Source organism: Notolepis coatsorum, assembly GCF_963971535.1.
Source record: "Notolepis coatsorum genome assembly, chromosome: 1".
Taxonomy (NCBI): Eukaryota; Metazoa; Chordata; class Actinopteri; order Aulopiformes; family Paralepididae; genus Notolepis; species Notolepis coatsorum.
The window spans coordinates 175,112,983-175,165,482 of record NC_140165.1 but is presented as its reverse complement, the minus strand read 5'-3'; the positions used below and the strand labels follow the sequence as shown (position 1 = coordinate 175,165,482).

The window sequence follows — 52,500 nt, the reverse complement described above, 5'->3', positions numbered from 1 at the left end:
TAGAGCCAGAGGGTTTAGAGCCAGAGGGTTTAGAGGGTTTAGAGCCAGAGGGTTTAGAGTCAGAGGGTTTAGAGCCAGAGGGTTTAGAGGGTTTAGAGCCAGAGGGTTTAGAGGGTTTAGAGCCAGAGGGTTTAGAGTCAGAGGGTTTAGAGCCAGAGGGTTTAGAGGGTTTAGAGTCAGAGGGTTTAGAGCCAGAGGGTTTAGAGGGTTTAGAGCCAGAGGGTTTAGAGGGTTTAGAGCCAGAGGGTTTAGAGCCAGAGGGTTTAGAGCCAGAGGGTTTAGAGTCAGAGGGTTTAGAGCCAGAGGGTTTAGAAGATTTAGAGTCAGAGGGTTTAGAGCCAGAGGGTTTAGAGCCAGAGGGTTTAGAGGGTTTAGAGTCAGAGGGTTTAGAGCCAGAGGGTTTAGAGCCAGAGGGTTTAGAGGGTTTAGAGCCAGAGGGTTTAGAGCCAGAGGGTTTAGAGGGTTTAGAGTCAGAGGGTTTAGAGCCAGAGGGTTTAGAGTCAGAGGGTTTAGAGCCAGAGGGTTTAGAGGGTTTAGAGCCAGAGGGTTTAGAGGGTTTAGAGCCAGAGGGTTTAGAGCCAGAGGGTTTAGAGCCAGAGGGTTTAGAGGGTTTAGAGTCAGAGGGTTTAGAGCCAGAGGGTTTAGAGCCAGAGGGTTTAGAGCCAGAGGGTTTAGAGGGTTTAGAGCCAGAGGGTTTAGAGCCAGAGGGTTTAGAGGGTTTAGAGCCAGAGGGTTTAGAGCCAGAGGGTTTAGAGCCAGAGGGTTTAGAGTCAGAGGGTTTAGAGGGTTTAGAGCCAGAGGGTTTAGAGCCAGAGGGTTTAGAGCCAGAGGGTTTAGAGGGTTTAGAGTCAGAGGGTTTAGAGCCAGAGGGTTTAGAGCCAGAGGGTTTAGAGTCAGAGGGTTTAGAGCCAGAGGGTTTAGAGTCAGAGGGTTTAGAGCCAGAGGGTTTAGAGCCAGAGGGTTTAGAGCCAGAGGGTTTAGAGTCAGAGGGTTTAGAGCCAGAGGGTTTAGAGCCAGAGGGTTTAGAGTCAGAGGGTTTAGAGTCAGAGGGTTTAGAGCCAGAGGGTTTAGAGCCAGAGGGTTTAGAGCCAGAGGGTTTAGAGCCAGAGGGTTTAGAGCCAGAGGGTTTAGAGTCAGAGGGTTTAGAGTCAGAGGGTTTAGAGCCAGAGGGTTTAGAGGGTTTAGAGCCAGAGAGTTTAGAGCCAGAGGGTTTAGAGTCAGAGGGTTTAGAGCCAGAGGGTTTAGAGGGTTTAGAGCCAGAGGGTTTAGAGCCAGAGAGTTTAGAGCCAGAGGGTTTAGAGTCAGAGGGTTTAGAGCCAGAGGGTTTAGAGCCAGAGGGTTTAGAGGGTTTAGAGCCAGAGAGTTTAGAGCCAGAGGGTTTAGAGTCAGAGGGTTTAGAGTCAGAGGGTTTAGAGTCAGAGGGTTTAGAGCCAGAGGGTTTAGAGGGTTTAGAGTCAGAGGGTTTAGAGTCAGAGGGTTTAGAGTCAGAGGGTTTAGAGCCAGAGGGTTTAGAGGGTTTAGAGTCAGAGGGTTTAGAGTCAGAGGGTTTAGAGCCAGAGGGTTTAGAGCCAGAGGGTTTAGAGGGTTTAGAGCCAGAGGGTTTAGAGGGTTTAGAGCCAGAGGGTTAAGAGTCAGAGGGTTTAGAGCCAGAGGGTTTAGAGCCAGAGGGTTTAGAGCCAGAGGGTTTAGAGCCAGAGGGTTTAGAGTCAGAGGGTTTAGAGCCAGAGGGTTTAGAGCCAGAGGGTTTAGAGCCAGAGGGTTTAGAGCCAGAGGGTTTAGAGTCAGAGGGTTTAGAGGGTTTAGAGCCAGAGGGTTTAGAGCCAGAGGGTTTAGAGCCAGAGGGTTTAGAGCCAGAGGGTTTAGAGGGTTTAGAGTCAGAGGGTTTAGAGGGTTTAGAGCCAGAGGGTTTAGAGCCAGAGGGTTTAGAGTCAGAGGGTTTAGAGGGTTTAGAGCCAGAGGGTTTAGAGCCAGAGGGTTTAGAGTCAGAGGGTTTAGAGCCAGAGGGTTTAGAGGGTTTAGAGCCAGAGGGTTTAGAGGGTTTAGAGCCAGAGGGTTTAGAGCCAGAGGGTTTAGAGCCAGAGGGTTTAGAGGGTTTAGAGTCAGAGGGTTTAGAGCCAGAGGGTTTAGAGGATTTAGAGTCAGAGGGTTTAGAGCCAGAGGGTTTAGAGCCAGAGGGTTTAGAGCCAGAGGGTTTAGAGGGTTTAGAGTCAGAGGGTTTAGAGCCAGAGGGTTTAGAGGGTTTAGAGCCAGAGGGTTTAGAGCCAGAGGGTTTAGAGGGTTTAGAGCCAGAGGGTTTAGAGGGTTTAGAGCCAGAGGGTTTAGAGGGTTTAGAGCCAGAGGGTTTAGAGTTAGAGGGTTTGAGAGCCAGAGGGTTTAGAGTCAGAGGGTTTAGAGCCAGAGGGTTTAGAGGGTTTAGAGTCAGAGGGTTTAGAGCCAGAGGGTTTAGAGGGTTTAGAGCCAGAGGGTTTAGAGGGTTTAGAGCCAGAGGGTTTAGAGGGTTTAGAGCCAGGGGGTTTAGAGTCAGAGGGTTTAGAGCCAGAGGGTTTAGAGGGTTTAGAGTCAGAGGGTTTAGAGCCAGAGGGTTTAGAGGGTTTAGAGCCAGAGGGTTTAGAGCCAGAGGGTTTAGAGCCAGAGGGTTTAGAGGGTTTAGAGCCAGAGGGTTTAGAGCCAGGGGGTTTAGAGCCAGAGGGTTTAGAGCCAGAGAGTTTAGAGGGTTTAGAGCCAGAGGGTTTAGAGCCAGAGGGTTTAGAGGGTTTAGAGGGTTTAGAGCCAGAGGGTTTAGAGTCAGAGGGTTTAGAGCCAGAGGGTTTAGAGGATTTAGAGTCAGAGGGTTTAGAGCCAGAGGGTTTAGAGGGTTTAGAGTCAGAGGGTTTAGAGCCAGAGGGTTTAGAGCCAGAGGGTTTAGAGCCAGAGGGTTTAGAGCCAGAGGGTTTAGAGTCAGAGGGTTTAGAGCCAGAGGGTTTAGAGGGTTTAGAGCCAGAGGGTTTAGAGCCAGAGGGTTTAGAGTCAGAGGGTTTAGAGGGTTTAGAGCCAGAGGGTTTAGAGTCAGAGGGTTTAGAGCCAGAGGGTTTAGAGGGTTTAGAGCCAGAGGGTTTAGAGCCAGAGGGTTTAGAGCCAGAGGGTTTAGAGTCAGAGGGTTTAGAGGGTTTAGAGTCAGAGGGTTTAGAGGGTTTAGAGTCAGAGGGTTTAGAGGGTTTAGAGCCAGAGGGTTTAGAGCCAGAGGGTTTAGAGCCAGAGGGTTTAGAGGGTTTAGAGTCAGAGGGTTTAGAGCCAGAGGGTTTAGAGCCAGAGGGTTTAGAGCCAGAGGGTTTAGAGGGTTTAGAGCCAGAGGGTTTAGAGCCAGAGGGTTTAGAGCCAGAGGGTTTAGAGGGTTTAGAGTCAGAGGGTTTAGAGCCAGAGGGTTTAGAGCCAGAGAGTTTAGAGGGTTTAGAGCCAGAGAGTTTAGAGCCAGAGGGTTTAGAGTCAGAGGGTTTAGAGCCAGAGGGTTTAGAGGGTTTAGAGTCAGAGGGTTTAGAGTCAGAGGGTTTAGAGGGTTTAGAGCCAGAGGGTTTAGAGCCAGAGGGTTTAGAGTCAGAGGGTTTAGAGCCAGAGGGTTTAGAGCCAGAGGGTTTAGAGCCAGAGGGTTTAGAGCCAGAGGGTTTAGAGGGTTTAGAGCCAGAGGGTTTAGAGCCAGAGGGTTTAGAGCCAGAGGGTTTAGAGCCAGAGGGTTTAGAGTCAGAGGGTTTAGAGTCAGAGGGTTTAGAGCCAGAGGGTTTAGAGCCAGAGGGTTTAGAGCCAGAGGGTTTAGAGGGTTTAGAGCCAGAGGGTTTAGAGCCAGAGGGTTTAGAGGGTTTAGAGCCAGAGGGTTTAGAGCCAGAGGGTTTAGAGCCAGAGGGTTTAGAGCCAGAGGGTTTAGAGCCAGAGGGTTTAGAGTCAGAGGGTTTAGAGGGTTTAGAGTCAGAGGGTTTAGAGTCAGAGGGTTTAGAGGGTTTAGAGCCAGAGGGTTTAGAGTCAGAGGGTTTAGAGCCAGAGGGTTTAGAGCCAGAGGGTTTAGAGTCAGAGGGTTTAGAGGGTTTAGAGCCAGAGGGTTTAGAGCCAGAGGGTTTAGAGCCAGAGGGTTTAGAGTCAGAGGGTTTAGAGGGTTTAGAGCCAGAGGGTTTAGAGCCAGAGGGTTTAGAGGGTTTAGAGCCAGAGGGTTTAGAGCCAGAGGGTTTAGAGTCAGAGGGTTTAGAGGGTTTAGAGCCAGAGGGTTTAGAGCCAGAGGGTTTAGAGTCAGAGGGTTTAGAGCCAGAGGGTTTAGAGGGTTTAGAGCCAGAGGGTTTAGAGGGTTTAGAGCCAGAGGGTTTAGAGCCAGAGGGTTTAGAGCCAGAGGGTTTAGAGGGTTTAGAGTCAGAGGGTTTAGAGCCAGAGGGTTTAGAGGATTTAGAGTCAGAGGGTTTAGAGCCAGAGGGTTTAGAGCCAGAGGGTTTAGAGGGTTTAGAGTCAGAGGGTTTAGAGGGTTTAGAGCCAGAGGGTTTAGAGCCAGAGGGTTTAGAGGGTTTAGAGCCAGAGGGTTTAGAGGGTTTAGAGCCAGAGGGTTTAGAGGGTTTAGAGCCAGAGGGTTTAGAGTTAGAGGGTTTGAGAGCCAGAGGGTTTAGAGTCAGAGGGTTTAGAGCCAGAGGGTTTAGAGGGTTTAGAGTCAGAGGGTTTAGAGCCAGAGGGTTTAGAGGGTTTAGAGCCAGAGGGTTTAGAGGGTTTAGAGTCAGAGGGTTTAGAGCCAGAGGGTTTAGAGGGTTTAGAGCCAGAGGGTTTAGAGCCAGAGGGTTTAGAGTCAGAGGGTTTAGAGGGTTTAGAGCCAGAGGGTTTAGAGTCAGAGGGTTTAGAGGGTTTAGAGCCAGAGGGTTTAGAGTCAGAGGGTTTAGAGCCAGAGGGTTTAGAGGATTTAGAGTCAGAGGGTTTAGAGCCAGAGGGTTTAGAGGGTTTAGAGTCAGAGGGTTTAGAGCCAGAGGGTTTAGAGTCAGAGGGTTTAGAGTCAGAGGGTTTAGAGTCAGAGGGTTTAGAGCCAGAGGGTTTAGAGGGTTTAGAGCCAGAGGGTTTAGAGCCAGAGGGTTTAGAGCCAGAGGGTTTAGAGCCAGAGGGTTTAGAGTCAGAGGGTTTAGAGGGTTTAGAGTCAGAGGGTTTAGAGGGTTTAGAGTCAGAGGGTTTAGAGGGTTTAGAGCCAGAGGGTTTAGAGCCAGAGGGTTTAGAGCCAGAGGGTTTAGAGGGTTTAGAGCCAGAGGGTTTAGAGTCAGAGGGTTTAGAGGGTTTAGAGTCAGAGGGTTTAGAGCCAGAGGGTTTAGAGCCAGAGGGTTTAGAGCCAGAGGGTTTAGAGGGTTTAGAGCCAGAGGGTTTAGAGCCAGAGGGTTTAGAGCCAGAGGGTTTAGAGGGTTTAGAGTCAGAGGGTTTAGAGCCAGAGGGTTTAGAGCCAGACGGTTTAGAGTCAGAGGGTTTAGAGCCAGAGGGTTTAGAGCCAGAAGGTTTAGAGCCAGAGGGTTTAGAGTCAGAGGGTTTAGAGCCAGAGGGTTTAGAGCCAGAGGGTTTAGAGGGTTTAGAGCCAGAGGGTTTAGAGCCAGAGGGTTTAGAGTCAGAGGGTTTAGAGGGTTTAGAGCCAGAGGGTTTAGAGCCAGAGGGTTTAGAGGGTTTAGAGCCAGAGGGTTTAGAGCCAGAGGGTTTAGAGGGTTTAGAGGGTTTAGAGTCAGAGGGTTTAGAGGGTTTAGAGCCAGAGGGTTTAGAGTCAGAGGGTTTAGAGCCAGAGGGTTTAGAGCCAGAGGGTTTAGAGCCAGAGGGTTTAGAGCCAGAGGGTTTAGAGTCAGAGGGTTTAGAGGGTTTAGAGTCAGAGGGTTTAGAGGGTTTAGAGTCAGAGGGTTTAGAGGGTTTAGAGCCAGAGGGTTTAGAGCCAGAGGGTTTAGAGCCAGAGGGTTTAGAGGGTTTAGAGTCAGAGGGTTTAGAGCCAGAGGGTTTAGAGCCAGAGGGTTTAGAGCCAGAGGGTTTAGAGGGTTTAGAGCCAGAGGGTTTAGAGCCAGAGGGTTTAGAGCCAGAGGGTTTAGAGGGTTTAGAGTCAGAGGGTTTAGAGCCAGAGGGTTTAGAGCCAGAGGGTTTAGAGTCAGAGGGTTTAGAGCCAGAGGGTTTAGAGCCAGAGGGTTTAGAGCCAGAGGGTTTAGAGGGTTTAGAGCCAGAGGGTTTAGAGCCAGAGAGTTTAGAGGGTTTAGAGCCAGAGGGTTTAGAGCCAGAGGGTTTAGAGTCAGAGGGTTTAGAGGGTTTAGAGCCAGAGGGTTTAGAGCCAGAGGGTTTAGAGGGTTTAGAGCCAGAGGGTTTAGAGCCAGAGGGTTTAGAGCCAGAGGGTTTAGAGGGTTTAGAGCCAGAGGGTTTAGAGGGTTTAGAGCCAGAGGGTTTAGAGCCAGAGGGTTTAGAGGGTTTAGAGCCAGAGGGTTTAGAGCCAGAGGGTTTAGAGGGTTTAGAGCCAGAGGGTTTAGAGGGTTTAGAGTCAGAGGGTTTAGAGCCAGAGGGTTTAGAGGGTTTAGAGCCAGAGGGTTTAGAGCCAGAGGGTTTAGAGCCAGAGGGTTTAGAGTCAGAGGGTTTAGAGTCAGAGGGTTTAGAGCCAGAGGGTTTAGAGCCAGAGGGTTTAGAGCCAGAGGGTTTAGAGGGTTTAGAGCCAGAGAGTTTAGAGTCAGAGAGTTTAGAGCCAGAGGGTTTAGAGCCAGAGGGTTTAGAGAGTTTAGAGCCAGAGGGTTTAGAGTCAGAGGGTTTAGAGCCAGAGGGTTTAGAGCCAGAGGGTTTAGAGTCAGAGGGTTTAGAGCCAGAGGGTTTAGAGCCAGAGAGTTTAGAGCCAGAGGGTTTAGAGTCAGAGGGTTTAGAGCCAGAGGGTTTAGAGTCAGAGGGTTTAGAGCCAGAGGGTTTAGAGCCAGAGGGTTTAGAGCCAGAGGGTTTAGAGTCAGAGGGTTTAGAGCCAGAGGGTTTAGAGCCAGAGGGTTTAGAGCCAGAGGGTTTAGAGCCAGAGGGTTTAGAGGGTTTAGAGTCAGAGGGTTTAGAGCCAGAGGGTTTAGAGCCAGAGGGTTTAGAGGGTTTAGAGCCAGAGGGTTTAGAGCCAGAGGGTTTAGAGGGTTTAGAGCCAGAGGGTTTAGAGGGTTTAGAGCCAGAGGGTTTAGAGCCAGAGGGTTTAGAGCCAGAGGGTTTAGAGCCAGAGGGTTTAGAGGGTTTAGAGCCAGAGAGTTTAGAGCCAGAGAGTTTAGAGCCAGAGGGTTTAGAGCCAGAGGGTTTAGAGTCAGAGGGTTTAGAGTCAGAGGGTTTAGAGCCAGAGGGTTTAGAGTCAGAGGGTTTAGAGCCAGAGGGTTTAGAGTCAGAGGGTTTAGAGTCAGAGGGTTTAGAGCCAGAGGGTTTAGAGGGGTTAGAGCCAGAGGGTTTAGAGCCAGAGGGTTTAGAGTCAGAGGGTTTAGAGCCAGAGGGTTTAGAGTCAGAGGGTTTCTCCCAGAAAGGTGTCTTCCTTCCTCACACAGGGAGTGTTTCCTTGCCACAGTCTTCAGTTTGATTTTAGAGTGCATAGTAGATAGTAGTATAGACATAGTAGATAGTAGTATAGACATAGTAGATAGTAGTATAGACATAGTAGATAGTAGTATAGACATAGTAGATAGTAGTATAGACATAGTAGATAGTAGTATAGACATAGTAGATAGTAGTATAGACATAGTAGATAGTAGTATAGACATAGTAGATAGTAGTATAGACATAGTAGATAGTAGTATAGACATAGTAGATAGTAGTATAGACATAGTAGATAGTAGTATAGACATAGTAGATAGTAGTATAGACATAGTAGATAGTAGTATAGACATATCTTAAATGGAAAACTAACTCTAACCCTAACTAACCTCACTGTCATGCACTTGTCCTAATAAACTAACCTACACTGTAGCACTCAACACTTTGATGAACATTGTTACTCAGCTGATAGAGTTGTATCCTTCCTGATGACCTGTTGTACAGAACTTGTAAGTCGCTTTGGATAAAAGCGTTTAAACTAAATGACTAAATGTAAATGTAAACATAGGTAGTAGTATAGACATAGTAGATAGTAGTATAGACATAGTAGCATAGTAAGTTAGTAACATAGTAGATAGTAGTATAGACATAGTAGCATAGTAGTAGTATAGGTATAGTACATAGTAGATAGTAGTATAGATATATTTGCATAGTACATAGTAGGTAGTAGTATAGGCATAGTAGCATAGTTAGATTAGATTAGATTAGATTGTACTTCATTGTCATTATATTTGCATACAGCGACACTTGGGACTCAAATTTAAGGTGCAGTAGTGGAATATAAAATCACACAAGTCATCAACCTTTATTTATACTCGAAAAGACAATTGAGGTCACCCTCATTTTCAATGTCATCAAGACTTTACAGACATTTCAATGCACACATTTCTACAATATAACAATAAATATGAATAACTATCTATATAGTATAAAATGAACATAGGCATAAATCAGCACACAGATTGACAGAATAAAAAAAACAATGCATAAATTGCAGACATAAGAATAGGCATAAAAGACAATAAAAGTAGTGCAATTTAAACATGCAGACTTAATAATGGCATACAATAAGTACAATATGTACAGTGTCGCTCGAAGGCATGTGAACCCCCCCGGAACAGCCAGTCCCCCCAAAACACCCCACACATCAATCCCTACCAGATCCCCCTCCAAGACACACGCACCCCCCGATAAAGCACGCCATGACCGAAGGAAAACACAAACAGCCCGCGCGCCACTCACACCGCCATGCACGGCGACAGGAATGCCAACCCCGCGGGCCGCTCCATCTACCCCAGCCCCGGCGCCCCCGCCACCACGAGGAAAACCAGTGAATCCCACGCCCCCCCCACTCCACAGAGGAATGACAGGCCACGCGCCCCAGGACCCGCAGCCACGCCCCAGGAGACACGACCCCAAACACTCAAGCAGACAGACACACCAGCGGCCAAATGAGAAGACATGCAGGATCGGGACGGTCCGAGACGACACCGGGACCCCCTGGAACACAGCAGAAGCCACAGCGAGCCCCCCACGCAAGCAACCCCGAAGACTTGAGCATAAAATAAGTACAATATGTACAATGTCGCTCGAAGGCCTGTAGGATGTTGCACAGTGTGGGAGGAGGGGGAGGGGTGAGTTATTAGTGCGTCATGTTAGAGTTCTGGGTGGCGATGGCTCTGGGGGAGAAACTGTCTCTGAGCCTGTTTGTTCTGCTCTGACGCACCTGTAACGCCTGCCCTGATGGCAACAGGTCCAACAGGTGGAGGCCGGGGTGGGAGCTGTCCTCCTTCATAATGTGTTTTGCTCTGTTGAGGCAGCGGGAGTTGTGCAGGTCCTTCAGGGGGGAGAGGGGGCAGTACATAGTACCTAGTAGATAGTAGTATAGACATAGTACATAGTACCTAGTAGATAGTAGTATAGACATAGTACATAGTACCTAGTAGATAGTAGTATAGACATAGTACATAGTAGATAGTAGAATAGTAGTATAGACATAGTACCTAGTAGATAGTAGTATAGACATAGTACATAGTAGATAGTAGAATAGTAGTATAGACATAGTACATAGTAGATAGTAGTATAGAGTCTAGACATAGTAGATCGTAGATAGTAGATGGTAGTATAGACATAGTAGTAGTAGTAACACAGTCTGTGAAACAGCTCTGCCCAAAGTGCAACAGTAAAATTACATTAGACTAAATGCCATTGCACAAGTACAGAGTAATGAAATGTATTTGGCATTTAACCAGAGTGCAAAAGATCAGTAAAGTACACTGCAGTATACAGTATAACATGTGGATATGTGGAGTATACAGTATAACATGTGGAGTATACAGTATAACATGTGGATATGTGGAGTATACAGTATAACATGTGGAGTATACAGTATAACATGTGGAGTATACAGTATAACATGTGGATATGTGGTGTATACAGTATAACATGTGGAGTATACAGTATAACATGTGGAGTATACAGTATAACATGTGGAGTATACAGTATAACATGTGGAGTATACAGTATAACATGTGGAGTATACAGTATAACATGTGGATATGTGGCGTATACAGTATAACATGTGGAGTATACAGTATAACATGTGGATATGTGGCGTATACAGTATAACATGTGGAGTATACAGTATAACATGTGGAGTATACAGTATAACATGTGGAGTATACAGTATAACATGTGGATATGTGGCATATACAGTATAACATGTGGATATGTGGCATATACAGTATAACATGTGGATGTCTGCAGTATACAGTATAACATGTGGATGTCTGCAGTATACAGTATAACATGTGGATATGTGGAGTATATATCTGCAGTATACAGTATAACATGTGAATATGTGGAGTATACAGGACGAAGCTACGGAGTAATTATGCTAAGCTAATGTATGTACAGTATTATTATATACAGTGGTACAAGTATGAATACACTATGGTAGTAAACCATGCTAGCCAGTGGTTTAACTAATAAGACTAGGTATGGAGATATACAGATATAGATAAATGTCAAACAATTGTTTCTAACTGTACCAAATCCAGACATCCGTGACTAATTTAGCCTAGTTTGAAAGCAAAAGGTGGTTATGACCTTGAATGGGGTGCATACATCACACATAACCAAAAATCAAGCTTGTCTGAACATTTGAGTTATGCAGTGATGTTGTAGGTTGTCAGAAAAATAAACAGACTATCTTTTCAACTAATTTCCGGTTCTTATTTAAAAATAGACTAACAGATATAGTATAGTGTATAGCAGACCTGGGCATTGTACGGCCGGCGGGATGATTCTGACCGGCCTGCGAAAGATTACATGATAACGTTCACACGCACAATATACGCTTACCTAGGATTTGACTTGATTCAACAACAAAGCAGTCGGGGCAAGCCGAAAACGGTCGAAAGTGTGGTTATTTGAAGTTTGGATTTCTTTTTTCACAACTGAGATAGGTAGATACAATTTTTAGAGACTAAAGTACAGAAAAAAGGTACCGTTGGGTACCGGTATCGATTCACAGGTACCGGTACCGTATCGGTTCAAATGTGAACGGTACCCATCCCTACTGAGCACACAACTGCAGGGCAAGGTCATTTTTGCTCATGAAATGCATAGCCATGTGAAAGCCTTCATGACAAAGTTGCAATTAATTTCAAGGCAACTAGGCAGCAACAATCTCAAACACATGAAAACCCTGAAAGAAGTCAAACCATCAGCTGATCACCGGCACAGGTACTCATCCATGTTGGGAGCACTGCATGATGAATTTTCAAGGCGTTTTCAAGATTTCAAAAAGGTTGAGGAATGCAGCTGGTTTCCTCTCCCTTTACCTGCAGTGTTGATAGTGCACCCACTGATGTTCAGCTTGAACTCATTGACCTGCAGTCTGATTCACTACTGAAAGAGCACTTTAAGTCAGCATCACTGCTAGAGTTCTACTCTGCTCTCAAGGAGGAGAACTTTCCAAACATGAGGAGACATGCTCAGAAGATGTTGGTTCTCTTTGGATCCACCTATATGTGAACAGACATTCTCAGTCATGACGTTTACCAAGTCCAGGTACAGATCCTCTCTCACTGATGAACATCTGGCAGCTGTGCTTCGCATCTCCACCTCAGACATGCAACCTGACTTTGATGGACTTGTTAAAGCTCAACAGAGACTGGATTTATCACACTGAATGAAAAAAGAAAAAAAAAAGCTGAAGAACACTAAAATGTGGAAATATAACAAGTGAAATGGGACACTTGATCTTTTTTTTTCTTTTTTTTGCACAGTTCTGAAAACATTAAATGTTTCATATAGGCATGTAGAGTAAAAAGGCTACTGGGACACTTTTCATGTCTTGTTTATTTTGGCTATAAGATGATGTGATGTCTTTAGAAAGCTAAGAAAATCCTTGTTTCAATAGTATATGAAACTCAAAATAATAACTTTATTTGTATAGCACTTTTTCATACATGCCCTTTGTTATTAATGTTTCACATTTTGTTTATCATTTTGGAAATAAATTCTATTTGAATAAATGATATTTTTGAAAGCTAACCTCACCTTTTAATTGCCAAATAATAACATACACTCTTACCAGGGGTCAAAACAATGCCATTTACTGCTTTTTATATAGAAATAAAATGTATATTATGCATAATTGAGTTTGGAATTTTGGCCCGGCCCTCCAACATATTTTCAGTTGCTCATTCGGCCGCCCGGGAAAAATAATTGCCCACCCCTGGTGTATAGGGTTAGGGTTAGGCAGCGCAGAGTACTTTACTGCCTCTTTGGACCGAGGTGTTTGACGGTGGAATATTGTCCAACTTTCTAGTAAGAGTGTGCTACACATTGCCATCCATATGTCATATTCACTTACACATGTTCACATTAAGAAGTGTGGCTTTGTATTCACTTACACACGTTCACATTAAGAAGTGTGGCTTTTTATTCACTTACACACGTTCACATTAATAAGAAGTGTGGCTTTTTATTCACTTACACATGTTCACATTAAGAAGTGTGGCTTTGTATTCACTTACACACGTTCACATTAAGAAGTGTGGCTTTTTATTCACTTACACACGTTCACATTAATAAGAAGTGTGGCTTTTTATTCACTTACACATGTTCACATTAAGAAGTGTGGCTTTTTATTCACTTACACACGTTCACATTAAGAAGTGTGGCTTTTTATTCACTTACACACGTTCACATTAAGAAGTGTGGCTTTTTATTCACTTACACATGTTCACATTAAGAAGTGTGGCTTTTTATTCACTTACACACGTTCACATTAAGAAGTGTGGCTTTTTATTCACTTACACATGTTCACATTAAGAAGTGTGGCTTTTTATTCACTTACACATGTTCACATTAAGAAGTGTGGCTTTTTATTCACTTACACACGTTCACATTAAGAAGTGTGGCTTTTTATTCACTTACACATGTTCACATTAAGAAGTGTGGCTTTTTATTCACTTACACACGTTCACATTAATAAGAAGTGTGGCTTTTTATTCACTTACACACGTTCACATTAATAAGAAGTGTGGCTTTTTATTCACTTACACATGTTCACATTAAGAAGTGTGGCTTTTTATTCACTTACACACGTTCACATTAATAAGAAGTGTGCCTTTTTATTCACTTACACACGTTCACATTAATAAGAAGTGTGGCTTTGTATTCACTTACACACGTTCACATTAATAAGAAGTGTGGCTTTGTATTCACTTACACACGTTCACATTAATAAGTGGTTCTTTTTATTCACTTACACACGTTCACATTAAAAAGTGGTTCTTTTTATTCACTTACACACGTTCACATTAATAAGTGGTTCTTTTTATTCACTTACACACGTTCACATTAATAAGAAGTGTGTCCCTTTAGTCCATGTGCAATCTTAAAAGGGATATTTCACTTCAGTAGAACCTGTCATAAATCAGCGAAGCTTGTACTACAATCTTTGGTCTTATCCCGCCTGGACTACTGTCCTACTATAGGGTCTAACGCCTCTAGGCTTGACCTGAACAAACTCCAGTTAGCTCAGAACAGGGCGGCATGCCTCGCTCTGCGCTGCTCTGTTTTTTGTTTAATGTCTGTAATACTGGGAAACCGGAGGGTTTGCACTCACAACTGTACCCAACTAATATGAGACATGGATATAGCCCAAGGCAAGCGTTAGATTCATGCTTTACTTTACCTCTACCAAAAACAAATGCTCTGAAAAAACGGTAATGTATAGAGCAGTTGCTTATTGGAATAAAATACCCAGAAATATAACTATGGTAAGGAACAAATTTATGTTTAAAAAAAAGTTTTAAATTGCGCTCATGAATAATGAGTTACATTTTGGCCATTGACTTATTATGGAAATTAGTATGGAAATATAAAGGTGATCGGTGACTTGAGAAAAGTTATGCTATATTATGAGTTAAAATCATATATATGATTTTGATCTGTTTTGTTCTTATGGACTGAATATGTAGTTTGTATTTTATGGTTGAGAATTGTGATATCTAACTTATGAATATTGAGTGAGCTTTTATTCACTGTTTTGTTCGTTGTGATGTTTTCTTGTGAGTACTTCAATGTTTGTGGTTTTATATTTTTATTTTACTTTTTTTGTGTGTGTTTGTATTTTTAATGTTTGGACCCCAGGAAGAGTAGTCTCACTTTGGTGTAGACAAATGGGGATCCACAATAAAACAAATAAATAAAACAGATATACAGTACTGTTTAACAGAGATCCTAACAGTAAATATATACATACGAGGGGGAGGGAACTGTACATTAGGAGGGGTGGGAGAGAGGAGGATGAGAAGTTAGTTTCACTGCCTACTTGCTTATAATCCAATTTATATATGTGTAGATACTATCTATATCTGTACATATCCCTTACCTAATTATTACTCAGAAGAAGTACTAAATTATACCCAGTTTAATCACCTGTATATTACTGTTGCACTTTACTGTTACATTTGCACTCTGGCTGGATGCCAAACTTATTTTGGTTGTACTGTTCTTGTGCTGAATAATGACCGTAACATTTTAATCTGTTTGTGTCTGTTTCTGTTTGTAAGGTTGGATGTAAACAAGACGAAAGTCTTTCTCTGGTCTGCATCCCCTTAATAACAATTGTGTGTATTTGAGCCGTACTGTGTATTGTACCCATTCTGCAATCTGTTAATAACGTTTTCAATCCATTTTCACAGGGAGAGAGGGGAGGAGGGAGAGAGAGGGGGAGGAGGGAGAGAGGAGGAGGAGGGAGAGAGGGGTGGTGGCTTGATGCTGCAGGCGTGGCTGGTTTTAAAAGCCCCACCACGTGGTCCAGGGGGGGGGCGGGGCAGCAGCAGCAGCGTGTCGCTTCTTTTTTAAACACAAAAAAACAGAGAAGAAGAAGAAGAGGAGCAGCTTTTTGAAAAGTGTTTAGTGAACCTGCAGCTCAGTCAGGAGAGGAGAGGCGAGAAGAAGAAGGAGGAGGAGCAGAGAACAACACAAGAAGAGACACAACATGCCCTCCTTCAAGCAGCTCGTGGATCTGGAGGAGATGATGCTGTGCAGCAAGGTAGTCGTCATCAAAAGTATTGTTTTTAGCAACTAACTAACTAACGTCGACCGGCCGGTTATTATTAACCCTTTCACTGCCACACGACAGAAGGTTAACCCTTTACTATCACACAACCGCCTGTGATAGTAAAGGGTTAACCGTCTGTCGTGTGGCAGTGAAAGGGTTAAAGTATCGGGGGGTTTCTTTTGATCATCGCGAGTAACGGCTTCAGATCCATAACTAATAATCACAACAACGTGTTGCTGCTGCTGCTGCTGCACGCTGCCTGCCGAGCCACGAGCTAACTGCTACACGGACCAACAGACTTCAGCGACATCATTTAGCTCGTTATTAAAGTTAGTTGGTTTAAAAGGCAGACTTTTTTTGTTGTAACTTTTACATGACTTTGGCTCAACTTCGACGTGTTATTTCCCTATATGCTCGTAGTTGTCTGTGCGACATGTGGAGTTTAGTTCAGAGTTCTGTCAACTTTCTGCTAACAGCCTGCTGCTGCTAGGCCCCCTGTTGTAGTCTCGCGAGGGTTAGAGCTGCTGCTACTACAGGCCCCCCTGTTGTAGTCTCGCGATGTTTAGAGCTGCTGCTACTACACCCTGTTGTAGTCTCGCGAGGTTTAGAGCTGCTACTACAGGCCCCCTGTTGTAAGTCTCGCGAGGGTTAGAGCTGCTACTAGGCCCCCTGTTGTAAGTCTCGCGAGGTTTAGAGCTGCTGCTAGGCCCCCTGTTGTAGTCTCGCGAGGTTTAGAGCTGCTGCTAGGCCCCCTGTTGTAGTATCGTGAGGTTTAGAGCGTTACTTTGAGACATTGATTGATTGATTGAAAACTTTATTTAACAGATTGCAGAATGGGTACAGTACGGCTCAATACACACAATTGTTAAAGGAAAACTCCAACATTTTGGGAAATTAGCTTATTTGCCATCTACCCTGGAGTTAGACAAGAAGATACATACCCTTTTTCTTCTCCGTTAGCCTAGCTTAGCGTCAGTCACTGGAAGTAGGTTCCTCCATTAGCCTAGTTCCCAACGTCTTCCTACTCCTACTGCATGCACAGAGAAGAAATAAGGTATGTATCTTCTTGTCTAACTCCAGGGTAGATGGCAAATAAGCTAATTTCCCAAAATGTTGGTGTTTTCCTTTAAGGCAGGGCTGTACGTTAACTTTTTTTGCACATAGCACTGGTGCTACAGAGGTTGATAGTTTTGTAGCACAGGCCAAAATCTTGTAGCACAAGTATAAAACGTGTTATATTTGTAACAGTCACAAATGTGCCTATTGTATTTGTGTTATTTAGTTGCAGTGCCATGTTTGGCTGTCATTTAGTATATCGCCATGTGTTATTATTACTATGATACTCTCATATGCTATTTTCAATTAATATCATAAACAACATAAGGAATATTAGCATAATTTTGAGTGGACTGAAGGAATGAGTCAGCGTTAATAGTTTTAAATGCAAATAATTTATTGAAACATAGAAGTGGGGTCGGTTGGGACACACACACACACACGTCACACACACAATGGGGGACCCTGATGTAAACAAGACAAACGTCTTTCTCTGGTCTGCATCCCCTTAACAATTGTGTGTATTGAGCCGTACTGTATTGTACCCATTCTGCAATCTGTTAAATAAAGTTTTCATTCATTCATTCACACTAGGGATGCACGATAATTATCGGGCCGATATCAGCAATTATGACGTCATCCCGATAAACTCGATAACGTTATTAATAGCTCCGATAATATAATATATTTTTTGGTAAAAAAAAATGCGGTGTGGGTGAATTGGAATGAAGTGCGTTTGTTTTGACTTAAGGCTCCTCCCGTTTTGTCAGTACTGTGCTACGACTGACAGCGTGTGGTTTAGGAACAGGGCGTTTTACACAAATCCAGCGCTCCCTTACTTGGCTGTGACGTAGCCACGCAAGTTAACAACAAAGATGGCCGCGTCGGTACTCGGAGTTTCAGAGTAAAAAGATCGCTTGCTATTTGTAATAAATGCAATGCAGACGTTCCAGAAGGAGGGAAAAGGGCAACAACTTGCAATACATCCAGCCCGACGGGTCATCTGCGGCATCACCACCGCCACGACGGACAGACAGACCGGCGCATGCAGTTCAGCGTCACGGAGCATTTAGCCTGCTGGCTACCTAGCTCCACTTCAACCAGCATCGGGAGATCCAGCAGCTTGTCGATGTGCTAATAGCCTCAGCAAGCTAACGTTAGCTGGCTTCAGCTTGTCGATCTGCTGGAGCCAGCTAACGTTAGGTTGCTGAGGCTATTAGCACATCGACAAGCTGCTGGATCTCCCGAATGCTAACGTTAGCTTGACTGGTTGTTGGCTAACTAATGAAGCTACTCGTCCCGGGAGATAACGGCGTTGCCTGGCTGGTTGTTGGCTAACTAATGTAGCTACTCGTCCCGGGAGATAACGGCGCTGCCTGGCTGGTTGCCCTTCTGTCAAACTTCTTTAATTTAGCAAACGATGCTAATGATGGTGATGCCGCAGGTGACCCGTTGTTGTGGTGGTGATGTGTCCACTCAAAGCCTCTTTATCAAGGCTCCGCTTTGAAAAAAGAAGAACAAAAAACTTCGAGCGTCTTAGGTTGGATGCACCACAAGCTGTTGACGGATTGTGAATTTTCATTTGGAAAAATAAATATGGTCACTTTATCAGTCAAAACTGTTGTCTTGGCTTTTGTTTCTGTTGTCTGGTTAGGTCACATTTAAGTTGGTGTTAAGTTATTGTCCTGGGACGGGCGGCTAGGTGGTGTAGTGGTCTAAGGCACTCGCCACCAGTGTGGAGACGCTAGGATTCGCGTGTTCGAATCCAGCTCTCCACATTGTTTTTCAGTTTGGCTGGTCGTCCGCAGTAATACACATTGGCCGTATTACGGGGAGGGAAAAACTGAAGGGTGGGGATCGAACGTTGTGAACAAGCGACTCCTACAAGTCGGTTGGTGCGCCTGCGCAGTAGAATCAGGAAGTGTCGGGGGCAGCGTGAGCCTCCCACGCGTTACTCCTCGAACACTGAGAGATCGAGCTGCGCAGGTGAAAAGATGCGACTGCTGTTACCTCAAGTACCGGAGGGGACTTGTGCTATGTATGACTTAGTCCTCACTGCAGCCGGCTTGTGGGAGGCAAGAAACAGCGTTCGTGACAGGGGAGGGTTGAATTGGATGATACGAAATTGGGATGGGAGAAAATATAGAAAAATGGGAGAAAAAGTGGATCAAAAAAAAAAAAAGTTATTGTCCTGGGAAGTCTTTTTATGTATTATTATTGTATTGTGATATGTTTTGTTTCATGTTAAAAAAAAATATTTTTGATCAAAAAAAATATATACATTAAAAATGTTTTATAATACAATAAATATCGGCTTGAGGAGCATAAAGTTATCGGTATCGTTGTCAAAAAGCAATATCGTGCATCCCTAATTCACACACACTGTTTCAACTCACCACCCCCGCATCATATTGTAGTCTAGTCTGTCTTCAAACTTCCACTCCTCTCGAAACTTGTTTATATTTGAATATCATCATTATCTGTCCATCCTCAGTTTACTATAATATACTCCTGTCCTGAGTCCTGACTAGTGACTTCATCGTCTTTCCGCACGCACGCACGCACACACACAGGGAAGGGGAGAGAGTGCCCCCCCATTTCCCTTTCCACACTGTCTGCTGGCTCTGCGCCTCTGATCAGGATTAGCTTGTTAGCTTGCTAACGTTGTAGTGATTGTAATGGTACATAAACGTTAATTTCGGGCGATGTGCGCATAAAGGAATGGCGACGGTGCAAAGCATGTAGATGCATTTGACCCGTTGCGAGAAAGAAAAAACACCACAGACTTATTTCGGGACGTGTAGGCGCACTGCTGTGTTAACGCAGCAGTGCGCACCAACCGACCAACGCGCTGCTCCTTGCAGAAGCACGGATAGGGCGGATACGACTCGTCGAGTTGTCACAAGAGTTTTTTCAAAATAAGAGTATCATATGCACCTGAACGTTCCTAGCTTTCGGAGCCTAGCTGGAGCTGCGCGTGGGCAGAAATGAGACCCGCTACAGGATTTTCAAAATAAGAGTATCTATATGAACCGAATCCCTATCGCACCAGTGCTACTGAAGTAAATCCATCCATCGCACAGACAGCTGTTGCTGTAGCATGTGCGATATATATGTCGCACTGTACACCCCTGCTTTAAGGGGATGCAGACCAGTCTTGTTTACATCAGGGTCCCCCATTTTCAATTCATCATAACATATTTGACATTAGGGCTGCAACGATTAATCGACGACGTCGATCATAAAAACACGTCGACGCAGAATTTTTGCGTTGTATAAAAAAAAGTTTTTTGCACTACCTATCTTTGTGAAAGTGGCTTCTCAGCTCTGGTCCAGCTGAAGACAGAGCAGAGGAACAGATTGGACATTGAGCATGACCTCAGAGTTGCTTTGTCTACCATCACCCCAGACTTTGTGACTCTTGTCAGGAGCAAACAACATGGTGGATTTTGTCAAATCAGTTGTGCAATAGTCACTTTTGGTGAGTTGTTTCTATACAATGACATTTAGGTATGACACAGGACTACAAAAGCATTTTAGTATAGAAATGTGTCAACAGACTAAAGCAGGGAACCACAATAATTTTGCATACAAATTATTATGTTATATATTATTATATTATGTAATGTCATAACTGTCTATTATTTTTCTTGCAATTGAGCCAATTTTCCTTAGGTACGGTTTTGAGGTGTGTTCAACATAGGGGTGGACGGTATAAACGGTATGAATTTGCTCTACGGTATGGATTTTGACTATACCGTGTAACCGGTAGTGCAGCTCTAAAATAGCAATGACGTCATGTAACCACAGCGCGACTATTTCACTCGCATTTGCCCCTAAAAATAGATAGAATTAGTCATAGATAATAGATATGTGCGAACTGGAAAAAGTTATTTAGGAGGCTTCGCGCAGTGGGCGTGCCAGCCCCTACCGCACGCATGTAAACACGGCTCTAGTGGGACGGGACACGGCACACGGGAGGACGGCGGCGTCTCCCTGAGCTAACGTTAGCTTAGCTACCGTTACAAAATGACCCAGTCAACTATTCACTTTTAGTTTAATACATGATGAGGCATTGTCTAACCGAACGGTATCTAGTCGGCCAGCTACCGATAGCTCCTGACATCAACAAACGCTCCACAAAGTCTAGTAGAGACGTGTGTGCTACCTGTTAGCTCACGTTAACGCAAGTTAGTTCACCGTTCAAAACTAAATGTCCCATTGAACTAAATAATTCACTGAGGCGTTGTATTAACGTTATATATCCGGCTAGCAGTAGCTACAGATAGCTCCTGATATCAATGTCTTATAACACTGATTCGATGCGTATTCGAGCTGAGGGCTTGCTAACGTTATACCAATACAATAGGGTCCAGGTGCAGCGCCGGAGAATCCTGGCCGTAGCTCTGCTCGAGGCTACTCGAGTATAGGTCCAGGTGCAGCTCCGGAGAATCCTGGACGTAGCTGGAGGCTACTAGAGTACACACAGACAGTGGAGCTTGTTGCGTGGTGGCGATGTCTCGCAGATAATACAAGTACAAGTCTAATTATATAATATATATATTTTATAAAAAAGAAAAATTATATAAAATTAAAAAAAAAAATATCAAAAACGATGATACCGTGATATATACCGTTACCGTTAGGGATGTCCCGATCCGATCACGTGATCGGAATCGGCGTCGATCACGTGCTTTTCAGAGTATCGGGGATCGGGAAAAAATAATAATAAAAATCGGCAGTCAAAAAAAAAAAAAAATTATTCAACAAACATGACCATGTCCACGTCTTAAACTCATACGGAGGCCTTAGTTTTGGTTTTAAATTACATAATATATCATCATTAATGTATTTATTGTCACACAGAGCAGAATAATTATCCACAACAAACACATTCCCCTTTAATTTTCACCGTTGCAACAAACATTCCCTTTAATTTAGACGCTACACGCTACACGCGAGTCGCGACCACATCACAACAACAACACGTCGCTCCCGAAACACGGTTAATATCCACTGACTTGAGCAGCTAGACTTAATGTCAGAGGTTTGGAACTAAGCATTTAAAAATAGAAAGTCAAGCCAGTTGCAATGTTTGCAAGGAGGAGATTCCGCGTGGAGGAAAAACTCATGAAGCAGCAGGCTGGAGGCGAAGTTTTCAAACTAACTTTTCAACAGGAGGATAACGTTACGTGACTTTATCGTCTGCGTTTCAGACCAGAATGGACCATTACGTAAGTCGAACACTGAATGTATACTAATGTGCAAACATATATTGAAACTTTTAATATTTCTCATATGAAGCAGAAGCACATTTCTCAGGGTGAATGTAATAACAAACGCCTCCGCGCTCGCGCCCCGGATATAGGCAACAGATGGGCTTGTCTCACTCTGCCAGTTTCTGACAAAAATGCGTCAAAATTGATTACTAATGTGAAAGATCGGATCGGAAACGATCGGATCGATAGATATTTAAAATCATATGATCGGGATCGGATCGGAAGCAAAAAAAGGCGATCGGGACATCCCTAGTTACCGTCTATGCTTCAAATTATACCGTGATATAAATTTTAGACCATACCGTCCACCCCTAGTTCAACAGAATGTAGTATCAAAAACACGTTCACAAAAAGTATGGGTTACTGAATGCTGAACTGCACTGTTATAATCACTAAGCCATTGTAAGACCTTACCTGTGTCCCTGTATCACTTGTCCCTATGTCCATTTTCCTTTTTTTTTTCTCTGGTGGCATATTTGAGTCAGTCACCTAGTAAAAGTGAAACGGTTTATTATCCTCATCTTTTTTTCTGCTCCAGATGGATAAATCCTCTTCATTTAGCTTGTTTATTATACATAGGTATTGCTGGCTGAAAGTTTCATTTACACGCGAAGATATTTTTTATTTTAAAATGTTTCAAACACAAGTGCCATGGGGCCCCTAAGGGGGTTTCCTACTGTCGTTTCATTGCATAATCATCCATTTGAATTGCGGCAGCTTTTGTTGAGTACAGTAAGGCTGTCCCCGAAGCCTGTTTTGGGGATTTGAACTTTGTTTATTTTTTTTTATTTTTTTCCCCTGCCTAATAGCTTGATGACCCTTCCTTCCGTTAGTTTCCTTGCTGCTCAGTGGGATGCAGTCAATAGACCTCTCAGGCGCCACAGTGACGTGATGACCCTTCCTTCTGTTATAGTTTCCTTGCTGCTCAGTGGGATGCAGTGAATAGACCTCTCAGGCGCCACAGTGACGTGATGACCCTTCCTTCTGTTATAGTTTCCTTGCTGCTCAGTGGGATGCAGTGAATAGACCTCTCAGGCGCCACAGTGACGTGATGACCCTTCCTTCTGTTATAGTTTCCTTGCTGCTCAGTGGGATGCAGTGAATAGACCTCTCAGGCGCCACAGTGACGTGATGACCCTTCCTTCTGTTATAGTTTCCTTGCTGCTCAGTGGGATGCAGTGAATAGACCTCTCAGGCGCCACAGTGACGTGATGACCCTTCCTTCTGTTATAGTTTCCTTGCTGCTCAGTGGGATGCAGTGAATAGACCTAGAGCCATATGAAATCCGCGATCACGGAATCGCGGACGGAATCGCGGAATTGAGCAATAAAAATGGAATTGCCTGTAAAACGTGGAATATTGCAGAATTTGCCATAATTTGGACTGTAATTCCGTTTTCGGGATAACGGTGGAACGTTTGGTGCAAAGCAAACATGACCGGGACGCTAAAGCGTGTTACACCGCGCGCGTCACTTCCACACTGCTTCACAACAACACAGCAATGTCCAAGCGTGTAGCTGCTCCGGTATTAACAGCATCCAAAAAGCTACGAAATACCACACTAAACCCTAAATTCAGAGCAGAGCAGTATCCTAATGACTTTTATGCCTCCGGTGATAAGGTGTTTTGCTAATTCTGTCAACGTTCCGTGGACTGGACCCGCAAAAACACTTGCGACACTATTGTGAAATAGCTATAACGTTAGGTCATGATAGCTTCTAGCTAAATCTAGTGCACCCATCCATTTGTTTAATGCAAACGATTGTCATTATACACTGCCCTTTATAAACTAAATACACTTAAATAGCTATGTAACGTTATAGGACTATAGATGGAAATGATAGCTTCTAGAAGTTCTAGCTAAATCTGGTGCACCCATCAATTTGTTTAATGCAAACGATTGTCATTATACACTGCCCTTTATAATCTAAATAAACTTAAATAGCTATGAAACGTTACAGTACATAGGACTATAGATGGAAATGATAGCTTCTTGCTAAATCTAGTGCACCCATCCATTTGTTTAATGCAAACGATTGTCATTATACACTGTCCTTTATAAACGAAATAAACTAAACTAAAGGTGCCTAAATTATGCATTACTATATTTCATCACAATATAATAGATATAGCTAGGTTACTGACATTGTCATTGTGGTAATGTCAGTAGTAGCTAGCTGTATCTATTGTTTACACTTGAAATATGTATTTTTATTTTGTCACAATATTAATTGAAAAATATTGTGTAAAATTGAACTGTATTTCTGAGTTGCAGCACTTAAAAACATTAAATGGACTGTTATATCTTATTCAATTGTGGACATTTATTCATTCCCACTTATTAGACACTATTTCTGATGGTAAAATGAGCATAAAAAGCAAAATACAGAATTCTGAAATATTAAAACGGAAAAAATGGAATTTGGGGAAAAATAAAATGGAATTTGGAAAATAATAAAACTGATTTCATATGGCTCTAATAGACCTCTCAGGCGCCACAGTGATGTGATGACCCTTCCTTCTGTTATAGTTTCCTTGCTGCTCAGTGGGATGCAGTGAATAGACCTCTCAGGCGCCACAGTGACGTGATGACCCTTCCTTCTGTTATAGTTTCCTTGCTGCTCAGTGGGATGCAGTGAATAGACCTCTCAGGCGCCACAGTGACGTGATGACCCTTCCTTCTGTTATAGTTTCCTTGCTGCTCAGTGGGATGCAGTGAATAGACCTCTCAGGCGCCACAGTGACGTGATGACCCTTCCTTCTGTTATAGTTTCCTTGCTGCTCAGTGGGATGCAGTGAATAGACCTCTCAGGCGCCACAGTGACGTGATGACCCTTCCTTCTGTTATAGTTTCCTTGCTGCTCAGTGGGATGCAGTGAATAGACCTCTCAGGCGCCACAGTGACGTGATGACCCTTCCTTCTGTTCGTTTCCTTGCTGCTCACGCGGTCGCGTCATCATGAAGAGCCTGTGCATTTTTTTTTCTCCGCCTATGGCTGAAATGAAAGGTCTTTTCCTTTACCGTTTACCAGTTTTGTTCTTGCCACTGCATGTGGGGTTAATGGGAAAATTACGTTTCACCAAAAGATGTGATGTTTTCTTGTTGACGTTCCGATTTTTTTAAGCAAAATTGCTAACCCAAAATGACCGGATGTTGCAGAGGATGCACGACGTCGAGTGATCTGTTCTGCGATGCTAAGCTAGTTTCGGCTACTAAACAAACAAACAAACTGCTGCTTAAAATTTTCAATCCGCGAAATGTATTATTATAATGCTTTGTTATCCAAATGAATGGATCACGTCACCCGTGAGAGCGTCTATAGTGAGAGGTGTATGACGGAGGTGTACTCTGGCTAATTACCGTAAATCCTCAAATATAGGACGGGTCTTCTATTTACCTCAGCTGCAAAGAGCACCAGGCCTTTTTTAGAGAGGCTTATATAAGAGCAGGGCTCTACAGTGCGACCATATTGCTCGCATATGCCCCTAAAAATATGTGTGCGAACCTGAAAAATCAATTACTCGCACGGTGTGCGAGTGCAGATTACAGCCCCAGTCGTTCTTTTTATTTCTCCGCTGAGAATCGTTAAAAAACTACAAGTCCCACATTGCACTCAAGCCAACGGTCCAATCACAGTAGAGTGACGTGACTGGTTTCATGGGAAATAAATAGGGATGCTCGATATTGGCTTTTTTACCGATATTGTCCAACTCTTAATTTCCAATACCGATATCAACCGATACCGATATATGCAGGGTCCCCCCCCCAAAAAACGGAATAATTTCAGGTAATTAACATTACATATCTCTTGTTGTGGAATTAACACATTATGCATACTTTTGACAATAAATAAAATCAGAATTTGTTCTTACTTGCTTGCCTGGGTAAATAAAGGTTATAGAAATGTAAAGAGAAATTTGAAAACTGATACCGATATCGGCCGATAATTAGAGATGTTCCGATACCATTTTTCCCTTTCCGATCCGATTCCGATACCTAAGCTTTGGGTATCGGCCGATACCGATATTTATCCGATACCAGTGCATAAAAAAAAAATGAATATAAATTATACTTTTTTTTTTTTTTCAGATACTGTTATACTGTTTTTTAGTAATAACTAGAACGTATGGTATTTATTCAACAACAGGTGATTGTATAGATTTGTATTAGTATCATTAATCAATGAGTATGGGCTGCAGCACTGCAGATATACCCTACTCCAATGATCCACACGGACATTAAACGGTGTTGCACTCGCTACTCAGTGGCTCTGCAGATATACCCTATTCAGTCTGTAAGCTAGTGGCAGATAGAAGTTCGTTCATGTTGTGATTTTTGATGCAAAATAAATATTCAACATTCTCTTTTGAAACTCCGCCTCAGACTCTTATCCTTTGGCACTTGCTGTACTTTGCTTGCAGGTCTGCAGCCATTATTGCTGGATTATGTGAATAGCACCAACTTTAGACACGGTAACGTTATCAAGCTAAGCTAACTGACCTAGCTCGCCTTCCCGCATCGACATTAAGATAACGTTAGTAATAGTCAGCTAACGCTAGTCCGTAGCTACTTAACTTAAATACAATTCACCGTGGGTGCATTATTGTTGATAGACGGTCACGGACAGTGTTAGGTCCTGGAGAAAGGACAGGCGATCATCTGATTTGATGTAACGTTAAAAGCGGATGTTGTTCCAACTAGCTATCTTTCCAGCTAATGCTATCATAACACCAGCCAAACACATCCCGATTCCCGTCCGAGCTCCCCGTCACACCGCACTGTCGGGGACAATGGAATTTAAGAAAGTGTATCTGCTGTTAAAATGACACAGCATCACACTTTAAAACATGTTCATTTTATAATCCTCACTCTCCGCAGGACTCGGCAGGAGATAAATTACATCATGGGATCGGAGGCTAGAATTTACGTGTACTCGCCGATACCGATACTAGCATTTTAGGCAGTATCGGCGGCATTTCCGATACTAGTATCGGTATCGGAACAACTCTACCGATAATACCGGGCATCCCTAGAAATAAAGCAAATGACCAATCGGAAGCTCTCATTTGGCTTGTTTACTTCCTGCAAGTCGGCCATTGCGATCAGGGCTCTTCAAATAACTACAATTTCGACAGTTTTCGGCTTGCCATTGCTCCGACTGCTTTGTTGTTGAATCAAGTCAAATCCTAGGTAAGCATATATTGTGCGTGTGAACGTTGACATGAAAAGAAAAAAGGTAAAAAGAAAAGAAAAGGGTAAAATAATATATAATTTCGGTATCTCACTTGAATCGATACTCTGTAGTACCGACGTGTTTCGGTTCGGTCCCCATCCCTAGTAGCTTTAGCTACTAACGTTATCATAGCATCATGGTCTGTAATGTGTCAACTGGACAACGCCAGCCTCGTCTGCCAACGCCATATAGATAGCGAACGTTAACGTTTGCAAACGAAGTCAACGTCATCCAGCTGACACCACAGATCTAGATATTATGACAACGTTAGCTAGCGCTAAAGCTAACCAGAGGGAAACGTTAATGTACGGTAGTCAGTGTAGCGGGAGGCAGCACTTGATTTCCATTGGCAAGAGTTTATCTCATTCTATATCACGGCACGAAAAATAAAAGTACTTTTTTTTGCGACCTTATATTAGAGACCGGCCTGTGTTTGTCTAAATGCCCCCCTCATTATAAGAGGCCCCTCCTTTATCGGAGGTCCCTCTATTTGAGGATTTACGGTAATCTACCCCATAACAACGTTCTTTATAAGTGACCTAAATTATTAGTCATACACTAATTGTTTTTTTTGTGAAGATCACAAATGACGATGGTAGTAGTGATAAAAGACTATTGAACTCTTCTTACACATAGTTACCAAAACCCATTCACAACCTGTTGCTCTCCCAGTCTAAACGGTCATCGTTATCATGGCAAAATCACTGTTTTGTATTACTTTTCTAAACTGATGTTTAAAAAGTGTTTAATTGCCTCATTCCTTGACTGAGAAATAATCTACTTTGCGTGTCATCCATCCACGCTTCTAGCACGCTGGAACATATTCACTACACGCTGATATCGGGGTTAGAAATTTACTTTTTTTTTTCAAGGGCTTTTTTTGCCCCCCTTAATTGATTTTCGGGGGCTTTTTTTGTATTTCGGGGGCACTGAATTTTTATGATAAACGTTATTAACACTTTGACTGCCATGAAACGTCTTTTCACGTCATTGCTGGCCATGCTCAAGTTGCCGGGGGACGCTGTACAGCGTCCTTATATCAATATTTCAAAAATCTGCGATCGGATTCATAATGCCCCTCCGCTGGCCTGAGATCCACCAGCAGGACCCACTGAGCTCTCTGGCGGTTCAGGAGCGCCATCTGGTGGCCGATCGGCGCAATCGCCAAACAGGATGTTGAATAGAGGTTGTCCTAGACGACCGTAGTACTTCCGGCGCTCGCTATAGGTCCCGCGACTCTGGCTCGTCACACTACACAGTGATCGATTGCCAATAACTCGATAAACAACATGATTTGGACGTATATACCATTATACAAGCTGGAGATGGACCGGGTAAATTTACATCCCATAATGATACGATTTCAACTCGACGATGATCGCCCAACGGCACGCGGAGACTGGGGTGAGTTTCAGCGTGTAACGTTACCGTCTTCGATACTAACTGCTATTATCAACATTTGACCCACATTAGATGATTGGTATAACGCTGCCCACGGAATTATAAACGCCCCCTAGCCCATCCGGTCAACATCAGATGACGTGTAGTAACTTCTAGAAGTAAGTCTAGTTGGAATTTTTTATATCGCGCTGATTGCCATAAAACTGTATTGCATCATCAATATAATGCATTTGGGGCTATAGATCACGTTCTGGAGAAAGCTGCAGAAAGAGATGAAAACATACTTATACATTAGACCATACTTTACTATGAATATGTGAATGAAAAAGTTTAACGTTGCTACACAATGAACAATACATATAGGACTTTGAATGGGCCCTAATAATGGCAATGTAGCAATAGAATTTAAAAAGTTATAGCCATGCAAAGAAGGGGTACTTCTCCATAGACAAATAGAGCCGGCAACCTATGGTATATCATTAATTTAACCCAAGGCAACCAAAGTGTTAAACATCCTTACATCCAAATTTTTTGACAATCTTCGTCCCGCGGACAAAAAGATCCACACAAGCTCCTCGAACACTAGCCGTGTTTGTAGCCGGAGTCTCACGACAAGTGTAGGCACCGTAATGGAGGTCTCTTTATTATCATTCAGTATTCTATTTGTGTTGTATTATTAGTTGTACTGTCACTTTAGGTGGTGGGCGTGCTCACAGGGGTGTGGCGCTAATGGGAGTGTTTTTATGGAACGTCATTCACCTTTTCACGTTGGTTGACAGTAGGGATGGGTACCGAATTCGGTACTTTTGAGGTACCGAACCAAAACACGTCGGTACTACAGAGTATCGATTCAAGTGAGATACCGATATATATATATATATATATATTTTTTACCTTTTTTTTTCTTTTCATGTCAACGTTCACACGCACAATATATGCTTACCTAGGATTTGACTTGATTCAACAACAAAGCAGTCGGAGCAATGGCAAGCCGAACTGTCGAAATTGTAGTTATTTGAAGTTTGGATTTTTTTTCACGACTGAGGTAGGTAAATTAAATTTCTTGAGACTAAAGTACAGAAAAAAGGTACCGTTGGGTACCGGTATCGATTCACAGGTACCGGTACCGGTTCAAATGTGAAAGGTACCCATCCCTCGTTGACAGTTCACTGAGGTTGACAGTTCACAGAGAGAGGGGGTGAGAGTTAGGAGAGCATATTTTCTTTTGACCGCAAATCGCAATTGAAGAACGCAACCACACACAAGATAGTTCTAAGAACGGGAGCATGTTTGTCCATTGGGGACCGGTTGTGTCACACGCAATATTGAAAGCACACAAGCACGCAAGAACGCATCAGTATAAAATAGTGTATGTTAAGCCAAGTATTTCCTGGACGTGGAACGGAGTTATTTTACGATGCGCGTCAATTGTTTGAACTCCTCTACTCAGCCCCTCGGCACTAACTAAGGTCGCTTTCACACAGGGGCTGTTTGGTCCGGATTATCGGACCAGAATTCGATAGTCCGGTTTTTCGGGTTTGTGTGAATGCGGTCAAACTCGGTCCGCCGGACCAAACAGGCGAACTCTGGTCCGCCTGAAAACGTAGGTCTCGGTTCGCTTCATCGGACCAAACACGAACCAAATATAGGAAGTGCTTATTACCACTGCTCGCAGCATTCAATGCAAAACAAGCACACTGCATCTATCTCTATATCTATCTATATATCTAACTGTGCATCTTGGGAAGAAGGAAGAAAAAACGCGGCTTATTATATTGTTATTATTATATATATATATATAACAACGTGGTGTACAAGTTGTTTAGCGAGAGGATGGTGGTAATCTGCTTCAATAGAACAACTCTCCTCCGCTGATCTGGAGTCAGACAGAGCTCGCAGTCCACACACAGACACACACACGCGCGCACACACGGGCTCGCAGCCACACACACATTTCCACTGTCCAATAGACGAGCGCCCTTTTCGACCGCGTGACATTGTTCAGATCGTTTGGTGCGCCTGACGGATTGCTATGTGAACGCATGCGAACCAAATGAAGAATGCAACAATGTTGCAACTTCACCACCAGAACCGCACCGAGTCCACCAAAACTATATGTGAAAGCGACCTAAGCAGGCAAACAAAAGCCGCAGAGCCAGCGGCGCTATCGGGTCCGGTCTGGGGACCGCTCAGCAGCGCCACCCACCCAATGGCTGAATTGGAGTACTGCACTGTGCGGGCACAACTGTGAGCTCTGCGGCTCCGCAGCTGCACGCCTCTCGCTAATCCAGCACCAAGCTGCCACGCCGCCTGCGTGATTACCAAAGGTAGCCGCATTTCTGGCAGACGCTCTCTGATTGGCCGACGACAGTTTCTACACTGGTTAAGCTTAGGCACTCTTTCGAAGTTGGTTAAGGTTAGAGTTTGTCTTAGAGCATGGCGATAGAACGCCAGGTAGTTTGCAGGCTGTTTGATGTGGAAATGGGCAAAGACACAGCTTGTCACGCTATTGGGCGCACAATACATGTCACATGACCAGAAACGTCTGCCAGAAATGCGGCTACCTTTGGTAGGAACGCGCACACCGCCTTCATCAGCAAAACACAGGTCGCGAGGGAATCATTCTCACAGGACATTATGACCGGAGATATTTAAATATGTCTGACTTCAACAGAATATATATAATTAGTAAACTGTCTGGGGCATTTTGTGCCCCCCTTAACTGATTTTCGACGGCATTTTGTCCATTTTCACAGGCATTATTGCCCCAAGCCCCTGTTAATTTCGAACCCTGGCTGATATACCACGCAGTGATGTTGTCAGATTAATTGACCGAAAATGCCCTTTGACTAACGTTACTGGTTGAATGCCAACATAGTTGATATACCAGGCAGAAGGCTCACCAGCTATAGAAGCTATAGCAGCTGGTGGCTAGTTGTGGAGGCTCCAGTGTCCATAACATTACTATCAAACTACAATACTGCACTGAATATCAATTGTTTCCAAAGTGCAAAGATTAGCAGGATAATTATCTACCTGATCACTGCTTGGGAAAGTATTCGGGTGGCTTTATTATTCTTAATATATTTATTAAAGTTTTTGGGCCGTTATTCGTGTGTAGTTCCACAGGATTATCTATAGGCATTTTAGACTTTATTTTGGGCAATGGGGTTTCTCATGTAATGCGTTAGGGCACAGGCGGCTTGTGTTTAATATTCATTTGTTTTACCTCCAATAAACAAATGAAGAGGGAGCTCTTTTGTCTCCTGTTTAAAGTGTAGAGTTTGCTCTTTGTATTTAGACTGTAAATCCAATAGTCTTACTGCAAAATAGGGTAGGGGTGCACCGATATGAAAATTTGCCACCGATACGATTGTTCAAGTAACACAATTGGCCGATACCGATATTTGTGGCACAAAAAAATATATATATATATATGCTTGACGTTAACTTTTTGGCTCACTAGCCACTGTGGCTAGCTGTTTTAAGTCACTAGCCACTCAGCATTTTCACTAGCCAAAAATCCCCGCACTCGCTCCCCCACCCAAAAAGTAATAAATATAGGTCATTTCTTCTTCACTAACCCCTGCTGGGGACAGTATCATTGTAATCATACTGCTACACGCCAACTGTACAACTGTGCTTCTGACTGTTGACTCCATTGTTTACTACTGCCTGCGACCAGTGACTCAGCCGCAAAAGGAGCTCCAGTTGGGGCAACGGCTGACTGGGACAAGATGGAGGGTGTAGATGTGGAAGAGTTGTGTTGAACCTAGCAATTGCATTGTTGCTCCAAACGCCGTGAACATTATCATTGACACACCTATGCCTTGGCTGTGTTGAACCTAGCGATTATATTATTGCTCCAAACGCTGTGAACATTATCATTGACACACCTATGCAGGGCTTGACGTTCACTTTTTGGCTCACTAGCCACTGTGGCTAGTGGTTTTCCAAAGTCACTAGCCACTCAGCATTTTCACTAGCCCTGGGCAGGTGTGAACGTCAAGCCCTGTATGTATAATATATTGTTTTTATTTTCATTTTTTTTTAATGAAACTACTGTATATTTTTTTAAACATAACATAAAATTAGACACACAAGCATTAATTGTAAACATCCAATGTAAATCACAGGACTATACATTCCATTTGAATCAATATAAATGTAGTTTACGAGATATATATATACCTAATACTTGCTATCTAATACAATACATACATATGCTATTGCTCGCTTCCCCCCCCCCCCCCCCCCCCCCCCCGGACCCCCACTTGGATAATTCATCCATTTTCATTTGTTTCTAACCAGGCACTACAATTCATATGCTAGCCTTTATTCTCTCCACCACTTCTAATCAGATTGCAATGCTGGTTTCACTGACACTTAAAATTCTTGCTGTAGATATCTCTAGATAAATCACATCGAGATAGGTAAGAACCCATACCTTCCGGCACATTTTATCCGGTTGAATCCATCGTGATGCTATCAGCTTTTTAGCAGCTGTGAGACCGGATAAAACTAGTCTCTTTAGCTGTATAGGGGCTGCAAACTGAAAAACATAATTCAACAGCAATACAGAGGTGTACAGGTAGCGTGTATCGCTTCCGCAACAGAATTCGCTTTCCGGGTTCCTCTGATTGGCCGCGACCCCCACGTGACCCGCCCCCCTATCCACCGCTCTGCCGCGCGCGGCAGACAGAGCGAGCGGCCGCGGACTTGCTCGCTTCCTCAATTTATACGCATGGAAGTATTGACTGAATGAATGAATGAGAACTTTATTTAACAGATTGCAGAATGGGTACAATACAGTACGGCTCAATACACACAATTGTTAAGGGGATGCAGACCAGAGAAAGACGTTTGTCTTGTTTACATCAGGGTCCCCCATTTTCAATTCATATAGAACGACTACGCCGTAACAAATCATTAAAAAAATATACACCGTTAACTGGAATATGTTGTGCCTTTACACATATGTTGGATTATGTAATTGGTTTGTCATGACAAACAAATAAAACAACATGTAGTCACTGTTGTAGCCACCTCCTCCGCGGCAGGAATACTAAGCTCCCCCTTAAGCTCCAGGAGAGAGGGGAGAGGCTGAAAACCCGCAGTTCTTGCCCGCCTGATGGGAGCCGAATCCCTGCATCCGATTTGTCTGATGAATACCCCCAACTGAGCTCTGGCTCTGACTACATGCAGTCACTGAGTGTTGTGTTGTTGTAGCCAGCAAGTAAATCGTGATTTTTTTTTTATTTGTTTGTCATGACAAACCAATTACATAATCCAACATGTGTGTAAAGGCACAACATATTCCAGTTAACGGTATATTTTTTTAATGATTTGTTACGGCGTAGTCGTTCTATATGAATTGAAAATGGGGGACCCTGTAAACAAGACAAACGTCTTTCTCTGGTCTGCATCCCTTAACAATTGTGTGTATTGAGCCGTACTGTATTGTACCCATTCTGCAATCTGTTAAATAAAGTTCTCATTCATTCATTCATTCATTCATTCAGTCAATACTTCCATGCGTATAAATTGAGGAAGCGAGCGAGTCCGCGGCAGCGGTGGATAGGGGGGGCAGGTCACGTGGGGGGCGCGGCCAATCAGAGAAAACCGAATTCCGTTGCGGAAGCGATACACTCATACAGGTATGTTCAGAAATAAGAATTCTGATAATTGCTGGGTCACTTCTTCCCAGAATATCTTAACCGGTGGGCAATCCCAATACATGTGCATAAATACTACTGTATATTTGTATGTCTCTAAATGTTTTGATTAATTGAAAATGGAGGACCCTTATGTAAAAAAGCCGAAGTCTTTTTCTGGTCTTCATCCTCCAGTCCACTGAGCTGTACTGTATTGTACCCATTCTGCAATCTGCCAATAAAGTTCTCAATCAATCAGACAAATGCATAGAAAAGCCCCCACCATAACCATATAACAAAAAATTATATTGTTTATGAAAATGTTTTAGCCCTATGCTTGACTATTATTTTAGCCATGGCGACAAATAAAATAATAATAATAAAATGAATAAATAAAATATTAAATAAATAAATAGGCTACACGTCTCTCTTTTTGTGTTACAAATTGTGCTCACCGATATGAACATACCGTAATTCCTCTAATAGTAACCCTGGCTTGTATTTGTTTCAACTGTAGCGGATACCAGGCTGCGTGTAGCTTTATGCCAAGCAAGCAGTGCAAAAATTTACCGTAGTAGCGTGCAGTAATGCGCCTTTCATTTTCCGCCGCCCAGCGCCCAGGTCGCGCGGAAATAGGCTGTCTATTGCCATTCTCTTTGACAAACTCTAACCTTAACCAGCTCCTTAACAACGCCTAAACTTAACCGTTCTAACCTTAACCAACTCCGAAACAATGCCTAACCTTAACCTTAACCTTATATTGCCATTCTCTTTGACAAACTCTAACCTTAACCAGCTCCTTAACAGCGCCTAAACTTAACCGTTCTAACCTTAACCAACTCCGAAACAATGCCTAACCTTAACCGGCGAAAGAATACACGTTAAAAAAAAATCACGTTAAAAAATATTTTCGATGGGATTCGAACTCGCCAGCAAACAAGCCATAGGATCCACAGCCATGTGTCCTTGCCAATTGAGCTATTGCTAGATACTGAATAAGGGGCGGTGACTTATATATATTGAGCTCCGCTCTCATGCGCATGCGCGGGCACCTCGCGCGAGCACGCCGGCGCACGCACGCACCTGAGCGAGCACGCCGCCGCCGGTGCACGCACGGTAGCATTTGTCTGAAAAGAAGGGCGCTTTACCGCACTGGCGTGCGGTGACGAATGCGGAAGCATTTTTGCACTGCTTGCTTGGCATAAAGCTACAGGCTACCAGGCTTGTATTAGGAGGAGGCATGTATAAGAGAGAGGCCTATATTTCTAATTTTCAAACAGATCATAATGAATAAATCAACATTTTGTGTCAGTTTGAACCCAGTAAAATGTACTGGGTTCATTTATTGAAACCAAGTACTGTATGAAATACGGTAGTAAACAGTGCAATTACAGGTGGTAAAATAGTGCAATCACAATACTGGTATAATAATAATAACTTCGTTTTATACAATTCTGAGGTAGGCTTACTCTCTTGGTAAACATTAACACCATACCATTATATGGTATTTACTGCACAGCCAGGCCAGCATATAACAACAATAACAAAATATATTGCCTATGGTAAATCCGTTGAGGGAAATACCGTAATTCCTCTAATATACATGAAACCCGGCTTGTATTAGGAGGCCGGCTTATAATTGCTTAGCTCAACAGCGCACCCGGTCATTAATAGAGACCCGGTTTTTAATTGAATACCGGTTACTATTAGAGGAATTATGGTAGGCCTCTTTACTTACTTAAAAAAAGGAAACATCAAGAAATATGTTTATGGTATTAATTCCGCCATGGTTAGGGTTGGGCATCGTTTGGATTTGAACGATTCCGATTCCGATTCTCCATATCGATTCCTGTTCTAAACGATTCTCGATTCCTATTCTTTGAGGTGCAGGTCAAAACAGGTCACAGCTTATTTCGAAGGAGTTTTTTTTTTTTTTTTTTTTTTTTTCAAAAAGAAAATCATACTATTCACATTTTCAGTTGACTTGATAATACAGTTTAATTTGGTTGCTGTACTGTAACTAGGGTATTAATTAAAGTATTCGTTTTTTACTTCCGCTATGTCCGCCATTGATTTTGACGAGAGCTAACAACAAAGCTACTAACGTTAGCTCCCCGCGGCCAACGAGTAGATTACCAGCGCTCCGCAGGATGACTAAACGAGGCATAATGATTTTACTGCAACAAATGTTATTATAAAAGCCTTTCCATACATCTGTCTGATTGAAAACTTTATTAACAGACCGCAGAATGGGCACAACTCAGCACGGGCTGAGATATGAACGAGCAATGCTTGCGATCTATCTAGGTCGTCCTCGGACGTTGCTATGGTCCGGCAAATACGCTGATGCTATTGAACGTGTAACTATATAACGTTAATGCCACAAAACAAATGCCTTTGTTAATCATAAGTAGTAACTTTGATGCAGTAGCGTGTGTGGGGGCGGCGTTGTGCCTGCAGGTCGCTTGACTGAAACTTTTTTCAAAGTTTTAACATGTGGGCCAGATTGACGCGACACAAATTGATGGATATTTATCGGCTACTGCCATCGGCACATTTGAGCTTATAGGCCGATGGCAGTCAACAAGGCACTTATCGGCCGATACCGATACCCGACCGATATATCGGTGCACCCCTAAAATAGGGCCATTCGTAATATGAGGCTGATTACTATTAGAGATGTTCGATACAATTTTTTCCTTTCCGATACCGAATACCGAATATTCTATCCCATATCTACATTCGATTTTCATGTCAGAAAATCGAAAATCAAGGCGGTCGGGTGGCGTAGCGGAGATTGCGCTAGTCACCAACGCAAGAGGCTGCGGTCTCGACTCCCGGAGTCAGCATTACCTGCGGCTTAGGCCGGTCGTCATACTAACTCGTTTGGCTGAGTTATGGGGAGGGAAGTCGAGGGTGGGCGTTGTGGACAGCGACTCCTACAGGTCAGGTCTGGGCGCCTGCTCAGCGAAAGGCAGGAAGTGGTGAAGGCAGCGTGACCTCCCACGCGTTACGCTTCACCAATGAGAGTCCTCGCTGCCAGGTGAGAAGAGAGCCACTGGCTGTCTCCACATGTGTTGGAGGAAGCATGTGGTGGACTTTAGCGTTCCTTTGTACCGACCAGTAGGAGGAACATGCGCACAACAACCGGGGAGGGGGGGGAATTGACATAACTACTAAATTGGGATGGGGAGAAAAATCGAAAATCAGGCGGAGGAAAAAGAGGATTAAAATAAATTAAAAGGAAGAGAAAAAGATTTTTATTTAATTTTTTTAAGCAAACCATTCTTATTTCATTCCTTTTTATATTTAGAGGCAGCCAAATTGATCTAAAAGATGCACATGCTACTGTTTCTGTTTGTTTATTAAAACCGGTTGATAGAAGTGCCTTTATGTGCAATACCCTTTGATTTTAATGATCCATTAACTGAATTGAACTGAAACTGAACATTTTAACTGAATTCAAACTGAAACAAAAAATAACAATATATTTTTAATTAAAAAAATATATATAATTTTTTTGGTTGGGGGGGGGGGGGGGGTCGAATATTCGATATTAACACTTTCAGTGCCAGCCATAACGTTGATTAATGTCCTTGAGTGCCATCATCCACTTCAATGATGGCGTTAAAGTGGAAATGAAGCAGTGAGCAATGTGATCCTAGTTTGTTTGTTGTGTACCTTGTGTAAGACAGGGTTCTATAATCAAATGTGAAATCTATCTTATTTGTCTGAAAAAAAATATAATATCCCTGTTTTCAACATGGGCGCCGCCATTTTGTTGCTGACAAGCAGGCTGAATGCTCCGCGATGCTCCCGAGAGCCAACTCCGGTCCCCGGCTGGTGCCAACTAGCTAGCGATCGCTCCCGAGAGCTAACTCCGGTCCCCGGCTGGTGCCAACTAGCTAGCGATCGCTCCCGAGAGCTAACGCCGGTCTGTCTGTCGAAGACCGAGGGAACCGCTTCAGCTGATTAGTGGTCTTCTGGACAAAACTTCCACCCCCAACAACATAATCCGAGGCAATGAAGTGTTCGCTGCAGATCCTCCTTCCCTGTCCAACAGGCTGGTCGCGCCGCCTGAGTGCAGCCAGCCTGAGCCAACGTGCCAACAACACTGTTTTTTTCACTGGTAGTTTGTGGAAATTAACCAACTTTCCTCTCTCTCACATGGTAAAATTAGTTTGAACAGCTAGGAGCAATACAAACGGAACCACCGCGGTCCCGTTGTTTTGTAGGCAACATTTTATTTACTGACTGACCCATTCACTATAGGCAGCTAACCAGCCGTGTATACACCCAACCAGTGGCATGACGTCAGCAACAAAATGGCCGCGCCCATAATGCTAAATGCTTCAGAAATGCACACAACAAACCGTTTTTTCTTAGAAACTGCTTATTCTTATAACGTGATTTCTTCTGTGGCTTATCTAAATACTAATGTGATGCTATGAATATGTATTTATCGCACTGCTTCATTTCCACTTTAAAAACGCATAATCTATGTTTTTTTGTGTCTAATCTGCCCGTCGCTTATCAATGACTTGTTTGCAGTCAACATTGTCGAAACTGATTGTTTTTTAATCGGTTCATATCCTTTTTATAGCATTTCGAAAAGCTATCGTTTTCTCAAATTTCCGGAAAATAGAAAGATTCCGTCATAAACGGCATTTATTGGAATATTCTCGAATACACTAGACACATTGTCATTTGTCGGCCTATTTATGAATCGTTTTCAAATAAACGCTAGATTATCGATAGTATATGTGTACTTATGCACGCTATAGAAGCGAGCTGAGAAATCGTTTCTCTTATTTCCTCAACAGCACACACACACACACACACACACATATACACATACGGGACACGCTGTTATCTCAGTGAAAACAGCTCTGATTATCATAAAACTGGTAACATAGACTCCTTACCTTAGATCAGATGTTCTCCAAAAAGATTATTCCAATTCCTGATCGCCATTCCAAATATGCTGTAAATATATATTCCAGACTGCTTTCCATCTCGCGATCACTTCCCTCGTCATCAGATCCCTCGCCAGCATAATGGAGCGAGGAGGCTCCCCCCCCCACAGATCCACCACAGATCCACCATTCTAATCGAATGGCCTGCAGTTACACAGGGATAGACGATAGGGGGCGGTATTTTCCCATCGGAGCTCCTAGAGGGGCTGCTGTACCAACGGGAGACTCGGTTGATGAAATATGAATTCAGATCCTAATAAAAAAAATCAAAACTACAATTTGCGTCAGTGGCACTCAACGGGGGGCATGAAATGATGACATAACACTAGGGCTGACCTTCGAAGCTTTTTTTGGCAATCGACGCTTTGGGGCCGAGCTTCGATTTTTTTTATTTCGAAGCTTCGGGGGAGGGGGGGGGGGGAGAAGAGAATTTTTTTATTATCTTATGTTGTGGGACTTGTACAGCATTTTGGTAAACTTTGTTGTTTTTAAATGTGCTCTATAAATAAAGTAGATTGGATTAATTAACATGACATTACATAATTATGTTGCAACCTGTGTCCATCAAGCAAACAATTATATTATATTTAATTTATAATTATATCAGATAATGCACCTACAAAAGCAGATGATTACAATTAAATTAGCCAACTTGGTAACACATTAGTCATAGCAGCATAGGCATAGCCTTATTAATGTTTTGTGTGGCGTCACCGTCGTGTACAATGATACTTACGTTTTTTAGGTGATTTGACAAAGTTGTTGTGATTAGGGATGCACGATAATTATCGGCCCGATATCAGCAATTATGACGTCATCCCGATAAACTCGATAACGTTATTGATAGCTCCGATAACGTATAATAAATTTTTTGGTTAAAAGAAATCCGGTGTGGGTGGATTTGGATGAAGGGCGCTTGTTTTTATTATAGCCTCCTCCCGTTTTGCCAGTACTGTGGTAAAACTGATGGCGTGTGGTTTAGGAACAGGGAGTTTTTCACAAATCCAGCGCTCCCTTTCTTGGCTGTGACGTAGTCACGTTACATTCGGAGACAGACAGTCGATCTGCCAATTACGTCCCACGGCTTGCACCCACCTCTTCTTCTTACCACCAATCAGAAGCTCTCGTTCGTTTATTTACCTCCGGATTGTCAGCCATTACTCTACTCAGAGCTAACGTTATCTCCCCGCCAGCCACATTGACAAGTACCAACGCTTATACATTACTGGCAAATGTCTTGTTGCACTTGTGGCAACGAGCGTTGTCAGCATTGACTTTAGTAAAATAGACCCAGACTTTTGAACATTTCGTTCTGTCCGCCATTATGAGAGCAGAGCTGTCTGTACTCGGTGTGTGTGTGTGTGTGTGAGTGTGTGTGTGTGTGTGTGTGGGAGGGGAAGAGAGGAGAGAGCAGGCAGCCCGCTCCCCGCGCAGGCAGACACACAGGCAGGAGAGATATAGACAACGGCCAACAAGATTAGTTTGCGACGTTTAAATTCCTCAAAAAAAAACTCCATAATTTCTCGAGTACCGATGACGTCGGAGCTTATAAATACTAAAAAGAAATTGATAAAAAAAAATATATATATATATATACAGTTAAAAAAAATATTATAATACAATAAATATCGGCTTGAGGAGCATAAAGTTATCGGTATCGGTGTCAAAAAATCAATATCGTGCATCCCTAGTTGTGATATGCCATTTTCTTCTGGCATATCTGGCACTCTGCTTTTTGGGCATTGTCTTTGCATATTTTAAAGTGTAACCACACGTCTGATGACTTCTTTATCGACATGTCTGCTGCACATGTCCTTGTTGTTTTCAACACAGATAATCTCCACATGCTTGTTGTAGAGAGGTGGAGTCGAGGCGCCGCTTACTTTCGTTTCATTGGAATGGAGGCGCAAGATTTGAGGCAAAAAAATATATAATTTAATGTTTGAAGCTCGTGCCATCGAACGAAGCTTTGAAGTATTTAAGACAGCCCTATTGGTATCGGAACAACTCTAATTACTATGTTCACATAAATCCAATCTATTTTTTTTAAATGTCATGATTTGGTTTATTATAAAATTATGCAAATGAATGATGTACAGAGCTAAAACAAAGGCCTGTGTGTGCAAAGGTTTATTTCCAATACAGGAGAGCAAATATGATTTTGAGATGTTTGCAAGTTTACTGTTCAAAAAGCTAAGAAAGAGATTACAAGGAGATGCGTTTCTATTGTTGGGGTTAACATGTGGAACAATGCTGATATACATTTAACATAAGTCATTCACTTCTGGTTTATATAGCAAATGTTGAGGGTTAGAAATGTGAATACTTAATTTTTTTTAATGTTGGAGGTTTAATTTGATAGAATATAGGACAGGCATAGTGTATAACAGGTTTTCCGTTAGAATTTTTTTTTGCAGGTCTGAGTGTCTGGTAGATTTCAATCTACCGGACAAAATGGGATAAATTCCGGTCAGAGCTTAAAAACAATTGATAGGCCTATATAAAGAATGACATCCTCAAGGCATTTATAATATTTTAACTTAAAACTAGGCTACTTTTGCGTATATACAGTCATTAATATATTCCAAATAAAATAAGTCCCTCGAAACTTCGTGCTGCTGCCGACTTGAGGTGTCGGTGGGCAGTCTGCCCGACATTAATAAACAGCAGTCTGTTATAATCACATTTTTATGAGCCAACGAATTCCGTTATATTGGACATTTGTATTAATTATATCAAGCGAAGAACTGAGAAATTTGGCAGAGAGAGACGGCAACATTATCGTGGGTTTGCGTGATGTATATCTCCACCTCCCAACGACTTGGTGCTGGTCATAATGTCTGCAGCTGCATGCTTTTCGCAAATCTAGCAGCTGCAAGCTCGCGCTGACAACATCGTTGTCATTATTAGACCGGCTGCTTGGTGAAGCAACGATGAAACAAATGTAATGATTGTTTCGTTCATCGCATAGGCTATTTAATTTTAGCCTATTTTAATTCAAATAATCAAATTGTGCTTAGAGGGAATTATTTTCACCGGACATTATGACCGGAGAGATTAAATATGTCGGACTTCAACAGATTTTGCCGGTCAAATACCGGTAATTACCGGCTAACGGAAACGCTGGTGTATAAGCATTATGCTTCAGCCTGTACACAGACTAGTGTTTACCTTATTTACAGTCTGGAATGATTGTGCATATTGTGTGTGATGACTGAATGAAACTACTATTATTACTACTACCACTACTACTGCTACTCTTGTGTTCTGTATTTATTAACCTTGGACTTGGAGGTGCAGAATGGATGTCATGTGTCTCTCTGTCTGTCCATCTTAAAACTAGTTGAGTGAGCTGTGAAGCTGATGTTGTCGTCTTCATCTGTTACAGCCGTTACTGAGCCTTGACCTGCGGGAGCACAACCTGAGGGACCCGAGGGAGCACAACCTGAGGGAGCAGAGCCAGGACCTTATGGAGCACAACCTGAGGGAGCTGTGCCTGAGGGAGCAGAACCTGAGGGACCTGAGGGAGCAGAGCCGGGACCTTAGGGAGCAGAGCCAGAGGGAGCAGAACCTGAGGGACCTTAGGGAGCAGAGCCAGAGGGAGCAGAGCCTGAGGGACCTGAGGGAGCAGAGCCAGGACCTTAGGGAGCAGAGCCTGAGGGAGCAGAGCCTGAGGGAGCAGAGCCAGGACCTTAGGGAGCAGAGCCTGAGGGAGCAGAGCCTGAGGGAGCCACCTCTGTTGCCTCTCAGCGCGGCCATGAGGACACCCGGCTACACGGGCCAGCCCCGCAAGGAGGCGCTCTTCTCCTCCTCCACCTCCTCTCTGTTCTCCTCCTCTCCCCACCTCTCTGTGGAGCCCTCAGACGCTGCGTATCTCTCCCCCTGCCAGTGGGGGCAGCAGTCGGACGGCGCCCTGCCTTCACGCCTCCCGAACTCCACCCGCTGGAGTAAGCCCGGCTTCTGGGCCGAGCGCTCCCTCAGCATGGTGGAGACCAGCAGCTCCGCCCACACGCTGGGCTGGCCAGGGACTGAAACCAAGCCCCCCTTCGCCTGCCCCGCTGCGCTGAGCGCTGGCTCTCTGGCCGCCTCCTCCTCCTCCTCCGCCGCCTCCCTCCTCTCCCCCTCCTCCTCCTCCTCCTCCCCGCGCTACAAGACTGAAATGTGCCGAACCTTTGCCGAGAGCGGCGGCTGCAAGTACGGCAGCAAGTGCCAGTTTGCCCACGGGTACGACGAGCTGCGGGATCTGAGCCGACACCCCAAGTACAAGACGGAGCCGTGCCGCACCTTCCACACCGTGGGCTTCTGCCCGTACGGCATCCGCTGCCACTTCATGCACAACAACGAGGAGGAGGAGGAGGCTGCCGCCTCGCGCGCCGCCCCGGCCCCGCCCCCCCGCAGACCCCCCCTCCTCAAGCAGAGCTTCAGCTTCGCCGGGTTCCCCTCCGCCCCGCAGGCCCTCCTCCAGCCCCCCCCCTCCTTCTTCCGCTCCCCCTCCCCCCCGGCCTGCGCCCTCCTGGAGGACCTCCTGTCCCACGCCCTCCTGCAGATGGACTCGGCCTTCGCGGCCTCCCCCGGCCCCCAGCCCGATCCCCGGGCTCAGTTCCTGCCCTCCCCCGACTCCGGGTGCTCCCTGTCGGGCCTGTCTCCGGCCTCCTCCCCCCCGTCTGGCCCGCAGGGTTCTCTCTCCCGCGCGTCTCTGTCGGACCCCGAGCGGGAGGGCAGCAGCGCCGGGAGCTCCACCAGCTCCCTCAGCGGCTCGGAGTCGTGCGGCGCGGCCGACGGCAGGCGCCTGGCGGTGTTCAGTCAGCTGTCTGTTCCCGACGACATCGCCAGCTTCTTCCTGTAGGAGCGGACGACGCACGCTGGCAGACGGGAGCCCCTGGACTGTGTGGCTGAATAAAGACTTGAGTTTTGTATCCCTGCGAGGACCCACTCGACCAACCGTTGGAGCTGAAAGATTTACGCCGAATGAGATTGTCCTGTTGTCTCCCTGCCGCTGGTTAGCGGAGCGCGGGACCAGAGGCGTCTGCAGCCGAGACGCATCGAGACATTTGTAATAAGCTTAGATGTGTATCGAGGCAAATGTATTGTAGTATACTGAGACGGGAGTGTTGAAGCATATATTTTAGTAGGCTGAGACGACTTATCAGACGAACAAGATGTTGTAAGTAGACGTCGATGACGTTGTAATCACAGTGTGATTGGCCTCAGTGCCACCTGTAGCTGAAGCCCAACTGAACTCCTATAGGCCGCTATTACCGACAAACTCTGAATGATCTAAAGAATGTGACGACAGCCAAAGATGCATCATCTGTGCCAAGCTCAAAGCCTTTCTTTCTACTGCGCTGGGCGAACCAACGCAATGTGACTCGTTTTTTTCTTTCTTCTCTCCGTTTTTCCCACCCGAACAAGGAAAGGTTATTTTTTTTTCCACCAACTTAACACAGTATTTTTTATTCTAGCCCGGTAAAGGTATTTCTTTTTATATTTAAGGATACATGTTGACTGCGCTGCTTCTGTTTTAAACGGTGCCGTCGTCGGGCAGGTTGTGTTGTGGAGGTCCACTGGGCGGGCGGCGTGGGCAGAGTCGCTGGGTGACTCTGTGAGGGACGCTGGTTGGCATCAGTGTTTGTCGCCCGTCTGGTCGTAGTTTTAGTCGTAGTTGGTTCTGAAGGACGGTGGACATTCTAGTTGTTCTGAAGACGTCGGTCTCTTATGTCTCCTATTCCCATGGATAAAATTGCCTGCCAACTGTAAAAATATTGAGTGACCAAAACCTAGTCTTCCCTTTTTTTTTATATATATACCTTGTTGGGAACAAAACCTATTTGGAGCGATTTCAGGATTAAGGATGCTACCTTGATGTTTCAGATTTGAATGTTATTTATATTTACAAGGCAGCTTTTCTACTTAAATCTCCCCCTTAGAACTGCTTGTTAGCGCTGCTAGCGTTATCCATTGAAGGCAAAGGGTGCTGGCTGCTAGCCACAAGCCAAGACGCTAGCCACAAGCCAAGACGCTAGCCACAAGCCAAGACGCTAGCCACAAGCCAAGACGCTAGCCACAAGCCAAGACGCTAGCCACAAGCCAAGACGCTAGCCACAAGCCAAGACGCTAGCCACCACAAGCCAAGACGCTGTAGCTTAACGAGCTGAGATGTTCTGCTGTAGCTTAACAGAGGATCTCCGGTGCTTTGAATGATAGTAATGTTCTTGTGCCCCCCACACACACACATGACCAACACCAGCAATACCCCCCACGACCAACACCAGCAATACCCCCCATGACCAACACCAGCAATACCCCCCACGACCAACACCAGCAATACCCCCCACGACCAACACCAGCAATACCCCCCACGACCAACACCAGCAATACCCCCCACGACCAACACCAGCAATACCCCCCACGACCAACACCAGCAATACCCCCCACGACCAACACCAGCAATACCCCCCCCCCTTACACACCAACACTTTTTTTGTGTGCGTTTAGTTCAGTAGTCCTGTCCCGTATGCTTTGTTAATCCAGGCTGTGTGTCTTGTTAATCCAGGCTGTGTGTCTTGTTAATCCAGGCTGTGTGTCTGTTGTTAATCCAGGCTGTGTGTCTGTTGTTAATCCAGGCTGTGTGTCTGTTGTTAATCCAGGCTGTGTGTCTGTTGTTAATCCAGGCTGCGTGTCTGTTGTTAATCCAGGCTGCGTGTCTGTTGTTAATCCAGGCTGCGTGTCTGTTGTTAATCCAGGCTGCGTGTCTGTTGTTAATCCAGGCTGTGTGTCTGTTGTTAATCCAGGCTGTGTGTCTGTTGTTAATCCAGGCTGTGTGTCTGTTGTTAATCCAGGCTGTGTGTCTGTTGTTAATCCAGGCTGCTGTGTCTGTTGTTAATCCAGGCTGTGTGTCTGTTGTTAATCCAGGCTGTGTGTCTGTTGTTAATCCAGGCTGTGTGTCTGTTGTTAATCCAGGCTGCTGTGTCTGTTGTTAATCCAGGCTGTGTGTCTGTTGTTAATCCAGGCTGTGTCTGTTGTTAATCCAGGCTGTGTGTCTGTTGTTAATCCAGGCTGTGTGTCTGTTGTTAATCCAGGCTGTGTGTCTGTTGTTAATCCAGGCTGTGTGTCTGTTGTTAATCCAGGCTGTGTGTCTGTTGTTAATCCAGGCTGCGTGTCTGTTGTTAATCCAGGCTGTGTGTCTGTTGCCTTAATAAAACGACTCCAGTGCAGAGTGCCTGTTCCGAGCATCATATTGTAGAATGTTTAGCATTTAGACGTGTTTACTAGACGTGTTTTTGGGTTTCAGATGTTTAGTTCTGAGGACGGAGGCCCTCTCATTGCCAACGCAGACCAGTTTAGTGTTAAAATGGTAATCTTTAGTAAATTAATTTCTTTAATTTATTTTAACATATTTATAGAGGACTTTTGAGTTGTTTGATCATTTCTGTATTGAGTTTAATATATTTGGTTTATTCTTTTTCTCTTTTTTTTCTTTCTTTTTTGTACCAGAAATAAAATTGTTTTTTAAAAACCATGATCAGTTGTTTCAGTTTCAGTTTTTCTTTTTTTTAAGGACAGTACACATTAATAAACATTTCTGTAAATGTGTCAGTTTTAGCCAGCTGGCTCATTCGCAACTGTACTCATTTTGGCAAGATTTTAGATTTACAACACAATCCAACATAATAGTAAAAGCAATAATAAAATACACAAGGAACTGATTAAAAGTGATTACATGTTTGATTGGTTAATAACCAGGTCTTGAGTTGTTTTGTAAAGGTGTGGTAGGCAGCACAGTATCTTATTTCAGTTGGCAGGATGTTCCAGAACTGAGTGGCTCTGACTGCAGAACAGGACTGACTGAAGGAGCTGGACCTAAACAGCACAGTGCAGTCCCCTCTCTGGGGAGATCTGCACCTAAACAGCGCACAGTACAGTCTCCTCTCTGGGGAGATCTGCACCTAAACAGCACAGTACAGTCCCCTCTCTGGGGAGATCTGCACCTAAACAGCGCACAGTACAGTCTCCTCTCTGGGGAGATCTGCACCTAAACAGCACAGTACAGTCCCCTCTCTGGGGAGATCTGGACCTAAACACCACAGTACAGTCCCCTCTCTGGGGAGATCTGGACCTAAACACCACAGTGCAGTCCCCTCTCTGGGGAGATCTGGACCTAAACGACACAGTGCAGTCCCCTCTCTGGGGAGATCTGGACCTAAACGACACCACAGTGCAGTCCCCTCTCTGGGGAGATCTGGACCTAAACACCACAGTACAGTCCCCTCTCTGGGGAGATCTGGACCTAAACACCACAGTACAGTCCCCTCTCTGGGGAGATCTTGACCTAAACGACACCACAGTACGTCCCCTCTCTGGGGAGATCTGGACCTAAACAGCACCACAGTACAGTCCCCTCTCTGGGGAGATCTGGACCTAAACACCACAGTACAGTCCCCTCTCTGGGGAGATCTGGACCTAAACAGCACAGTACAGTCCCCTCTCTGGGGAGATCTGGACCTAAACAGCACAGTACAGTCCCCTCTCTGGGGAGATCTGGACCTAAACACCACAGTACAGTCCCCTCTCTGGGGAGATCTGGACCTAAACGACACCACAGTACAGTCCCCTCTCTGGGGAGATCTGGACCTAAACGGCACCAGTCCCCTCTCTGGGGAGATCTGGACCTAAACGACACCACAGTACAGTCTCCTCTCTGGGGAGATCTGGACCTAAACGACACCACAGTACAGTCCCCTCTCTGGGGAGATCTGGACCTAAATAGCACAGTACAGTCCCCTCTCTGGGGAGATCTGGACCTAAACGGCACCACAGTACAGTCCCCTCTCTGGGGAGATCTGGACCTAAACACCACAGTACAGTCTCCTCTCTGGGGAGATCTGGACCTAAACAGCACAGTACAGTCCCCTCTCTGGGGAGATCTGGACCTAAACAGCACAGTACAGTCCCCTCTCTGGGGAGATCTGGACCTAAACGGCACAGTACAGTCCCCTCTCTGGGGAGATCTGGACCTAAACGGCACAGTACAGTCCCCTCTCTGGGGAGATCTTGTGGACCTGTTATAATAATAATAAATTGGATTTTAAGAGAGAAGCGCCTTTCTCAGACTCAAGGACACTGTACAAGGAAAGGGTAGAAAAATAGAAATTTTGGGGGGGAAAGGATTTATAAAAAAAAATTATTTGATAAAAGTACTGAGGGGTGGGGGGGCCTTGCCATTTAAGATCTTGAAAGTAGGCAGGCATCAGTGTATTTTGTCAGGTTTTCCCAGCTGAGGATTCTGTACTTGCTGAGGATGTGACTGGTGGCAAGTATGGTGTTCGGTCGAGCACCTTGAGGGCCTGTTTATACAGAGAGGGTGTCTTTTTGCATGGGTCCAGCTAGTCTGCTAGTCATACAGTTGTGGTGGATCTGTTCCTCTGGGTTCCCTGAAAGGTGCTATATATATATCTTAAGAAATTATTATAAAAAAATTAAAGTAGAAAGTACAGTACAACAAAGTTTGCTATCCAACCAGTGTGCAAATGTAACGGTAAAGTGCAATAGTAATATACAATGTACAGGTGATTAAACTGGTTTTAAGATATATAAATTAGTGCTGCTGATTAATAGTGCTAATCAGATGTATACCTATTATAGTATTAATTGTCTTTAAATGTATATTGTAGTATTAATATGCACAGGTATAAAGACACTGGTAGTAAGTCATACTGGCCAGCAGTGTAACTAGTAAGATATGTACAGATGTGTGTGTATATATAGATATACAGTAAGAATAAATATATATACAGCATTATTGTACATGCTATCATACAGAGTTATATGGGTATGCAGGTGTATAAGTAGTAGGGCTGTACCAAATTGAATTCTAAATTAACATTCGTTAAAAAAAAAAAAGTAATTGTATGTGTATTCATCAATGGGGTTTTTCTTCACAGTTGCAGATAAAGATTAGGCTACACTAATATTATACTATTATAGTATATGACTCATCATAAAAATGTAAATAAAACAACATAAATGATGTAGCCTATCTGCATCAGATCGGCGCTCCATCAAGACGTCACCATCACTTTCGTACCAACCGTGCCCTTATTGGATTATTTATGTTGACGAAACTGACGAGTTATATTCATTAAAGAAAGTTTGTTTAGTTTTTTTTTTTAATTACTAATTTAATCAGATTTACTTTATTGAAATTGAGGATTTAGTTTGAGGATATAATTTTTTTTATATATTATATATAAAAAAAATTACAAATTATGATTACGTCATAAAATATGACGACAGACATTCGAATACTTCAATAGAAGCTTTGAATGTAAAAAAAATTGCATTCGGTACAGCCCTAATAATTAGTTATATGCAGGTGTATAAGTAGGTACATAGAAGGATTATATGCAGACTAGGGGTGTAAAGGTACACGTTCCGTACCGTTTTAGTGTACCGTACCGAACGGCTGTGTAGTGTACCGAACGAATACAACGGTATGTTAACCACTAACGACCGCCCACCGGCGGCTGTTTTTTTCACAATCGAATATAATTATTATGATTTAAAAAAAAAATATTACAAGTCGATTATTAATTTCAATATAGAATATTCGTTGACAGCCCTACAAGTACAATTAGTTACTGCACACTACATCACCCACTGGTGGACTCAGGAGCCCCCACGGTTGAAAAACGCGCGCTAAAGTGGCCTTTTGAGTGGCACAAAATTAGAGGGTGTGCCCTATTGGTGCTCTTCCAATGGTCTAAACTTGACCATGTGCCCCACGGTTAAATAATGTCATGCAAAAGTGCCCTTTTGAGTGGAAAAAATTAGAGGATGTGCCCTATTGGTGCCCCTCTAATGGTTAAACGTGATCATGTGCCCCCACAGTGGAAAACATTGCACTAAAGTGCCCTTTTGAGTGGACAAAATTTGAGGATGTGCCCTATTGGTGCCCCTCCAATCGTTAAACTTGCATGTGCCCCCACAATTGAAAACATTGCGCTAAACCAAAAGTGCCCTTTTGAGTGGCAAACTATAGAGGACGTGCCCATTGGTGCCCTTCCAATGGTCTAAACGTGACCATGTGCCCCCACAGTTGAAAACATCGCGCTAAAGTGCCCTTTTGAGTGGCAAAAATTAGAGGACGTGCCCATTGGTGCCCTTCCAATGGTCTAAACTTGACCATGTGCCCCCACAGTTGAAAACATTATTATATAATTATGCATTACAAAATACTAATGTATATACACTGCAAGTGCTTTTATTGATGGCAGTATGTTTTAGCCTAAGCTACTGTAGGCTAGCTGTATTACTACTGTAGCTAGCTAACTAAATAGGTACATTGCTTAGCTGATTCTATGCTAACCTGTGTTCTCAATTTAGAAGTAAAGTGTACAAATTATTTGAGGACTATTTGCACAAAATATACCCATAGCACTTTAAAGTCCAGTGTGAATTGCTTTTTAAAGCTAACTTAAGAGTGGTAGTAAACTTAAAAGTGGGTTTAGCATTGGCCTATATTCTATGATTACAGAATGCCAATGAGAGAAAGAAATCGGAAGAATATTAAAAAGCAGCTGTCAAAGCTTCTCTTTGAAAATGTCGGTCCAAAGCAACAATAGTAAGGGAGGAGATAAGGATACAGGTATGTATTTGTAAGTCCTCACTAGCTACGTGTACAAGCTTGTCGCCCAGAGCCATAGTTTGGATTATAACTGAGAATCTGGTGCTAACATGGTCAATAATGCTTATTTTGGACAGAAAAATGTGTTTTAAACATTTAAACTTACCAAATATAGATCCTTTTTATTCCAATCAAGGCAAGAGGGCTAGTGGTAGTGCTATATGACATATTATTTTATAATACAATTATAACATTGTAGGCTACAGTACAAATATTATATACAGTACAATTATATTACTATTATAAAACAAATATTATTTGCTCCACCTTAGATAAAGACAATGAAGATGGAGATATTCAAGAGGGAAATGGTGATATCAGGAAGAGAGATGGTGAAGAAGTGGAGGAAAGAGAAAATGCAGATGATTCTATGGAGAGAAATGATAAAGAAGTTGAGGAAAGAGAATGCAGATGATGGGGGACCCTGATGTAAACAAGACAAACGTCTTTCTCTGGTCTGCATCCCCTTAACAATTGTGTGTATTGAGCCGTACTGTATTGTACCCATTCTGCAATCTGTTAAATAAAGTTTTCATTCATTCATTCATTCATTCATGCTATGGAGAGAAATGATGATGAAGACGGTCATGGAGATGCTAAAGAAAGCGAGGATAAAAATGATGATAGGGAGAGAAATTATCCAAACGCCACAACAACAAATAACTTGAATGCTCTCCTGTTGCCATTAAAATATCCCACTGATCCAGCCAGTATCCAGGTACAATATATTAACTTTAATGGAGAGAATGGGGAAGATAGAGAGGGGGGAGGGAGAGAGAGAGGGGGAGAGATAGAGGAGAGAAGGAGAGGACAGGATGAGAGAAGGAGAGGAGAGGACATGAGGAGAGAAGGAGAGGACAGGAGGAGAGAAGGGGAGGACATGAGGAGAGAAGGGGAGGACAGGAGGAGAGAAGGAGAGGACAGGAGAGAGAAAGGGAGTATAGGAGGACAGAAGGGGAGGACAGGAGGAGAGAAGGAGAGGACAGGAGGAGAGAAGGAGAGGACAGGAGAGAGAAAGGGAGTATAGGAGGACAGAAGGAGAGGACAGGAGGAGAGAAGGAGAGGACAGGAGGAGAGAAGGAGAGGACAGGAGGAGAGAAGGAGAGGACAGGAGAGAGAAAGGAAGAAGCTCAACGGCACTCAAATTAACTTTAACTGTTAAACTGTTTTATATCCTGTAAAATATATGTTGTAAATAGCTTTTAAAGAATAGGTTCACTGTTTTTCAACCCAGACCATATTAAAATGCATTTTCCCAAATATTTATATTCCTCACTGATATCTTTAGCATTGAGAAATGTACCACTGCAGCAATGGTTTAGGCCTTCAAACACTATGATAATCTACTTTTCAAACACTATGATAAATCCACTTTTCAAACACCATGATAATTTACTTAATGAGGTGAAATAAACATTTGAAAGGTGTATTGTTCCCTGTGTGTTTTTATCATAGAGGTGTGGTTATACTATTGATCTGGATTGTCTATGTTATTCTAATGTTAATCTTAATCAAGGATGAAGACTATTTCACCATACATGACGCATCATAGCTTTTTTCTCACTGATGGGGTCCCATGTTGTGCAGTAGGTGCCCTTTTTTTTCTTTTCGCCCTTCAAACAGCCTGAGTCCACCCCTGGCATCGCCCCTGAGTGGAACATGGAAAGCCAAACTTTCCCCCACTGTACCGAAAACCTGTACCGAACCTTGACTTCAAAACCGAGGTACGTACCGTACCGTTACACCCCTAATGCAGACAGATATGGATATATATATATATATATATATATATATATATATATATATGGTATACAGCACTATTGTACATGCTATCATAGAGTTATCAGAGTTATGGGTTATATGCGGGTGTATAAGTAGGTATATAGAAGGTGTTTAGGTATATAGGAGGATTATATGCAGGTATATTCAGACATATATATATATATATATATATATATATATATATATATGGTATACAGCACTATATGCTATCATACACCTGACCCAGGTTGTTGCTCCTGCAACAATGATAAGACGGAAGTAACTTGAGACGGAGATGAAGACGCCTCCTCATGCCGGTCTCTCCAGGAGTCTCTC

General features: G+C 43.7%; 1 protein-coding gene across 1 annotated transcript; it reads left to right on the top strand.

The window, feature by feature from the left end:
• The first annotated feature begins 14,993 nt into the window (after window positions 1–14,993).
• Window positions 14,994–45,099, top strand: LOC311231348 (uncharacterized protein). The gene is made up of 2 exons (XM_084317904.1): window positions 14,994–15,112; window positions 42,109–45,099. The coding sequence occupies exons 1-2, from the start codon at window positions 15,059–15,061 to the stop codon at window positions 43,564–43,566; spliced, it is 1,512 nt and encodes a 503-aa protein (XP_084174030.1). The 5' UTR covers window positions 14,994–15,058; the 3' UTR covers window positions 43,567–45,099.
• Window positions 45,100–52,500: the final 7,401 nt, after the last annotated feature.

Bases quoted from the DNA above. Each gene is read 5' to 3' on its own strand.
- LOC311231348 (XM_084317904.1), top strand. From the start codon at position 15,059: ATGCCCTCCTTCAAGCAGCTCGTGGATCTGGAGGAGATGATGCTGTGC. The intron at 15,113-42,108 runs GTAGTCGTCATC...CATCTGTTACAG, and splicing joins AGATGATGCTGTGCAGCAAG to CCGTTACTGAGCCTTGACCT.